The sequence below is a fragment of the Phacochoerus africanus genome, chromosome 3 (assembly GCF_016906955.1).
Source record: "Phacochoerus africanus isolate WHEZ1 chromosome 3, ROS_Pafr_v1, whole genome shotgun sequence".
NCBI lineage: Eukaryota > Metazoa > Chordata > Mammalia > Artiodactyla > Suidae > Phacochoerus > Phacochoerus africanus.
This window is the reverse complement of record NC_062546.1, coordinates 200054780-200125877: the sequence shown is the minus strand read 5'-3', so window position 1 is coordinate 200125877 and position 71098 is coordinate 200054780. Positions and strand designations below refer to the sequence as shown.

The 71098-nt window shown below is 50.4% G+C and overlaps 1 protein-coding gene and 1 long non-coding RNA gene across 2 annotated transcripts; both read left to right on the top strand.

The window, feature by feature from the left end:
* The first annotated feature begins 1591 nt into the window (after positions 1 to 1591).
* Positions 1592 to 3381, top strand: ARL4C (ADP ribosylation factor like GTPase 4C). The gene has a single exon (XM_047773826.1). The coding sequence runs from the start codon at positions 1917 to 1919 to the stop codon at positions 2493 to 2495; it is 579 nt and encodes a 192-aa protein (XP_047629782.1). The 5' UTR covers positions 1592 to 1916; the 3' UTR covers positions 2496 to 3381.
* A 27000-nt stretch (positions 3382 to 30381) lies between these two features.
* LOC125122307 (uncharacterized) lies at positions 30382 to 39942 on the top strand. The gene is made up of 3 exons (XR_007133759.1): positions 30382 to 30415; positions 30747 to 30889; positions 39707 to 39942. It is a non-coding gene; the product is annotated as an uncharacterized LOC125122307 (long non-coding RNA).
* The last annotated feature ends 31156 nt before the right edge of the window (positions 39943 to 71098 follow it).

Genomic DNA, 71098 nt, shown 5'->3' with positions numbered 1-71098 from the left:
GCTTGTCCTGCAATGCACACGTGGTCTTCTCACCGGGTTTAATACCCACAAAATCCCCTATTTCATCACACAAAGCACTTCTAGAAAATTTGGGGTTTTATTCATAAGTAATTACCACTTCCATTTCCAGCCCCCTTTTCACTCTTTCCGTCTTGCTGCCTCCTAAGCTGGAGTTGGGATGAAGCCGTGTCCACTCTGCCTCTGCCGCCTTACCTGCCAAGCAGCCCTGCCCCAGGCCTGTGCGTACCTGGAACGCGCCATCAGTTGGCTTGTCACCTGGAGAGGATGAACCTTTGTTACTTGTTTACAAACCAGAGTAAGACCACTGAATTGGAGAAGGGGAGGTGGAAACCAGGGACCCCACCCACACCAGTGTGTTACCTGCAGTGCCACCGACCCCAAGCTACTGACATGTTTTGTTCCAGGCCCGTGTGTCTGGAGGGCCAGGTGCAGCAGGAGTGTTTCAACTGTGGGCAGGTGGATCTCAGTTCTCAAAGTCGGGTGGTAGAGGGTGCTCTCCTGAGATGCACCCCTTGACCCGGGATGTCAGCAGAGTCGTGGAAACAAAAGTAAGGCAGCCAGAAAGGGGCTCCCTGGGACTGGTGAGTTGTCCGTTGTCGGTGTTTTCTGGGGCAGGCAGGTCGGATGTGTCCGTCGCCGCCGCCGCCAGGGAGGAAAGGCTAGGCCTCCAGGGCGCCCTGGGCACAGGCCTGGGCCCCAATGCAGCAGTGACCCGGTGGAGCCTCCTTGGAGCTCCAGCAGGGAATCGAGCCAGGGCATCAGAGAGGGCCAGGGTCCAGGGCACCGCAAAGGGCGCGAGAGTGGAAACAAGCCCGAGCTGGCTCCCTGCGGCCAGGGCTGGCCTTTCCCCTCTCCTGGGAGTAGGGGGATCCGACCCACCTCCCTCACTCCCCAGCCAGGCACTCCCAGCCCCACCCCGGCTGCCCCCCAACTCCTCGGCTGAGCTGTCCCGGCCCGCTTCCCCTGGACTCCAGGCTGCGCCAAAGCCTGCAGAGCCCGGACCCCCGAACCCACTTCCCTAAGCCGGCTGCACCGCCCACGGCTACAGTCCCGCCAGCAGTCCGCCAGCCTGGGCTGGGGGGCGGGAATTCCGGGAGCCGGGAGCTATTTTTACAAGATGCGTCAGCAGACCGGGGAGGAAGAGCGGGCTCTGGGGCCCATTGTCTGGGCGCGGCGCGGGAGGGGACTCCGAGGGCGATTCCGAAAGCGCGGAAGGCGGGAAAGCAGCCCGCCAGGCGGGGAGGTCCACGCCCGACCCCCGGCCGCGCGAGGGGCGGGGCGGGGGCGGGGCCTAGGGGCGGGGCGGGGGCGGGGCCCGCGAGGGGCGGAGCTGGGCGCCCTCCCGCCGCTGCAGGCTTGCAGCGGCGGCGGCGGCGGCGCGGAGACTGCGGGGACAGCAAGGCGGCCGCGCCGGCAGCTACGCCCGGGGAAGCCCGCGCCCCGCCTGCGCCTGTGAGGCGCGCCCGGGAGCGGGAGCGGCCCCGCGGCGCCGCCCAGGTCGAAGCGAGCGCCGGACGCCCGGAGCCCGGAGCCGGCAGCCGCGGAGATCCCCGGCAGCGGCCGGAGCGCGGGGGCGCGGCCGAAGGAAGCCGCAGAGCGAGCCGGGGCCGGGGGAGGGCGCTGGGCGCGAGCATCCCGTGCTGCGGGAGCGGAGGCGGCTTCGAGAAAGACAAAAGCCCGCCGAGAGACGCGATGCCCGGCGGGCCCGGGCGCGGGGACCGCGGCGTCTGAGCGCGCAGAGTCGTGCGCCCCGGGGACGCCGAGGCCAGGCGGGTGTCCGCGGCGGAGGGCGGCAGGAGGGGCCCAGGTGCGCCCGGCCGCGTCGGGCCCGTAACTACTCGGGGGGCGGCGCCCTCCCGCCGCAGCCGCAGTGGCCAGCGCCGCAGCGAGGAGCCATGGGCAACATCTCCTCCAACATCTCGGCTTTCCAGTCCCTGCACATCGTCATGCTGGGCTTGGACTCGGCCGGCAAGACCACTGTGCTCTACCGGCTCAAGTTCAACGAGTTCGTGAACACGGTGCCCACCATCGGCTTCAACACGGAGAAGATCAAGCTGAGCAACGGCACGGCCAAGGGCATCAGCTGCCACTTCTGGGACGTGGGCGGCCAGGAGAAGCTGCGGCCGCTGTGGAAGTCGTACAGCCGCTGCACGGACGGCATCATCTACGTGGTGGACTCGGTGGACGTGGACCGGCTGGAGGAAGCCAAGACGGAGCTGCACAAGGTGACCAAGTTCGCCGAGAACCAGGGCACGCCGCTGCTGGTCATTGCCAACAAGCAGGACCTGCCCAAGTCGCTGCCCGTGGCCGAGATCGAGAAGCAGCTGGCGCTGCACGAGCTCATCCCGGCCACCACCTACCACGTCCAGCCGGCGTGCGCCATCATTGGCGAGGGCCTCACCGAGGGCATGGACAAGCTCTATGAGATGATCCTGAAACGCAGGAAGTCCCTCAAACAGAAGAAGAAGCGGTAATGCGCCCGGCAGCGTTCCCGGAGCGAGGGGGAAAGCAAGCGAGTGAGTCGGGAATGAATGAATGAAAGGCTGGATGGTTGAGCGAGAACCCGCGCGCCCGCGAACAAAGACAGCGAACCAAAGCGACGCTTCGAATTTTTAAAGCGGAATCTGTGCACCCAAATGCAGGACTAGTGACTTGGCCCGGGTATGTAGGCAGACTTGCCAACCTGCGCTCGACCTGCCCCCTACCCCCGGCTCGGGGGACCTTTTGTCTGAACGCCAGAGCTTCTGCTGGGGAGGGGGCCTCCTCTGGGGAGTAGACGTGCAGGTTTGGCCATCCGCCCTCCGGGCCCAGGTGGAAGGCTCAGATGGCAGAGACAAAAAGCGATTTCTTCCCACTCCAGCAGGGCCAGAAGTTCGGGCTACCCCGCCCTCACTGGGGATCGCACCTGTGAGTTACCAGAGGTATGCGTTCCCATAACCCCGGGAATCCCATTTGGGGGTCTGGTGGCAGTGGGAGGTGCTGGGGGGACCGCCTGTCCTTGCAGTCATGGGCTGTGAAAGCTGGAGAATTTTCTGTCACAGGGGCAGGCCCCTGTGAAAATCCATTTGTCCTGCTCTGGACCCCCAGTGAAGTGGTGGCTTGGGCCATCAGAGGACTGCCTGGAACAGGAGGGCAGCCGGAAGGCCCCCAGCGCTGCGCTGGCCTCGGCTGGGGAATGGCCTCGAAGAATGCCCCTTTCCTGGTGCTTTGTGGTAGCTACGGAAGACCAGTTTTGTTGAGAACTGCTTTTCAGCCTGGAATCAGACATCTTTCAGATGCTTTGGATCCTGTCCATGTTGTGTAGGCCATTATCACACAAAGAGACCAATAAAAATTTTAAAAACCAAAAAAAAAAAAAAACAAAAAACAAAAAACCTGTTGGAGGTGGTGGCAAATGATGCATTTACCATTTGCAGAATAGTTAAAGGTGTTTAAAGGGTAAGGCTCTTGATGTCTCTGCTGGATGGGGTGTGTGTGTCCTAGAGGCAGGGACCTCTCTCTGTCCTGGGTAATCGGCATACATTTCCAGACCCCTCTGTGGGGAATCTGAAATTCTCTTAGCCTCCTGATGGGTTTGGGTGAGCACATCAGCTGCAGATGTGTGCCGAATTACAAGCTGGTTTTTGCAAGGGATGGCTCTTGTAATCCTAACTGCTTGATGATGGGTTTTGGTTTTCAGGCTTTTTTTTTTTTTTTTCCCCCAAATCTGCTATGAATGAACATTCATCTTAGAAATACTCAATTTAGGGGAAAAAGGCTGCCCTCTTAGAGCCCTTTAACGCTGCAAGTGGCGACATGTTCAGATTTCTAATTTGGTTCCTTGTGGCCTATCTGGGTTTAAGTATTTTCACTACAAACGTCTCTCATTTGAGCGTTTGATGGCACGCACCAACACATAAAAGCCGACCTCATTGCATGGATTTTGAGGCCAGGGCAAAGCACAAGGAAGTCCTTCCTGATTCTTTCTTAGGGGAACGGGCTGCAGAGCTAATGCAGACCAGTGAATGCTCGAGATGAAAGAAAGCGCGTGACGTCACGGTCACCTGTCTTCAGGCTCCTCACAGTTTACTTGAAAGAGGCTTTGGAAAGAGATAAAGCAAAAGAAGAAATACATATTTTTAATAATGTAATTTAAGAAAATCCTTGATAGTCAGGACTGAGTCTTGGTTTGCAGAAGCTGTCATTTGCCCCCGAAACACAGTGTCAAAAGGGAAACATTGATGGTTTGATTTGGATTTCCTCTTTGAATCGATGTTTCTCGGTAGAATTCTGTCTCTTCCCCCACTGTCCCACATTTCTTTGCGAAGGAGGCCTTTAGAAATCGGGCGTGATCCTACTTGAGCATGTGAGCTAGTCAAATTAGAAACCTATTGTCCGTGGCACTCAGAAAGTTAATTTAAGAACCAGAGGTAGTCCTGGCTTCCTGCCTGAAACCCAGTGCTTCTATGAAATATTTGAAAAGAGGACAACGAGCGATCCATCTTCCTTTTCTCTTTTGTCGGTGTATTTGTTCCCCCCTCCAATGCTGGTCTTTTTGTAGAAACTCAGTAGAGAAAATCTAGCGAAGCAGTGTTGCAAAGCCTGCAAGAGTTCCGTTTACAGCTCGACAGCATAGTCACTGATTTCTAAATGGGCTGGTCCCATCATCTGAAGATTCTGTATAGAATTATTAAAAAAAAAAAAATCCATCTTTCTTTATTTTCTTCACATGCGACAATTTCTTAAGCACTTTGACATTTTGGTAGTTCCACACTCTTGAGAGAATAATATATTTATTTTGTGACATTGCAGATGCCAAATACTGTAACCTTTTCGTGCTAACGACACTTAGGGTCAAGATCACTGTTCCGATCCCGTCCGGCTTTACAGATGATGCGAAGTGGTTTTTGTTTTTTTTTGCATCACCAGTACTTCAAGGGTGCAGTCACCTGTCTGTAATTGTGCAGTACAGCTCTGTGGTGTATCAACCAATAGTTAAGCGTCTCAGTTGATTTCTGTAGCGTTTGACCTCACGATGGCCCATGTCGGCTCTGACCCATCGGAGGAGGAAACCTCCTTGGCGTGGTGGCCCTGGGGGAGTCGCCTCTGATGTGGCTGTTGGTGACATTAAACCTCCTGCGCTTCTGAGAGTGAATGGGCTCCACCTCGAGGAAGTTGGCCTCCCCCCACGAGCATTTGAAACGTCTTCTCCTGGACACGGGGAGGCTGGTTTGGTAGCAGAAAGCTTCTCTTCCCAAATTCTCTGTCATGGTGTTGGGAACTCTGTCTCCTGGTTTGTTTTCGTTTCTACTGCTGTAAGAGTCCCTGCCCCGACCACATCCTCCTCTTCTGTTCCCCGTCCCTTTTATATATGCATATATGATGCTGTGAACAGAAATAAATTATTTATACAATCAAACGTTTGGGGACATTGTGGATGGTTTTTCAGGGTGCCTCTGTTTCAGGGCCTGAGCGGTGGGATGTCCCAAGGCAGTGTCCACTGTCCTCACGGGCTCCAGGGCTCCCTCGGTGGTCCCTGCTTTTTGGCCTTAAGTGTCCAGCTCCGTCCTGCGTGGAGGAAGTCGAGGCTCAGAGGCGGGAGTCTGTGCATCCACTGTGCCTGCTCCCTGTCCCCTCTGATGCCTGTCATGGATCCTCAGAAATCCTTTAAAAAAACGGCCTCACCGCCCAGCCAGCCCCCAGCCTCTCAGAGCTTAGAAGGGGTTGTGATTGTTCATTGCTTCAAATATATGATCTGATGATATTAAACTGGAAATACCTGGGCGCTGCTGAACAGCCTCGTGGTCACCAAGCAGCTCTCTGCTGGTGTCTGGGCTCAGTCCACCGTTCTTGAACCCATCAGAAGGACTCCAAGCCTGGAATCCTCTTAAATACTGTGTGGTGAGACCATGCTCTGTACATACCAGTGGGAAAAAAGTCCACTTTCTAAAGAAACAGCGATTGGGCCAGAATCGGTAGACCCTTGGACAGGTTCAAAGCGTAGCTCACGGAGGCCCTTGGCAGATGTTAAGGAACAAAACTAATAGATGGTTGAGTCTTAACTTTGGTGCTGAAAAGATCCCATTTCAAAGTCTGACCCAGGCTAAGGGCCCTGTGATTTTAGCTTCCGGGCCTCACTTTCTCCGTCTGTAAAATGGGCTCGTGACGGTAGTTGGGGAGGATGAGGCACAACAGAGCCCACCAAGTGCTGATGGTATCTGAGCAAAGCTGGCCTTTGCCATTGCCTTTGCCACAGACGCTTCAGTTTGGACATCAAATTACATCCAAAGGGCACAGATGCCATTTCTCAAGACTAAAGCCGAAAACATGCTTATAGGAATAAAAATATTTGAACTCAAAAGAAGCGAAATTGAAATCCCCACCCCCCCTTTGATATAACTTTAACTTACCCTTAATTTAAGGAGGAAGTCCCCAAGGAGCCAGGGGATACTTGGCACTTGGCCAGGACTGGTCATTTTACATTTCCCAGGAAAATAACCCCAAGTGTTCTGACCTCCAGCAACCCAGGAGGCTCATTTCAGTCCTAAGCAGGTGCCTTGTTTTTCCCAGTTTGTACTTTTCCCCCCAAAGTTTTGGTTCTGAGTTTGTGTTTGGAGTAGATGGTTGACATCTCATTTTACTGGTTTTGTGCCTCCGGGGCCAGGGCTCTAAGAGCAATTCGGTACCAACATCCTAGGCGGTTTCGATGCCACATTTGTGTGGTACTCAGGAAGGACAAATGACGCGCATAAAAGAGAAGCTAAAAGGCCTGAAATGATCAAAAAAAGTAAGAACTCCCCAGAACTTGATCCCCTCTGATCTCCCGGCTCTCAGCCTTGTCCAGCTAAACGTCCCCTTTCCTCCTCCAAGGTCATATACATATCAGATGCCCTGTTTGGCCTTGGCCTGCCAGGGAGACCAGCTCGCCGTCTCCGTTGACACAAAGGCATTTCTATTTCTCCAAATTATCCTGAAAACGGCACCTCCTTTTTCTGGGTCTCCCTGGCTCAGCAGGAACCTTTTTCCCTCCCTGCACTGCGCCCCCGACCCAGACCACAGCCACAGCACTGACAACCTCAGGTCCTTAACCTGCTGAGCCACCAGGGAACTCCTGAAACCTTTTAAAAACAGAATTTGTACACAACACTGGAGTGCTTTGTACCTTTGTTTTGCACGATTTCTGAACTTAAGAGCAGGGTTGCTTCGGTTTCTAAGAGGAAATTGTACACCGAAGGTATCTGAGAAACTGGCACGTTACTTCTTCCCCAAGATTAGAAGTGAGAATGAAAAGAGCTGTGTGGTTTCACCCTACCTAAGTTTTCAGAACATGCAGTGGGTGTTTCTTTGAACAGCCTAACCTTCTGGGCTGTGATTCTCCCATGGTGTGACAGCCCAGTGTGAAAGAAATAACCAAAACAAATGATTTTTTTAAAAAAAAATCGTATCTCTAAGCAGGGGTTTGAGAAGGCAAGCATCTCTTTTGCATATATCAATTAAAATCGCTGTTGCAGAGTCATGTCAAGGAGCGTTTCTCTTGTCCTTAGTCCTTTGTAACCATGGTAATAGCCATTGCTAATCTTTACGGAGCACTTAATATGTGCTGGGTACCATCACCATGCTAAGTGTTTCCTCTGCTTGATTCCCCCCTGCCCAAGAGCCCCATGAGATCAATTCATTCATCAAATAAACGAATCAATTAACAGTATCATGCTTGTAGATGAAGAAGCCAAAGCGAACAGGTTAATCACCTCCTCTGAGGTCAATGGCTATTTAGGGTGGAGCCCAGGTTGAAGCCCCCTCCCCCCACCCCCAGGTCCCTGAGACCCAGAGGCTAAGCCCTCGGAATCTCCCCAGCCTACTGCCCAGGGAGGAGGAAGGAAGCCGGGACTCCAAATCCTGGGAGAAGTGCGGGGAGGCTGGTGTCGCCAGCCCACAGTACCACCCTCCTGCACCCTCCTGACCCAGAGATCAGCATCTCCCACCCCCTCCCCTACTCACAGGGACAGGCCTGGTCCCAAGCTCAGCGTCAGGCCTTCCCTTCTTAGAGAACACAGCTCCGGATGCCTAGAAAAACCCAATCCCTCTTGTACCAACGTCCACCCTTGAAAAAATTTTTTTTTGTCTTTTTTTTAGGGCCGCACCTGCAGCATATGGAAGTTCCCAGGCTAGGGGCCGAATCGGAGCTTCAGCTGCCAGCCTACACCACAGCCACAGCAACTTGGGATCTGAGCTGCATCTGTGACCTACACCATAGCTCACGACAATGCCGGATCCTTAACCCACTGAGCAGGGCCAGAGATGGAACCCGCATCCTCATGGATACTAGTCAGGTTCGTTACCACTGAACCATCCTTCAAGAATTTTCTTTCTGGTATTGCAAGACACTGTCCCAGTTCCTGTCATGGCTCAGCGGAAATGAATGTATGACAAGTTCTCCTTGCTGTAAGCAGAAATCGGCAGACCATTGTATATCAACTATACTTTAATAAAAAAAAAATCAATCAACCAATCAATAGAAACTGTGTTGGGGGTGATGGCTCCCTGCTTTATGCAGCAGCATTTATATATCTCAGGGGGAGGGGCCGCTGGGGCAGGTGTCCTGCCCCGGAGTCTTCTGGCCTCTTCCACCTGAAGATCCCTCAGCTACACCCTGGGGCTGAGAATCCCCACCCTGCCCTCAGGGTGATTTGAAAGCTAACGCGAGATAATAGGAAGCACAGTCCAACCTGCAAGGCAAGTCCAGACACTTGTAAAGATTGCACGTTAAGCCTGGACGGGCCCCCTTCTCTCCCCCACCCCCCCACCCCCGCAGGGATAGCTGCTGGTCCTGTTCTGAGCAAGCCCAGCAGCACCGGGGCTCCTGCCTCACTTCACTGAGAAGAAAACATCCACCTCCCAAGTCAATCAAAGGAGGCTTCGAGAAGCAAAATTTTTCCCCCTAGAAGATTCTGTATCTGGAGCCTTAGGTGAAAGTTTCCATTAAGTGACTGTTGGGGAAAATAAGCCTTTTTTTTTTTTTTTTAAATGGTTGCACCCATGGCACATGGAAGTTCCCAGGCCAGAGACTGAATCTGAGCCGCAGCTGAGACCTACGCCGCAGCTTCGACAATGCCGAATCCTTTAATCCGTATTTCCCTCCACGGCAACCCAAGCTGCTTCAGTTGGATTCTTAACCCACTGCACCACAGTGGGAACCCTGCAGATAAACCTCTTTACATCTGTTGTTGGAAGAAGCCTCATTCTTCTAGAGGCTGCTCCTGATGAGTTTCATTTCCTGAAACACAAACTCCCTGTGCAATGAATTTCAATGCCCACGCCTCCTAAAAGCTACAATAACGTCAATGTATAATTTAAAAGTCATCCTGGTAAGTAATGACAGTTGCACCAGCTTATTTCATAAGTATGTGTGTGGATCCATTCCTACAGAGATGAGATTTTTCATTGCTCTATAATTTGAAGTGTGTGGGGTGCCATATTTATCATGTAAAAAGCTCTGTTAAAAGGCATATCCTCCTGCAACTGTGACATCCATTACATCGAGGGCACTTTATTCCTGGGAGACTTACAACCTGGTTCTTGTCCTCAGAAGGCTGATGTTCTAGCTGGAGAATCAGGGCTAACCTATCAAGGGAGGTGTTTGACTCCAAGGTGCAACATCCTTCGGTTTTACCAAAGACAAAGTCATTGCTGCAACCATGGTCACAGCTTTCATGTGATACTAGCCCTGGAGTCAAACTAGAAGTAAGGCACCTGTTCATCTGTGTCCCGATGCATGTAACTTGAAGACTTCCGGTCCGCCCTCAGTATCCTCCATCAGCTCTTTCTGAGGTTCCCTCAGCATCGTTCACTGTGCTACTGACCACCGCCTCTTCCACTGTCTCCTTTCCTGCCCTGACCGCTTGTGGAGGTGTCTGCTTCATAGACCTTCTGGAACCATCCTTTTAGGATCAGCATGGCGACTGGAACCACTGGCCACCTGACTGTCTGAGTGGCTGGCCCTGGGCCATCTCAGAATCCCCCTTCTGATCTGACCCTGACTCTCTCCTTGAGCCTGTCTTGGGTGTCTCAGCCCTGTGGTCCCTTCCATGACACCTCAAATGGCTAGAAATCCTGGGACAAATTTGACTCCTAGTGTAGACCCCCAGGAACCTAAAAGCAGATGTGTGATCTGTCTTGGAATCCGGTTGCTGCCATAGAGATACGAAGTTCCTGCAGAGGTACTGAAAATGACCACTTCCTCCTGAAATTCACTCTAAGCCTGAATCCTGCTCTTTCGGAATCGGTTTGAGTCAGGATGGTAAAATCAGGGGTTGAAGAGTCTGATTTAAGGTAAAGGCTTCTGAAGCAGGCATGTAGATAACCCACTCACATCCTTGCCTCTGTCCTCTTTCTTGCTGGCAGCACCTCAATTCTGCTTCGGGAATAGCCTCTGCCTTATGGCTATGTGCTCAGGGAAAGTGACCCTAAACTCTGTTTAAGGGGAGATAGGCCTGAACCATGAATTTAATCCATTCCTCTGGCCTGTGATTTGCTTAGGAAGGGTCATGTGACATGATTCTGACCAAGAAGACTATAGGAAAATCATCTTGGAAAGGAGTAAATGGATGGGCTTTGGGAATTTTTTCCTCATGTATTAAAACTAGACACAAGCACCATGTAGCTCTCCTTGGCTGCCTCTGAATTTCAGTGAATGGAGATGTGATTCCCAGGGTGTCTGCAGCCATCTCAGCACCACGAGGAGAGCCAGCCCACACACTGACGATGGCGGAGGAAATGTGAAAGGAACCCGGGTCTTAGATGATGTCACTGAGTGGCTGAAATAACCAAGCCTGGGCTTGCCCAACCTCACAACTTGTGGTATGTAAGAAGACAAATCACCCTTTGCTTGGGATGTCAGTTACCTGCAGCTACAAATGCTCAATGGCTAAGATCCATGGGACACCGTAACCAGCCCTTGGTGGTACAAAATATCTAGGGCTCCTCCTAAGAGAGATGTGAAGGAGAAACGGCTCCATCACCTCTGTGCCAACAGATCCCAAGAAGACTGAAACCTGTCCCAGGGAGGGAGGGGAAGGAGGGCCAGCTTGGCTCCGTTCCTGGTTTAATAGTGCCAGGGAGCCAAGGCCATTCCAGCTGGGAGGGGGAGGTACACCTTGAATGCAATTCAGACGGAGCAACTGAGGGTGCCATCACCTGTTAAGCCCTTCCTGGGGCATTTCCTTTAATTGTCTGGACGGCTACAAGGTAGGTATGTTCATCTTGCCCACAGTGCTGCCTGCCTTCGGTAGACAGACAGACGGATGGATAGATAATCACTGTCACAGTTAGTGACCCCTTATGGAGGGCCAGGCAAACTAAACACATTGGGCTGATGTCCTATTTGGATCCCACACATTATGGGACAGGGGCTGTTTTTATCATCACCCCCATTTCACAGATGTGGAAATGGGCAGAGATGCTGGCTGTCTGGCCAGGGTCACAGAGCCACGAAGCCGAGAAAGATTTGAATCCAGGCAGGCTGACTTTAGAACCTGCATGACTCCCATGAAGCAGCCTGCAGAGCCCGCAGCCGGGGCCTGACACAGAATTTCTAGAATATCTGTGAACTCCAAGAGCTTGTAGTTGGTGCATGGTCCCCACCGGGGCATTGGAGACAGACAGCACAAGGGGTCTCCAAACCAGAGCCGCTCAGAGATAAGGCACACCCCACTTACCTGGGGGGCTATTGCATCACTGGCCCTGATTTGCTAGGGCTGGGAGATATTCTGAGAGCCTACTTTTCTAGTAAGTTCTCAGTGAGGCAGCTGGCAAGTGTCAAAGCCGTTCATTCCTCTGGAGCCTCTACTTGGCTTTGCCTCACCCTGGGGCCCTGGAAAACCTTGTGTCTGAGCTGCATTGCTCTGGTCCCCCCCCCACCACCACCCCTGCCACAGGGCAGTGGCCCTTAAATGGGGGACAATTTTTGGCCCTCAGGGGATGAGGTCAATGTCACAACTAAGGGAAGAGGTGGCACAGGCCCCCAGGGGACAGCCTTAGCCATGGAGAATGAGCTGGCTCAGCAAAAGACGGCCCGCTGAAGCCTCCACCTGGCAGCCCCTCTCCCTAGGATATCTCCCCCGGCTCGCTGTCTGGCTCCCCCTCTTCAGGTCTTTGCCAGCACCCCCTTCTCGGGGGCCTTTTCCTGCCACCCTGTTTTAATTGTAACCCACCCCCTGCTCTCTCCCCCTTTCCCTGCATTATCTTTCTTCATGGCACTTATTTCCACTGCTAGACCATATAGTCCTCAATTACTTATGTATCATCTGTCTTCTCCCATGTATTCATTTCCGGTTGCCACTGTCACAAATCATCACCACTTAGTGGCTTGAAACAAAATTATCTTACAATTGTAGAAGAGGTCCCAATGTCAAGGTGTCAGCAGGCCGGCGTTCCTTCTGGATCCTCGAGGGGAGAATCTTTTCCTTGCCTCTTTCAGCTTCTAGAGGCTGCCCGAGCTCCTTGGCTCGTGGCCAACTTCCATTGTCAAAGGGGAGAGAGTCACATCTTCATCTGACACTTACCTGCAGGTGGCTGGAGTTACGTTCAAGGATCCTTATTACAGCACACTTATTTCTGTTCAACTTGACAACATGATAAATTGTATCCATTTACATTTTTGCACAAAGCAAGCGGCTTCATTTTATTTTATTTTTTAAATTTTATTTAGTTTTGGCTGAGCCTGTGGCATGTGGAAGTTCCCAGGCCAGTGACCTCGGCCACAGCAGGGACGACCCCAGATCCTTAACCCACTGAACCACCGGGGAACTCCCAGAGTGCTTTTCTTACTCTGCTAAGTTTGGACAGTCCAGGAAAGCGATACCCAAGCATATTTAACTAAGCTGTTAACAAGGGCTATGCTTCAGCTTCCGTTTTCCACTTTCATTACCACCTGGGATGCTAAATCACATTTGAGGTTTCCTTTGGTAAAACTCAAGGGTCAAACGCATCTGGGAGAAAAGAGCCAGCTTGATGCTACTGACCAGTGATTTCTAATGTTTCTCCTTCGACGTTTCAGATCTTAGGTGTTCACGCCCCCGGGACTGTATATTGATTCCAGAACCGCATTTCCGGGTAGCTGTTTGCCACCTGGAATCCAGCCTTACGATAAACTCAGCGCCCTTATCCTAATTTCAGGCTCTTGGCCAAATGAAGGCGTTTAAATACCCACAGAGGGATCTGTATTTCTCGGGCTCTCCTCTCCCTCCAAGGGTCTCACGTTACAATTACAATTCAGTCAAGGACACAAGAGGCTGTAAGGAGGATTCTGACTCCCGTTGGTCTTTCTCACTTGTGCTCCTACAGATGTAAAGTATTTCCATCCTCTGAAAGTCACATTAACCCTCGTCTGCCTGGTATACTTTAAAGGTTATGAACAATACCCTTCAAGTTAGGAATCCACGGTTCTCCATCAGCTCTGGAATGAACAAAGCCTATTGACTGCTGCTTCTCCAACTGAAAGGCACCTGCTAAAATGCAAAATCTGCAAAAGCTCTGCATTTCAACAAGCTCCCTGTTGATACTGAGGCTGCTGGTCTGTGGACCACACTCTGAACAGCAAGGAACGGAGCCACAGTGTCTGTATCATAGGAGACAGGTTGTGATGCTCTTGCACTAACAGCTGCTGGATCCAGCACCGATGGTAGCTGTGTGTTCACGCCAGGAGAGGACCCAGAGCTGCCCCACGACGTGAATACCACCGTGGGCTCTGCCAGCATATGGTGCTGGGAGGCTCACAGCGATACCAGCTGGTTGCTAGTGTGGCCCTGGGCGCTCGTGAGACTGAAGTTCAATCTACCACATTTCTAGGGCAGCTCTCAGTAGCCATGAGCTTCCTGGTGTCCAAGAGGATCCGTATAATTCACAGAATTTTAAGGTAATTGAGCTGCCTGTGGATACCTGCATAGCGGCGGGGGAATGCGACGTCACAGGAGAGGCTGACACTTACGTCTGCTCCCTTCTGCGTGACCCCTCCTGCTTCCTCGCATCCCACCGGGGGTGGAGCCTCTGTGCTCCCTGCACACTCCTGTGCTTGGATTGAGATGAGGTCCTGCCACTGACGCTCCCCAAGGCAACTGGAGGGGAAATGGGGCAGTTCCCAGAGGCGGTCCTTTTCACTTCTGCAGAAAGTGATGATTCCAAGATGACGGAGGCGAAAGATGGGAACAGCTCAGAGAGCAGAGTCACCTCTCCTGGAGAATGGTGCGGCTCTGCCAGCGTCGAAGCTGATGTGAGCTAGATGGAAACCTCTGTTGTGTCAGGCCCCTGAGATTTCATAGTTGATTTACCGATTTTCCAAAGACGGCTCTTGTGAGCTCAGTACTCCCCTCCGCCCCCCACCATCACAAGAACCCACAGTGCATGACAAGCAGCTGGCTCGTGACAGCTGAAAGTAGGTGACAGTGTGCCCGCAAGTGCAGAATTCCCTCTGGATTGTAGGACTTTGTGCTCAGGGGTCTTGTTCAGTCCCCTTCTCTTTCTGACTCTTTATCACCAGGCACCAGTCCCAGGTCCTCCCAATCTTTTGGAATCAAGGGCAGTGTCTCTCAAAGGTCAGCGTCAGGTGAGCATCAGGTTTATTTGAAGTTTAAATGTCCCTGGCAGAGGCATATAATTATACTCCAGCTGCAAAAAGAGATGAAGATGAAAGGGTGCGCTGGGTGCCAGGAGGCAGTGACCTGTCTCTCGAGGCGTCTTGGGCTCCCAGGGCTACTGTAACCAATGGCCACAGTCTAGGTGGTTTAAAATGATGGGACCTTATTCTCTCCAGTTCTGGAAGCCAGACGTCTGGAATTGAGGTGCTGTCGGGGTTGGTTCCTTCCGAAGGGTCTGAGGGAGAAACTCTTTCATGTCTCCCAGCTTCCAGAGGCTGCGGCCACCTTGCGTTCCTGGACGTGGAGACGCATGGCTCCAATCTCTGCCTCCTTCTCTGCTGGGTGTCCCTACTCTTCCCTTATAAGGACACTTGTCGTGGCATTGAGGGTCCACCCTAATCAGGGCGATCCCATCTCTAGACCCTTAAGTACATCTGAAAGACCCGTTTTCCAAACAATAGCACTGTGAGAGCTTCTGGGTGGACCATCTTTTAGTGGGTCAGCATTCAGTCTGGTGCGGCAAGCCGTGAGAAGAAGCCCAGCCCCGAAGGGGTGGGTGAAATACGGACTGACCTCCAAGCACCTGAGCTCGCGTGCTGTGCATGCATCTCCCATCCACGTTGCACTGACTCTGTGCAGTCACCCCCCTATACGTCTCTGGCAGGGCATAGCCTGTGTGTTCTTTTTTTGCTTTTCCTTTTTAAGGCCACACCTCTGGCATATGGAAGTTTCCAGGCTAGGGGTCAAATCAGAGCTGCAGCTGCCCGCCTACGCCACAGTGACAGCAACGCTGGATCCGACCGAGACTCATCTATGGCCTACACTGCAGTTCACGGCAATGCTGGATCTTAACCCACTAAGCGAGGGCAAGGATTGAACCTGCATCTTCACAGAGACAATTTCGGGTCCTTAACCCACTGAACCACAACGGGAACTCCATCACCTGTCTTGTGCTCTGCCCGGTACACTGCTGAGACGGCAGACACACTCTTAGTCTTGTTAGTCTGGTCTGTGTTTACAGGAGCCCAAATACCAATATTTGAAGGAAAGACTGAGAATGGAGGGAAACAAGGCAGGCTGCCCTGACCTTCGGGGCTGTCAAATGTGTGCTCACCGGAGCCCTTTGTCAAGAAGCTTAGCACAAAGTAGCTAAACCCCCAAGTGCAGGAGGCGAGTGGGATCCATGCTGTCTATACCTCAGGATGCTGGCTCTCTGCTCCTCACGGAGATTGGAACTGTGACTGAAATTACCTCTCTTCTAATACGTGAACGTTGGGCACAGACCCTCCAAGGTCATCGTCCTAGTCGGTAAATACCTGCGTCCGTGCAGCTCTGGATTTCTGACCGTCTGAGCCTCCTGCTGTGCTGGTCAAGATTTTTCTCATTCTGTCTCACCACGGTGGGTGCTCTGCAGAGGGGAGCTGCTGGAGGCGACTTAGGACCCCGTGACTGGTCATGGAAGCACCTGCTGCTACCCCAGTGGCTGGACCACGTGGCTGGAAACAGCCATGGGTGCGCTTTGAGGGAAGATGGGGGGCCGGTGGCGGGCGGGGGGGGGGGGCGGAAATGGTCCTGTGAGCAGGAAGTTTTTGCCAATGGCTTGCGGTTGGCTCTGGGGTGGCCACCAGGGCAGCGGGGATGCCAGCAAGTTCCAAAGCCCTGCCCCCTGGAGGCAAAGAGAAGAGGAACGGACACCAAGATACCTCTGAAGTCTGGTGAGGTCACCCCTCCCTTAAGCTCAGGGTGCAGGGATGTCCGATGGAGTAATAACAGCCACTGTTGATGGAGGCCTTATTATGTCAGGAACCACACTTTGTACTCTGAGTTTGTTTCATCTTCGCAGCAGCCCTGGGAGGTGGGATATTCGTCAGGGTGCTCTCTCTTAACAAGAAACAAAGTAGGTCAAGTTCAAATGGGAATGGCAGGAAGTGTGTGGGGTTGCTCAGAGAATTGGAGGGAGAAGCCCAGAAACTAGGGCATCCCGGGGGCCTGGGGACCGGAAAACAAGGGTGGGTCACCATCAGCACACACCCCATCTCTCCTCCCTCTGCACATGACTTTCTTCTCTTTCCCAGTGGGGAGTTCTCCATACAGCACAGAGGCCCCTTTGGTTTCCACCCTGAGGCTTCTCTAATTGCCCATCAAGAGAAAATTCTGGAGAAAGACCTTAATGGGGCTACTTGCATGGGGGGCTCAGTTCCAGGGCCGACCCGGTGGCCAGTAGGGTGGCCCACCTTGGACATATGTCCAGCCAGGGAAGGTGGGGCCACTAGTGTGAGACGTGAGGGAGGTACTGGAGGCGTACACAGCACAGGTAGGCATCACCGTCACCTGGGTCAGATGAGGCCCCAGGGCTTGGAACCCGGGCCTCTTTGATTCCACGTCCTGGATCTTACCCTAGTGTAGTGCTGCTGCTTTGGCCAATGCTGACCATTCGCTTTCAAACACAGGCTGGACTTGCTCATGGGAAAGACTGCTTGGAAACGAATGGATATGCGCGGGGGCAATGTTTAAAATATTGAACAATGGAGTGCCTGCCATGGCTCAGAGGAAATGAACCCGACTAGTATCCATGAGGATCCCTGGCCCCACTCAGTGGGTTAAGGAGCAGGTGTTGCTGTGAGCTGTGGTGTAGGTCACAGACACAGCTTGGATCCCGCATTGTTGTGGCTGTGGTATAGGCTGGTAGATGCAGCTCTGATTCAACCCCTAGCCTGGGAACTTCCATATGCGTGGGTGTGGCCCTAAAAAGTCAAAACAAACAAGCAAACAAACAAAAAAAACAAACAACACTGAACAACTGTTATGCTGTGGGCATTGCGTTAATTTCCTAGACGGCTAAGACTCACTGCCACAAACTTACTGTCTTCAAATGGCACAAATTTATCATCTAATGGTTGCGATGTCTCTAAATGGGTCTTGCTGGGCTAAAATCAAGGTGTTGGCAGGACTGTATTCCTTCCGGAGGCTCCAGAAGCTGGCCGTCTGTGTTGGACCTCTGTGGGGACTGTCTTACGCCCTTTCCCGCTTCTAGAGCCCACGCTCATGCCTTGGTTCGTGGCTCCTGCCTGAAATCACTTGGCTTCCATCATCACCTCTCCTCTAACTCTGACCTTGTCTGTGACTAAATTGCCCACCCCATAGTGCAGTCTCATCTCCAGGATAATATGTTGCCATGGAGGTTCCGGGGGTTGGGACATGACCACGTTTGGGGGCCATTACTCTGCCCACTACATGCATTGACCAATCAGAGCAGAGGGGCAAGGTCCTGGAGCCTCTGCTGGGACAGAAGTTAGCAGGTACTTGCTGGCTCCTGAGGAGGTCTGGGGGCGGCAGGCCAGCAGAGGGAACAGGGGGCTTTGGGCAGTGGCTATCTGCCCACTGGCTTGGAATTATTTGAACAGCATCACGTGGCATGTTGAGACCATTGCATCCCAATGAGAGTCCACTGGGGTGACAGCTGACTTGCAGGGGTGCCTGTGGTGTGTAGCCACGTGCACTGGCTGGCAGTGGGGGTGCTGTCGGGGGAAACACCAGAATCTGTGGGAAGGAGCGTGGTGCTGAGTCTGGGGCAAGCCTTACACCGCTTCCCTGGGATGTGGGTAGGGCGGGCAGGCATACCCCAGGGCTTGGGGTGGGGACTTAGGCGAGGCCAGTCATGGTGTCAGGTTAGGTCCCAGTGGCCAGATCTGGGCTGGGGAGGCAGAGGGAATTAGAGCAAAGGAGGTCTGGGTGGGAGAGAGGCCACTTCCAGATTCTTGGGGTCATTTCAAGACTGGGGCTCCCTGGGTCAGGACAGCTTAGTTGATCAACAGAGGGGCCTGCATGTGAAAAACAAAGAAACCAGCAGGGGATCTCTGAAAAGAGCAGCCTCTGGAAGAGAGCGAGCCTCTGCCTGGCTGGCCAGACCCACTGAGATCCAGGAGACCCCGTGCCCAGGGCACCAGGAGCCAGTTGCCAGGGAGGCTCAGGCTGGGACTGTGGGGAAGAAATTGATTCCACTGAAGGCAGGGCCTGAAAACCTCCCCCCAGTCCCCTCTCTGCTCTTAGATCTAAGGATTGAGGCAGAGCCTGCTTCAAAGGAACACAGCTCCTGCAGCCACCCAAGCCTCGCGCTTAGAAGGGCCCAACAGTGGATCCAGTAGTGTCCCCAAAGATCCGTGTCTGAACCCCCAGGACCTACGAATGTGACTTTATATGGAAAGAGGATTTTTGCAGAGGCGATGAAGTTAAAGACCCTTAACTCAGGGTGGGCGTCAAAGCCAATGACTGATGTCCTTAGAAGACCCCAGGGAGGGGACTTTGAGATGCAGAGACACAGAAAGAAAGGCCACGTGAAGAGGGAGGCAGAGGTGGGAAGGATGCTTCCGAGAGACAGGGGAAGCTGGGGTGGCCAGCCAACGCCAGAAGCCGGGACCCGATGCTGCTCCCGCCCCGATCTCAGACCCAGGTTCTGGCCTCCAGAGCCATGAGAGGATTGATTGCTGTTGTTTTCAGCTGCTTGTCTGTGGTCATTTGTTACAGCGGCCACATGAAATGAAACGAGTACAGGTCCCGCGCTGGTTTAATGTTCCTTCCACTCGGGCGCTGCCTCGAAATTCTTCATGCTTTTGAACAAGGGCCTTGCGTTTTCATTTGCTCTGGGTCCTGCAGATTAGGGAGCTGGCTCTGGGCTCAGATTTCCACAGGGAATAATAACACTACCATCCCCCAAACCTGCTCAGCAGTGTCTCCTGGCAGCACCGTCTCCAGACGCTACCGAGGGCCTGCAGTAACCTGCCCAAGTCGACCAACCCAAAATGCCTTTACATTCTTCCAAGCAGGATGACAATTCGTGTGTTCGTTCCTCAAGCCAGCTGAGTGTCTGCCCAGGGGTATCTGGAGGAGATCAAGGCCCTCCCGGCTTCTGATGGTTCAGCGAGTTTGGATGCGTGCGCAGACCCCCGTGGGAACACAGCCTCTCTTTCTGCTCTAAGGACCCTTTGCCCAGGGCTGGGGTGGGGGCTTAGGCGAGGCCAGTCATGGGTCTCCTGGGCACACACCATTCCTTCTAAGACGTCCAAGGAGCATTTTCTTAGGGTGTTCCTTGTTCTTGCTATTTTTACCTGAAAGGTGCGAATGACCTCTGTTCTTTCTGCGAGCAGGCTGGGATATCTCCGTGTAAGAGCCGGTTTTCAAAATGACGAATCTCCTGTTCGTGGAAACTGGGTTCCTGAGTAAGGGAAGCTTTTCCTGAGGTCTGACCGGGAAATGGCCATGGTAGCGACCACCGTTACCGCGAAATTGGCATCTCTACCTCTCCAGCCTTGGCCACGTGCAGAGGCCGAGGAGAAGTGGCACTGTCCTTCAGAGAGCCTGGGACCCCCGGTAACCTAGGAGGTCACAGGCAGGTGGCACCTGGCCCAGATGGAGCGACCTGGCTGGTCCATCCGATTCCCTGTGCCTGTCACGGCGGCTGCACCGGGAGGCGCCTCCCAGCCACAAGGCGGCAGCTTGGAAGGGCTCCGACGATGGTGGAGCTGTGTGGTCTCTCACCCGGTTTCTTCCTCAAAAACGTGTTCTTGTGAAACTCAAACCAAAAGGAGAACGAGAAGCAGGGATATTTTCCTTGGACCCACAACTTCATTGCTTGTCACGAAGCCTCCTGGATTGACACCTTACGAGGGGCTGATGGAATGATTTTCACAGGCGGGGCTCCTAAAATGCACTCAGCAGTGACTCCGTGAGCATCTGCGAAGGACCGGGAGGCCTACTAAAGCCCCTGGCCTGAACGGTCTAATCCTGAATTCAGAGCCTCTGTTGCCCTGTACAACCAGAGGGTGGAAGCTTTCATGAACGGATGAGTGCAAGTTGGGTATCAGAGACTGGTGCATGTCTTAGGACAAACCCAGCCTGGATTAGCTCAAGGAAACTTCCAGCTCCAGAATTCCATGCTCTGTGTGGTCACAGAGACTCTCCGCCTTGGGGCAAATTGGTCAACGCAGGACTTCTTGTTCTAACTTACATGGCAACCCTGCTTAACCTCGAGATGGGAAACACAGTGAGCAGACCCTCTAATGTTGGTCCCCAGTTGGTGCCCAGTTCCTGGGCAGCACGGGAGCCTCAGTCTTTAAGCCATCAGTGATGTGTCCTGATTGCAGACCAGAATGTAATCAATACTTATTAGGGCAAGCGTCTGCCCACAGCTTGCCAAGCCTAGTACGTAAAATATTTATCATCTAACAAACCTGTTGTAATGATTCTCTTTCATCACCCTTTTTTACAGGCAACCAGCAATGGCTCGAATCTAAAGCTGATTCCTTTAGAATACAACTTGCAGAATCTATGTTCTAAGAAGCCTGAGATACTTAAAAACTAAGAATCAAAATTCACCTGGAAAGATACACATTCTCTCCCCACACTTCTGTGGGCTTTTTGTTTGTTTGTTTGATGGCTGTGCCCATGGCCTATGGAAGTTCCCAGGCCAGGGATTAAATCTGAGCCACTCCTTGGTGGCGGCAGCAACTTCAAACCTTTAACCCACTGCACGGAGCCAGGGATCAAACCTGCAACTCCACAGAGACCCAAGCCTCTGCAGTAGGATTCTTAACCAACTGCTCCACAGTGGGAACTCCCTCACTGTTCATGTCTTTTTCTTTTTTTCTTTTTAGGGCCGCACTCGCAGCATATAGAAGTTCCCAGGCTAGGGGTCCAGTTGGAGCTGCAGCTGCTGGCCTACACCACAGCCACAGGGACACCAGATCCGAGCCACATCTGCGACCTACGCTGCAGCTTGTAGCAAATGCCAACTCCTTAATCCTTGAGCGAGGTCGGGGTCAAGCTGCATCCTCCTGGATACTGGTCAGATTCTTAACCCATTGAACCACACAATGGGAACTCCCTCTGCATCGTTCATTTTTAACTGAATTAGGTAAGTGCCTATTTAACACAGATTTCTTCAGCATCTAACTTGGGCACAGGAATCGGCTCCAGGGCTGCGGGAAGCCAGGGGGGTGGATGGTCAGTGTTCTTCCTGAAAGGGAAACCCTCTTCGGGAGGAGCCGGGACAGAGCCCCTCGGGGCAGCCCCCTCAGGGCACCCTGAGCCTTGCTCATGCCCCCATGATGCCCTGACCACATCTCACAGAGATTCTTTCTGCTTCTCTCCTGGTAGTCTGGGTCCTTTGCTGACAGGCTCTTCTGTTTCTGTAACCTCTGTACTTACCTCGGGCTTGGCAAAGAGGAGGCCGTCTTTTCACGCCCAGATGAAGTTCACAATCACGGATGGCCACCAGCGGCTAGGCCCCCAAAGAGCTTCGGCCCTGGTGGCCCCAGTCTCAGCCCTTCCGAGCAGCATCAATAATTCCTGCGTGCAGCTGCCCCTATCTCACTCCACGAACAATCGTGCCTGTGACAGCAAGTCACAGCTTGCTGCCTGTCCCCCCATGAGCTGCCAGAGGTCAGAGACGGGCACTGCTCCCCTGGGTCCTCCACGTGCCCAGAACACGCATTGATTTTCAGTGTTGGCCAGTGAAGTTTTATTGGTGGTGGAGCAAAACCTCAGAGTGGGTGATGCGGCCGGAGTGGAAGCAGAACCACACCTGCCCCCAGGAGGGCCGGAAGTCAGGGGATAAGAGGGGCCACCCGCAGAGCTGGGGACCCCTGAGTTTCTGGAGGGTGCAGACATCCAGGGTGCGTGGTCTCCTGCAGGACACCGCTGGTCCCTCCAGCTGGGTCCATGCACTCCCGGGTCAGGCTCGTGCTGGTGACAGACCTGACTTGAGGTCTGTGGTCTTTGGGCTTCTCCGGATGGAATAAGAGGAGTTTTATAAAAGATGCGTAGGAATTCCCCTGTGGTGGAGCAGGTTGAGGATCCAGTGTTGTCCCTGCAGCGGCTGTGGTCGCTGCTGTGGTTTGGGTTCCATTCCTGGCTCGGGGCAATTCCACATGCCTCAGGTACAGCCACAAAATAACAATTAAACAACAGCCAAAAAAAAACGTGTAGCTCAAACGTGACAGTGTAGGGGTGCTCTGGGCTCAGTGTTTTCAAAACTTCCCTGCTCAGGGGTCTCCTTGCTCCTGGGGTGCTTGTTAAAGGCACGGATTAACAGGCCTTCATGGGAGTTCCCATCATGGCTCGGTGGAAACGAATCTGACTTATATCCATGAGGATGCAGGTTCGATCCCTGGCCTCCCTCAGTGGATTAAGGATGTGGTGTTACTGTGACTGTGGTGTAGGCCAGCAGCTACAGCTCCAATTAGACCTCCAGCATGGGGACTTCCATATGCACAGGGTGTGGCCCTCAAAAGGCAAAACAAACAAACAAGAGTGTACAATAACAGGTCCTCATGCTTGGCCTGGGGACCCTATGACAGCAGATCACCCAGTAAAAAGTCGTGGGCTTGATTGGAGTTGAACCGAACGGGATGAAGACGAGGCACCTGCTGGAAGGACACGGCAGATGGCGTCCAGGTTGTAGCACTGGGTCAGTAGTGGGACAGCACATGTCCAAGGACAGCCAGTGACCCTGAGACTGCCCTCCCTCCATGTCCGAGGTCCACCCCAACCCATGACGAGGTTTTGAATGTCCACGGGTGAGTTAGTGCCCATCGTATGGGGACCTGCGTCAAACACGGGCTTCCTGGCCCTCCTGGCCCTCAGGGGCATGATCCACATGGCCTTTCCCAGGTCCCAAGGTGGCAGCCTGCTCCTAGCTCGTCCCCTCTGGCCTTCCCTCCTGGATAGGTGCCCTTCCCCCATTCCCAGTGCTTCCTGGGGATCACGTCCAAAAATCAACTTCTTGAACCACAACCTTGGGAAAGTAAACTCACTCAGAGAGAAGAGCAGCAGCTTGTCCAAGGTCATGCGACAGGCAGGTGCAAAGCCAGAACTGGGATCTAATACCCTCGGCCCCATTGCACCATACCAGCGCTCCCCCACGCTGCTCCAGCTCTGCTGGGCCGTGATGCTACTGCATCCTGGTGATAAATAGGTCATTGCTGGTTGAGAGGACAATGGCCCCTAAAAATGTCCCTGCTGTAATCCCCAAAGCCTGTGGCTCTGGTGTATTACACAGGAAAGGGTGGGATTAGAGTTACTCATCAACTGACTTGAAGATGGGAGATGATCCTGGATTATCCCAGAAGCCCAGTGTAATCCCAGCAGTGCTTCCAGAGGTGGGATGGGAGAGTCAGGGTGAGGTGGTCATGACAGGCACAGAGAGGCAGCTTTGCTGGCTTTGACAGTGGAGGAAGGGGCCAGGGACCAAAGAAAGTGGCGGCCTCTAGGAGCTGGAAGAGGCTAGAAAGCAGCCTCCCCCACCCCTGGGGCCTCCAGCAAGGACGTCAGCCTGCTCCTCCCGGATTCCAGCCCGGCGAGACCTGTGTTGGACCTTTAACCTGCAGAGCTGTAAAGCCACAGATCCGTGTTGTTGAAGCCACCGTAATTGAGGCAATTTGTCCCAACAGCAGCAGGAAGCTAAGACAACCAGCTAAAGAATTTAGCACCCCACCCCCCAGCTCTGGTCCCTGCTTTACGGATAAGGCTTGGGTTTCTCTTTTTGTCTTTTTTTTTTGGCTATCCAAGGCATATGGTGTTCCCAGGCCAGGGATCAGATCCAAGCCACTGTTGCCACCTAAGCCACAGCTGCAGCAACACCAGATCCTTAACCCACTGTGCCGGGCTGGGCATCGAACCTGTGTCCCAGTGCTCCCAAGATGCCAGGATCACTCTGCACCACAGCGAGAATTCCTCAGTTTCTTTTTATTGGTATGACATGTCAGTTACATCACAGAAGATCTTGAAGACTATGTGGGCATCGGGTGGACTTGTTCTGCCCTGAAAGTGTATACCTGGAACATTTAAGCATTTCAAGCCCAACGCTTGGAATGCTTTTGCAGACACTGGCAGAGGAGAGGTGTGCAGTGACCTAAGGGCTGAACTTGCCTGGATCCGGTTGGATGACGACTTTGGTGTACGGTGTTCTGTACCGTGTCCTAGAAACCACAGAAAGGTCGCTGTCCTGACACTGTCGGTTCTCAACTGCATGGTGAAAATGCATGTAAATAACAGCCCTCCTGTGTGCGAGACGGCCCCCGCCTGGGCGTTCGGCAAACATTCCGAGCGCAGTAAACTGCTCTGAGCAGGGAAAGAAAAGCAAGCGATGACTCGTTGAGGAAGAGATTTTTAATCATACTCTAGAAGAATTTTTCCTGGAGGACAGTGGCTGATGGGAGCCTGTGGTTGCCTAACCACCAGGGGACCTGAAAAGTGATGCCTTTGCATCATAAAGTTTAGAAATTCATTCCAAGTGGAGGGTAGCTTTCCTGCAAGTGAAACTTAAGGAAAATTCAAGCACAGAGGTTGAGCCCAAGCAAGTCTTCACAAGGAAACTCCTGGATGGCAATTTCAGGCCACTGGTTTTAGGAGGGCTGAGAAAAAGGAGGATGAATGGAATGCCCCTCTCCTAGCGCCTCCCAGGAGGAGGGGAGACCAGAGAGGCTAGATGAAAGGGCCATATGGAGAATGGGGTGGAGAGAGGCTAAAGGGAGAAACGGAAGAGTCTCCCTGGGATGTGATGCTTGAAATTGTTTTTTTGTATTAAATAGAATTTTAATGACCCATCACTGCATTCTAGACATGACACTTGGTATCTGAGATGGAAGGATGAACCAGGAACAGACCCCAACGCCCTGATGGCCTGGGGAAAGCGACAGATAGAAAAACAAACTCTAAGAGGGTGTTATATGGGCAGCCTATGACTATGGACAGAGGGACCCTGGGAAACTCTCTGCAGGCGGTGCCCTTGGAGTTTCTGGGTGGATGGCTGGCCTCCCCATCCCTTGTTCTGCATCTTTTCTCTCTACGGCATCTTTCACTCTGTCCCTTTCTTAAAGCCTGTTTCTCATGTCACCTTGGACATCATCTCTGGGTCAGTGGGCTGTGGGGGGACCCGTCCGTAAAGGTCCCATGCCCCACCTTGGGCATCCAGGATGCAGTGTTCTCAGGAAGGTTAGGTGGAACCAAGCAGGGGTCTCAAAGATACGCCAGAAGGACCAGTTGGAAATGGCGACTATTCAAAGGTGTAAATGAGGAAGGGGAGCAGCGGTGGGTGCCTGGGAGGCTGTGCGGGAGGAAGCGGCTCCAGAAGCAGAAGCAGCTGGTTCCAGGATCTGTGGGAGGGGCCCGGTTACAGAATAGGATGCAGTTGTGGATGGAGGTCCGACGGTGAGGCCACACGTCTGGCTAAAGTCTGTGCCTGCTATGGGCCCTGAGGGTGTCGGCGTCTGCCCTCGTCTGCCCGGGCTGCCGTGACGGAGTCCTCTAGAACCAAGGGGGAGGGGGCTTAAACAGCAGAATTTATTTCTCAGTGTTCTGGAGGCTGGAAGTCCTAGATCAGGGTGCTGGCAGAGCTTCTCCCAACTTACAGACTGCCGACACCCCTGTGTCCTCCCTCGGTGGAGGGGGGGCTCACAAGCTCTAGGGTGTCCTTCCCTTCAGGGCGCTAATCCTATATCATGGGGCCCCACCCTCATGACCTCATCTAGACCCAGTACCTCCCAAAGGCCCTGTCTCCGTTGCCTTCACACTGGGGGCTATAGGACTCCCACGTCCGAGTTGGGAGGGACACAATTCAGTCTGTAGCACAGTCCGAAGTGGTCAAGGTGAAGGGCTGAAGCCACAAATGTCCTAACCATCAACTATGGGGAGGCAGTCAGATCAGAGGCTTGGGGGCCAATGGCCTCCCCGTGAAAATGCCCAGAGGAAGCTCGGAGTCTGTCTGCAGCCGGCCTTCCCTGCTACGTGGAGAGTGCCATGCGCTGGAGAAGCTGGCTGGCAGCCACAGCTGGGCCATGCTGTGAATTCATCAAAGAATCTGACCCTCGGCCCTGCAGGCTCAGAGACCCTGCCTCTTCAGGGACCGAGCACTGATGAAACCATGATGCCAGTGGACTCGTTTGTAAGAAGAGTCACAGTGGTCAAGTGGATTGGTACCTCGTATCAGCCTCGCCGATGAATTCCACCCCCTGCCCCAAGTTGTTTAAGGAGCAAGCAGTGTAAGCAGGGTGCCCTCTGGACTCGCCCCTTTGAAAGGGCAGTGACTGCTTACCGCCTTGTCCCTTGAGGTGGTTATATTTGGTGATTATATTTCTGCTCTGAGTCTCAGTATTGAGGCTCAAGTTTAGTTCTATTTTTTTTTTCTTTTGTCTTTTTAGGGCCGCACCTGGAGCATATGGAGGTTCCCAGCCTAGGGGTCGAATTGGAACTGTAGCTGCTGGCCTATGCCTCAGCCATAGCAATGCCAGATCCGAGCTGGATCTAGGACCTACACCATACACCATAGCTCACGGCAACACCGGATCCTTAACCCACTGAGCAAGGCCAGGGATCGAACCTGCAACCTCATGGTTCCTAGTTGGATTCGTTAACCACTGAGCCACGATAGGAACTCCCACATGTCTGCTATTTCTGTTATTATAGATTTAAAATTACTGTCAATTACTTTACCCATAACTAACTATTAAAGTAATTAATTGTAACTAACCAGTTAAAATCAATTTCTTTTAAAGAAACAGAAAGCTCAAGTCTTAAGTTTTCCAAAAGATAGACTTTCCTTAAACATTTGATAGGAATTTGGGATTTTTAAACAAGTTGTAAATTTAATTAAAGCAAAGAAAAAGAGTTCCCTGGTGACTCAGAGAGTTAAGGCTCCAATGTTGTTGCTGCTGTCACTCGGGTTGCTGTTTGTGGATGGGGTTCGATCCCTGGCCCAGGAACTTCTGCACGGACAAAAAAAAAAAAAAATCAAAGTGTGCATGTTTTCATAGAGGCAGTGGTTCTAGGAAATATTTGAAGTGGCTTGTTCATTGTAGTTATAGCTGGCACTTGTGCGCTTATAATGACGCATTTAAACTTGGCAGGAACATAACTCCATCTCCTAAGAGTGAACTTTTATTTTGTCTTTTTAAGGCAGCACCTGAGGTATATGGAGGTTCCCAGGCTAGGGGTTGAATCAGAGCTGCAGCTGCCGGCCAACACCACAGGCACAGCAAAGCCAGATCTGAGCCATCTGCGACCTACACCGCAGCTCATGGCAACGCCGGATCCTTAACCCACTGAATGGGCCCAAGAATCGAACCCGCACCCTCATTCGTGTTGGTTACCGCTCAGGCACGACAGGAATTCCAAGAGTGAACTTCTTTGAAGTTGAAATATCTAAGCTTTTTTCTTTCATCATTTTAACTCAAGGGTTCCCAGACCGTCAGATCCTTAGATAAGGTACCTTGTAGTTCTAGCCAATTTTGCAGATTAAAAAGATTTGGATAAGTGTGAGATAGGACCTGGATACTGAGATACATACCCTAAAACTCCATATCTGAACTACTCAAGAATCCACTCTCAGGTCCTTCTAGAAAAGCCAGTCCAGCTTACCAAAAAGGCAGGCAGGGCCCGAGTATGCTCGGCGATGCAATTCAGAAGGTAGATTTGATTGATTTATAGGAAACCCTGAGGTGGGCGTGGAGGTACAGGCTGCTTCAGGCTGTGTGGGAGAGAAGCTGCCAAACGGGTTGCTCTGGATGAACTCTCCAGGCGCGGGGCCAATTGAAGAAGCGAAGAAAGGCTGAAAGAATTTAGGAGGGACTGGGGCTTGCACTGGTGGGTAAACAAGCCAATCAAGTTTCCAGCGTCTTTGAGGATCTTCCGCACAGCCTGAAACTCTTCGACGTGGCCGGAGGAGCACAAGTGTTCGTGCCGGGGAGGACCCTACATCCCCCACTTGGCCCCCTCCGCGGCAGGACCATTTCTGCAGGGAAGTGGTTCCTGTGTGCGTTGCGTGTGCGGTAAATCTGAGCTTTTTCTGAATCAACTCTGCTCTGCGGATGGATTCGTAAACAATGAAAATGAATGATCCGTAGATGCAACTCTTCCATTTAGGATGGATGAGCAACGAGGTCCTACTGTGCAGCACAGGGAACTCGATCCAGTCTCTCGGGATAGAACATGATGGAAGATTGTATGAGAAAAAGAATGTACTTGTGGGCATGACTGCGTTGCTGTGCTGTACAGCAGAAACTGACTCACCACTGTAAATGAACTACACTCTAATAAAAATTAAGAAAATTTTTAAAAAGAAAATAAATGGCCCAAGAGTAGCAAACCAGCATCTTGTACTGCAAATTCCTGTAGAGTTTCGATACAAAGAGATAAAAGAGGCATTTGATTTAAAACCGGTTCTAAGGCAGCCTGATAAGGCCAGGTTGTTGTTTTCAACTGCTGGTAAAACTGAGGGTGACAAATATCCAAGATGAATCTGTAGCCCTTAGCAATGCGCTGCAGGGTTGTAGTGGAGACTGCGTAACAGGCTTCTGTGCAGACCCGTGCCATGTTCTTTCCAATATGCTTTCCAAGTACCAACTGAAGAGGGTCAGACAAGAATTTCCCTCACTGTACCAGTGAGAAGCTAAGAGGCTTGCCCAAGCTTACGGAGCTAGGAGATACTGGAGCCGGTTCCTGGCCCGATACAGCATTCAGAAGGGGCTGAAGCAAATGCAACTGTGTCAGATCTGATGTTTGCCTGTGTCCTGTCTTCTCAAAATGATACAGTTCATGAAGAGTTTGCATGTTAGAAGTTCCTCTGCATGGTGTGAAGGAAAAAACAACACATCTCTAGAATTTAGTTTCTTGAACCTGAGCTAACATGTCTAGAATTTATTTTCTTTAACCTGAGCTAGTGCGGCTTTTAAACACTGAGATATCTTTGTTCACATTTATTGTAATTACTGATTTATTTGTATTAATCTCTAAGCTTAGTTGCACTTTTGATTTCCCTTGCTTTTTTTTTTTCCTTCTACTTTCCTCTCTTCTTTGCCTCCCTTCTTCTTTCTTTCTTTTTTTTTTTTTTGATGTTTTTACAGCCACACCCATAGCATGTGGAAGTTCCCAGGCTAGGAGACGAATCAGAGCTACAGCTGCCAGCCACAGCCACAGCCACAGCCACAGCCACAGCAGATACAGGCCACATCTGCAAACTACACCACAGCTCACAACAATGCTAGATACTTAAACCACTGAGTGAGGCCAAGGATGGAACCTGTATCCTCATGGAGACTATGTCAGGTTCTTAACCTGCTGAGCCACAATGGGAACTCCCCATAAATCAAAGTTTTTAGGAAACTAAAAGACCAAAGGAAGAAGTATTTGCAAAATGCAAAGAGAGAGGATTAACCAAATTCATTCTTCTGTCTACACTTAATTCAAACTATCCCGCTTTTTATGCCTCTTTTATCAATCTGCTTGTTCTGTTTTCATCTTGTATTGTTCTTCCAAATATTTTAAATTTCTTCTTTAAAGGGGCTTTTAGAGCTTGGAACATACTAATTCTTTTATCTATTTAGATAATTCTGTTATCGCAAAGACTCGAATTGCTTGTGTAGGGCTAAGGTACATGTTACGAGTTGACCTTAGGGCTTGCTGCTCCACATACATAATATAAATTCAGATGTATCTTTTTCCCTTTCAGAGAACTGGACAGAGGCATGTTGGTAGAGGGGGTTTTTTTGGTGTCCTCTCCATTAATCGGGCTGAGTTTCAAGCATCTCCGCTTTGTGCAGTGGTCTCAGCGCTAACTCTTTGCCCCAAACCTCAACTCCTGTCCTCCTGATGCTCTTGCTGTCGGGTAAATTTCTAGGTCAGCTAACTCCCCACTTCCACCCCGGGCACGCAGCTGTGAATCACACTGCAGTGCTCTGGCTTTTGGTCCCTCTTTCTTCCTAGCATCTGACGGTCTCTGGTTCTTGTGTGCTCATGTAAGTATGCGTTTTAAATAAACTTTGTCATATTTTATCTAACACTTTCAGCAATAGCTGGAGGCACTTCACATACGCTGACTCTGCCAATACTGGAAACCCAGGCTCCGGGGGTTATTAAAACCAAAATAACTAGCTCTCCTGGATGTTAGCTCATGGTCAAAGTCGGATGCAGTGGCGATCATGCAGAAAAGGTCTTGCTTTTCATGTGTGATGACTAGTTATAGTTTACGGATGGGCTTCGACTCTTTACTTAGCGGATTCCTCAAAACGTGGTTCTGATACTGAAATCGTTGCATGTCATTCTATTTCCACTTTTTTCGCTCCCCAGGGACGGCAGGAAACCTGAGGAGAGTGAATTCTACGGCATTTAGAGAGATGTTTGGCATATTCAGACATGGTTGTTTTAATCCAAAGTTTAAGAAAGATGGGGACCTGGAGGGAGACTATACGAAGAAGACAGGAAGTCAGACTGTAAGTAGACCCCCCCCCCCCCCCCCACACACACACACACCCCTACCTGCCACCTTGTCTCTAGCCAGGTAACTATTTCCATCAGAGTGTCAGATTCAAGACCCAGCTCTGCCACTCACTGGGAAACCAGGTCCATGTCATCTGCAAAGGACGTTGGCAAGATGCCTTCAGGCTCAGTCTGGCTCTTATGTAACACGTAAAGATTTGGAGTGGGAGTAAGATGGGAGGTGGGGGAATCTAAGTCTCTGTAGCTTGGAACTGCACCGAAGAAGCTCAGATGGGCTCCAGCTGCCCAGGACGGGAGGCCTGTTCTGACACCAGGGGACATGCCACCTCCCCAGGCCTTGGTCCTTGTCTTTCCCCTTCTTGGATCTCTTGATTCAGCTACCCTCTTGGTCGCTCTTATTTTTCAGTCCCTGCAAAGTGCACCTGCTCTCTTGGCTACAGCCAATGCCTTTTCTCCATCCTCACCATCTTCTCTTATTTCTTGTCCTCTGCCTCTTGCCGGGCTGTTTCGGATGGCTGTCCTCTGGATTGACAGAGATGCCACAGGTGCATACAGAGTTCCTTGAGCTCCGGCAGAAGCCCGCTTCTCTCCCCACTACCCTGTCTTCTAGGATATCATCATGCTGCTTGGGGACTTTGATGCAAAGCCTTCGTTTCCAGTCCTAGCCGCTTTCCTTGTGAAAGGTCTCATATGCAAGTTGCTAGCACTCAACAAAGAGTTTTTGAGTTAGGGCAGGCAGTATATTAGACACAGGGATCAAATCAAAACTAAAGAAGGCAGGGAGTTCCCATTGTGGCTCAGTGATAATGAAACCAACTAGTATCCACGAGGTTGCGGATTCAATCCCTGGCCTCGCTCCATGGGTTAAGGATCTGGCATTGCTGTGAGCTGCAGTGTAGGTCACAGATGCGGCTTGGATCCTGCATTGCTGTGGCTGCAGTGTAGGCTGGCACCTCCAGCCTGGGATTCACCCCCAGCCTGGGAATTTCCGTATGCTTCGGGTGCGGCCCTAAAAAGAAATAAAATAAAATAAAAAAGAAAAAGAAAAAGAAAAGGAATAAGGGAGGCAGTCCAGTGAGGTAGAAGAGAAGCAGGTAAACCAGATAATCATGGCTCTGCTCTGTGATGAGGGTTCTGGAAGAAAACCAGTAGGGCGGCGAGGTCCCGAATGGCAGGGTGGATACCACGGCTCAGCTCATCATCCCTGAAGGAGCTGAAGTCTCAGGAAGTGAGGGACTTGCAGCAGCAAGTGCCGACCTGAGGAGGGGAGTCTGGAGTGACCTGGAAACTGAGGCCCCTGCTCCCCCAGCCCCCACCACCGCCCCCAGGGAGCAGGCTGGGTGGAGCCCCGGCTGGACGGCCCCCTCCATCCCACAGTAGCCAGCCCGACTTAGTCCCTGATCAAATCTATTCTAGAATCCTCCAGCTAATGTCTCTGACCTCAAGTGTTCTCCCCTGCAATTCATCTTCCATAGCTCTGCCAGTTTATTTTTCTTAAACATTATTTTGTGAGGTTACTTTTCCCTTTGAGGTATTTTTCATTTATTATTTATTTATTTATTTATTTTGTCTTTTGGTCTTTTTTTTTTAAGGGCCACACCCTCAGCATATGGAGGTTCCCAGGCTAGGGGTCGAATCAGAGCTGCAGCTGCTGCGAGAGCCACAGCAACACCAGACCTGAGCCTTGTCTGCGACCTACACCACAGCTCACAGCAACATCAGATCCTTAACCCACGGAGCGAGGCCAGGGATCAAACCCGCGTCCTCATGGATGCTAGTCGGGTATGTTAACCACTGAGCCACGATGGGAATGCCTATTTTTCATTGTTTAAATTGAGATATAATTCATACATAAAATTACAGTTGACCCTGGAAAACCGCAGGGGTTATAGGGACACTGACCCGCCACCTGCTTGAAAATCTTATATCTGATGGTTGGCCCTTCGTATACACAACCCTTCCGTCTCCAGGCTTCCACAGCCAGAGATTCAACCAACCTCATATCGTGTTGTACTGTAGTATTTACTATTAAAAAAAAAAATCTGTGTCTCCATGAACCGTGCAGCTCAAACCTGTGTGGTTCAGGAGTCAACTGTGTATTAATTCCAGGGGGGCAGGGTAAAGATTTCATATTTGGAAACATTGTGAAATGATCACCCCCCATAACCCTGATGAACACCCATCGCCCCCAAGGTTATAAGTTTTTAATTGTTGCAAATGTCTTAATTTTGTCTCTCCAATTAAATTTCAAGGCCCTTCAGCGTAGGCACCATAACTTGAATTTTCTCTGGGCTCCTCATGCATTTATCCCAGGGCCAAACAGTTTCCATTTAAAATATACTTTTGGGGGCGTTCCTATTGCGGCACAGCAGAAACGAACCTGACTAGTAGCCATGAGGATGTGGGTTCCCTGGCCTCCCTCAGCGTGTTAAGGATCTGGCGTTGCTGTGAGCTGTGGCATAGATCGCAGATGTGGCTACAAGCTGTGGCATAGGTCACAGATGCAGCTCAAATTCAGTGTTGCTGTGGCTGTGACATAGGCCGGCAGCTGTAGCTCTGATTCAACCCCTAGCCTGGGAACTTCTATATACTTCAGATGGGGCCTTAAGAAAGACCAAAAAAAAAAAATATATATATATATATAAAATACATCCATATGATGGAATACTATGCAGCAATAGAAAGGATGCTGAGTGAAAGAAGAAGACACACACCCAAAACCTACAGCTTCTATTTCTCCATTGATACGAAAGGTCTGGAAAAGACAAACTCTGTAGGATCAGAAAGCAGTTTTAATGGTTGTCTGGGGGTGGGGGTGAGAATGGACTGAAGGGGCATCAAAGGAATTTTTTTGAGCGAAGGAAATGTTCTAGAACTAAATTGGGAGGAAGTGTGCACAGTTCCACCAATTTCCTAAGTATCACTACATTGTATACTCGTGTATATATAAAATACCAATTATTTTGTCTCATGTAAATTGCACATCAATAAAACTGTGTACACACTCATATATACATACATGTACATATATATTTGCTGACTTAGAAATTGAAAAGAACAACAGTTGGCATTGATTCTAAAGACAAAAAAATAGTAAGCCTTTGTAACCGACTCTGCCAGAGGGAGAAAATATTCTGATTCCAGGTGATGGAGCAAACCTGGCTGTAAGTGTAGAAAAAAAAACTCTACCACCTTCCTCAAAATTTAGTTTTCCTCTTTCCGGGAAGAAAAAAAAAAAAAAAACAATCAATCAATTATAGGGAATTATAATACCCCTTAGGAGTGTTAAGGACCATATGCCTTGATTCTGTATAATCATCCAGCAAGAAGCAACTTGTAATTCAGTGTCTGAGTGACATCCAGCAGCGGGGCTACTTCAGTTCTCAGGCAAATTCTGGCCACAGTAGATAAATTTCTCCTTATCCTGATACAATTAATTTTCTTGTGGATTTGAGGGGCGACTTTTCTTAAGGCATGTACATCCTTGCATTTTTTAAAAATTGTAAACCATCTAATTAAATTTCCAATCTGTCCCTGTGGATCAGACACCTTTGTCCCCAGGCAGCTGAAAAACTGAGCACAAAATAGCATCCCTAACCAGGCTGCTTAGTCCTGGGTCCCCACCCCTGCTCTGTTCCCACCTTCATGTCCCTTGGGAACAGAAACAATAGCCAGCAAGAAGTAGCCAAAGACTTCCCCCGGGCTCATTGTAGCCCCAGCAAGGAACTAGACATCCAGGATACCCAAACCCGTACAACAGGCTCAATTGAGTACAAGGGGAACCAGCACAAGACAGGGACTCTGCTCCCCAGGAAGTTACCAGAATACAGCATCTTTCAAGAACATGTCCTGAATCCATTCAAGGATTTCAGTCCCATCTTCCCTCTTAGGAGCTCTTAGGAGGTTGGCCCAATGTAGGGACAACCAGGGCTCTGCCATCTTGCCCTCAATGGCTCCACTGTCCCTTCTCACTCCATGGCTGGTATCATCTAGGGGGAGGGAGCAAGGCATTGGAGCCAGTGCAGTTCAGCCCTCCTGAGTTCCCTGGTTTGGCCATGAAATGGGTGACTGAAGTGACAGGGAGTAGCTGAATGTATCCAGGATAGCTGGATTCAGGAGACTGCTGGGTCACCCACAGAACTGCAGCTAGGGGACACTTGGTGGGGAAAGGTAGCCTGGAACTGGGGAGGCTACAAGGTGCCCAGGTCTTAGAGCCCGTGAGCAGGTTGGCAGCCCAGAGTGCCACAGAGGTGAGCCAGCCCACAGTAAGGAGGTAAAGCTGGACAGCATATGGGCCCTCTCAACACACAGAGGGGAAAAAAATGCATTTCCCGTTCTACTCACACCCCCCAAAAGAGTCTCGCTAATTAGGACACTGAGAACCACTCCAGGGACTTCCTATCCCGGCGTGTTTGTGAGACATTGCCCCAGAGCCAATTAGCATAATGAATCAGAGGAGAAGGAACAGCCAACTCAAATGGCTTTATGTTTGTCAGAGAAAAGCACAGGTGAGCCTCAGACAGCACTGTCATCTTTCCAGACCTCCTTAGGGGAGTAAAAAGTCAACCAGAGAAGTTTTTAACAAATTACACACACACACACACACACACACACACACAACTATATATATACACACACACTAAAAAGATAAAAATGTAAATCCTCTGACATATAATTTTTGTTCTTCCTATTTTAACAATGAACAAGCATTTGAAAGTTTTAACACCAAACATAAATCCAAAACCAAGTGTTTTTTACTGGTTTTCTTTTTTGCAATATACAAGCACACATTGAGATCCGAAGAAAGAATTTCAGCAGAATGCTTTTCCTCCACACGGCCCTGCACTGACTTGTCCCACAGACCCACCTCCCTCTGAGCCTGACCCCGAAAAGAGGGCAATCAGGCCTCGAGCTCATCTCTGGAGGGATTGGAAATGCCTGCAAAACAGCCATCCCATGGCTTATAAATCATTCATCCCAACCTGGCTTCCCTGGGCTCAGCCACTTCCAGCCGTTCTTCTGAGCTGCCTGCTTGTCCACCCTCCTGCGGCATTTAAGAGCGAAACGGCCCCAGTCTTCAAGCCCTGTCTTTCAAGCCCTCAGAGAATCGGGCTAAAGACTCTTTCTGAGAAACTGAGATGTTTCTCTCCATGCCTACAGGATCTACTGGCTGTTGTTGAGAAAGACTGGGGCCGCAAGATGATCCTATGAACACAAAACTCAAAAGTTCCCCCTCAGGGAGTTCCCGTTGTGGCTCAACGGGTTACAAGTCTGACTAGTATCCAAAAGGATGCGGGTTCAATCCCTGGCCTCGCTCAGTGCTCAGTGGGTTCAGGATCCGGCGTTGCTGTGACTGCAGCGTAGGTTGCAGATGTAGCTCAGATTCGACCCCTAGCCTGGCCACTACCAAATGCCACAGATGCAGCCTTAAAAAGTGGGAAAAAAAAAATTCCCCCTTCAGTCTGTATTGTTAAGGGGCTTATTTCATTGATTTGAAGCTGCTTTAAAGGGGAGGTGTCAGGGAGTTCCTTTGCCGCTCCGCAGGTTAAGGATCTGGTGTTGTCACTGTTGTGGCTCAGGTCACTGGTGTGGCACGGGTTCGACCCCTGGCCAGGGAAGCTTCACATGCTGCAGGCGCGGCCACAAGGAAAAAAGGAAGAGAAAGGAGGACGTCGGAACCTCTACTGGACTGTACAGGCAAGGAGACTGGCCTGCCTCGGAGGGTCCGTCCCTGGACCGTCGGGACACAGGCCCGCGTTTGCGAGATGAAGCCCTCGTGGCTCCAGACCCGAGTCCTCACCCCGCTCTTCCTGTAACCCGTCCATTAAGTGGAGTTCCAGCCCTTGGACTGTGGGTCCCAAGCTTTTCGCCATTTTTCCACTGGGGGCTCCTCTGTCCAGTGCAGTCCTTACACTGGCTCAATAGCAGTTGCTCGACATATAAATGGGCATTAGGCCAGCGGTTTTTTGTTGGCATGTCCGTATGCATGTCCCTCTGTATGTATATGCGTATGCATTTTGGCCCCACCGTCAGCGTGCAGAAGTTCCCCGGGCCAGAGATGGAACCCGTGCCACAGTAGTGACAATGCCAAATCCTCAACCCACTAAGCCACCAGGAAACTCCCAGGCCAAAGCTTCAAAAGGATGGGTTTCAGGGGTCATGTGGGAGCACGTTCCAGAAAAGCCATATCGACACGTCAGGCGCGTCCTACATCCTCGGACTGCAGGAGACTTGTGTCTGCGCATGTCCTTTCAAGTCTTTGAGGGGCCTCTGCTGCAGCCTTTCCCAGACCTGCTTGACCCTGACCCCTTTGACTTCACGTGGAATCTCACGGGTCTTGCATTCCTTGCTGGACTGGGGGAGATCTGCTTTCAAGGCCCCTGCAAGTTAGATAATCCACACACACACAAAGGCAAAGGCAAATCCATCATGCCTCTGGAGGTATCCCGTTCCAAAATATTATTAACCAAGTGTTTTAGTTGCTTGTCTTGGTGCCATGTCTTTGACACCTAGACTCACCTCCTATTGGGGGACCTTCCCTGTTCCCGGCAGCTGGGATTCAGGTGTCAAGGGGGAGTGGACAGGGCAGAGCAGTGACCCATCCAAAGACATTCAAGTTTAGGGAGTTCCCGTTGTGGCTCAGCGGTAATGAACCTGACTAGTATCCATGAGGATGCAGGTTCGATCCCTGGCCTCTTTCAGTGGGTTAAGACTCTGGTGTTGCTTTGAGCTGCGGTGTGGGTCACAGACCTGGCTGGGATCTGGCATGGCTGCGGCTGTGGCTATGGGGTAGGCTGGCAGCTGCAGCTCCGATTTGACCCCGAACCTGGGAACTTCCACATGCAAAGGGTGCGACCCTAAAAGAAAAAAAAAAAAAGACATTCTTTCAGGTTCAGCCCCTCAGGAGGGAAAGAACACGGAGGGCTTTGAGACCTTCTGATGTGAGGAAACACAGGAAGGATTCCAGAGGCTTCTCTCCCCCCCCCCCTTCTCCACTCATCCTTTTATACTGCATTTATTTCGTCCATCGTGTTGAGAATGAAACCGTTTACCCCCTGCTTGCCTCAAAGGAATGTAGAAAAGAGTTTTTGGAAGGAAAAAAAAAGAAGTTCGGTTCAGCCCACTGAGCCCATTCCCCCTGAGCCCATCCCCCCAGCCGAGGTGGTCACCAGAAAACAAAAGCAAGGGCTGCTCTTCGCTGCCACCGCGCTGGGGACTCACAAGCGATTCAGCGGTGGCAGCAGCAGCAGCGGCAGCCTGGGCTTTGGAAACCAAAAAAGCCAAAAAAGCAAACACAGGAGAGACAAGACAGAGGTGGGTGGAACTTTGAGCCGGGCTTATCTTCAGAGCACACTCATTGTCTGAGGGGCGAGCCTCCCCCTTTTGAACAAAAGACAGTCCATGGTTAATCATCTTGTGAAATGGGAAAACCCACGTGCTAAGCAGAAAGACGGTTTTAATGGGCCAAAAAATAACTTGCAGAGACACTGCAGGCCAAAAAAAAAAAAAAAAAAACAATAGTAATGCTCTTTTAACCAATGTAAAGAAGAAGAAGAAAAAAAAGCGAAACCTTATTTTCAGCTCTCAGTAGAGGATTACCAGGCACGGAACAGAGAGGCTTCCGGAGGCTGGCATTCCACAGCAGATCATCAGGTTTGTCAAAGGAAGCATTTCAGCCCTTCTGAACTCACAGCCTCTGGTCCACACATAGGGAAGAAAACACACACACACACACACACACACACACACACACACACACACACACACACACACACACACACACGCCAATTGCTCTAGACTGTATTTGCAAAGAGATGCATTTAAAAGGGAATTTGAGGTTAACAGATGCAAACTATGGCCTTTGGAATGGATAAGCAATGAGATCCTGCTGTATAGCACTGGGAACTATATCTAGTCACTTAGGATGGAGCAGGATAATGTGAGAAAAAAGCATGTATACATGTATGCATGACTGGGTCACCATGCTGTATAGTAGAAAATTGACAGTGTTGGGGACGTGGCTCGGATCGTCAGTGTCGGAAAGTGAGAGCCGTGAACACGGCAGATCCCGACCAGCTCTACCTCTGCAGAAGGGCGCGGGTGCTCACCCAGCGCATGGAAGCCGAGACCCTCCCTGTTTATCCCTAACGCGGGGGTGGACCTGTCCCCTGCCCGGGGGTCAGGGCAGGGCGCACATTCTTCTCAGGGGGCTCCCAGGTTGTTCCTGGGAGAAGAGGGAAAGAGGAGAGGGTCGCAGGAGGGCGTTTCAGCCGAAGCCTGAGCAAAATGGAGTCACCAAGATTAGATTTCCTTCGATAGAAAAGATGTTATGATACTTTCCACAACAAAACACTGTAAACCAGGTATAATGGAAAAAATAAAACTCATTATCTAAGAAAGAAAAACGGCTAAGCAGGATTAGGCCTGGTTGGTACTCGAATGGAAGGAAGGGCCAGGGTCGTGGCAGGGGCTGACTTAGAGCCTTCCTTGAGTTTGCTGTGCGGAAACTCACCTTGTGCCCACACCGTTCATTTCCTTGCAGTCACAGGACATTTCTGAGAGAGGGTGGGGATCAGGGGATGGCGTGGGGACCCTTAGCCGTTTTCCCGAAGGAGCAGTCCTACCCCTGTTCCCTGTATGGTTTTCTGTTACCCTTGCAGCTCCGTAGGTGGAAAAATTAAACATTCAAGCTACCGCTGAAATTTCTGCTGCAAAAGAGTTTTCAACCCCTGAGTGGTCGAAGGAAGGAGAAAAGGGCTCCCCTACCCTGTAATCCCCGCCACGAAAAAGCTTACTGTTCCTTATTTCAGACTGGAAGTTTCCTCAGGCTCGCCATGGGGGAGGATGCAGCTGCCTTCCACGTGGCCGTTCCTGCTGCTGGAAATTAAGATAACTCTGGCTTGGGTCATCAGCGTCGGAAAGAGAGACACGTGGACAAGGAGAAATCTCGACAAGGCTCTTTCCTTCTGCAGAAAGGCGCGGGTGCTCCAAAACCACGCGTGCTGAACAAAGGACCCTCCCCTATTGATCCCTAACGCAGGTGGTGGACCTGTCCCCTTCCCATGGGTCAGGGCAGGGCGCACATTCTTCCCGGTTGGCTAACTGAAATAAGTTGTTGCTGGGAAAAGGGGTAAAGAGGAGGGGGTCGCAGGGGTGTTTCAGCTGACACCCGAGCGAAATGGAGTTACCAAGATTTCCTTTGCTAGAAAAGACATTCTGTTACTTTCCACACGGCTGCTCAGGAATGAGAGTCGTGGCGCTGGACCCTGTCTGCGGTCCTGGGCTTTGCTGTGAGATGAGGAAAAGGAAGAAAGCCCGGTGCTGAGGGACGCAGCCCTAGCATCTGGTGACCCGGTGTGTTAGGTCCCCAGGGCGGCCGTGACACCCGTGACATAGCACCGCAAACTGGGTGCTTCTCTCCTGGAGGCCAGAAGCCCCAGATCAAGGCTCAGTTCCTCCCAGAGGCTCTGAGGAAGAGTCTCTTCCAGGCCTCTCCCGGCTTCTGGAAGCTGTGCCCCCATCGCTTCAGCCTCCGTCTCTGTGTATCCCTGTATCCCCCGTGTCCTCACATGACCTTCTTACAAGGAGGCTGGTCATTGAATTCAGGACCCACCTTCAATTCATAGTGACCCTGTCTCCACTAATTACGTCTGCAAAGACCCGGTTTACAAAGAAGGTCATATTCAGAGGTCCCAAGGACAGAGGTATTGGTGGGGGGGGGGGGCGGGTGGCAGAAGCGGGGAACACCCTCCAGTCCAATAAAGCGTCATTCTTCTGCTGCATGATGGAATGGTCCAAACTTCTAAGTGCTGTGTTTATCACTGCCCTGTGCCATTGACGAGGAAGGGGCTCCACTAAACTGCATGGGGCATTGAAGAGTCACTGCCTGTGGTTCAAAGACAAAGAAGAGAAGGGGGAGCAACCTGCCAGGTGAGGCATGTGCAGTGCAGGACCTCAGACCCCCACACAGACGGGGGGAGAGAGTGAATCTCTGCGGGTTCTCTGCGGGAGGAGGAGGAGAAAGAGGAGGAGGAGGAGGAGGGAGGGCAAGCTGGGGCTGCGAGGAACCAGGTGGCCTTGGGGAGCAGGGGGTGTAGGGCAGACAGGAGAACACCTGATGTCCCCTTGGAGGTAGACCCTGATCGAGGACCCAGAAGGCCACCCACTCCAAGGGCAGGAAGCCAACAGTTAGGATCCTGTCTCCCCAGGAGCACAGGTCCTGGCCCGCAGGGCTTTCCCTTTGCTGAGAGAACACACAAGTTTGGGTGAAGAGAGGGACACCCCCCGCCCAGGACATCAGGAGAGACCCTCAGCCTCTGTCTTCCTCCGCTTCCCTTAGGCGGGCCCGTCTCTCCTCATTCCTAAACCTTAGTCTGAGCAGCGTCAGAGGTTAGTTAGCCTTTCAGGGTCACCCATGCGTCTTGCTCTGGTTTGCAGCGACATCCAGCAGCGGAAGCCCCAGTAAACGGGAACTCAAACATAAGGAGCAAGGGGCGAGAGGTGGGCAAGTTTCCTAAGAAGGAAGGGGGGCATTTTAGTGCAGATCTTAGAGCTCCCCGCTGAACAGGCCTTCATCGTTGTTACAGGGAGCCGAAGTCCCTGCCACATCCCAGTGAGTTCCGGCCCTCCCGCCCCCGGGCCTGGACCCCCAGCCTTGAGTGGAAAACCCCCACTTTCCGAGGCCGCTGCGCCAGAAGTCAGAAAGGCAGGAAGTCGGTCAGGCCCATCAGCACACGGTCGGCTGAGGTCTTGTTTCTTTTACATTTTCTTTCTCGTGCTCATTTCAAAATTGTCTCTCTCCTCTGGAGCATGGCTTCTTTTTTTAACCCTCAGGCTAACGTGGAAAGAATGTGTTTAGTTTGCAGCGCTGCGGTGGCATGAACCATGGGCGGGGTGATTCAGCTACCCTGGGGCCGCTGACTCGCGCAGGGGTGGTACCAGGGATGTTGGCCGGGACACCGCTCTAAGTCCTATAACTGTGATGAAATCCGTTTGAAGCTGACGCATCAGAATATGGACTCTCCAGAGCAGCTTTTCAGGCAGTAGTTTGGCTTTTCTATAACAAGGTGTTCGATGTTTGTTGACAGAAGGGGAAGATTGAGAAAACACATCCAGGGAAAGAATTGACTTACAGGTGGAGCTGGACAATAGTGACGCTATTCTGACCTTCTCAAGGATGCCTGATTGAGCGCTGACCCTGCAAAACGGCAAACGTCGTGTGACAATGAAGGCATGACTCAGGCGAGGCTAAAAGCTGCTAAGCTCAGGGTTAGTTCCCATGGTTTGGGGAAATCTTAATATGGAGAACCGGGCTTTAAGAAATTCCGTCAAAGGGAGTTCCCGTGGTGGCAGAGCCGTAACAAACCTGACTAGTATCCGCAAGGATTCTGGTTCGATCCCTGGTCTTGCTCAGTGGGTTAAGGATCCAGTGTTGGTGGGAGCTGTGGTGTAGGTCACAGATGCAGCTCTGATCTGGCGTGGCTGTGGCTGTGGCCGTGGTGTAGGCTGGTAGCTGCAGCTCCAATTTGACCTCTAGCCTGGGAACCTCCATATGCCACAGGTGTGGCCCTAAAAAAGCAAAAAAAAAAAAAAAAGAAAAAAAAAAGAAAAAGAAAGAAAAGAAATTCCATGAAAACGTGGCTCACTGTTCTCTGTGCCTCCAAGTTCCGTGGTAGAGAGATGGTATGTGTATTTCTAAAAGGAGCCAGGTTGATGCAGTGGAAAAAAAGTCTAGTGCAGTAAGAATCAGAGTCCTGGCCACTAACTGCCTTACCTTAGATGAGTGGCTTGGCCAGGCTGTTCCAGGCTTTTGTGAAGACTGAATGGTGTGTAAGGATCGTACAGAGTCTGGTACAGAGGATGTATCTGACAAGGAGAAGCCCATTGCCGGAGCTTCATTATTTCACCATACACGGGTAGTGATCCATCACTGGGATCTCTGCCCAGACGGGCCTTCTTCACGTCCCACGAGCTGTCCTAACAGAGCTGCTTTCCTGAGGAGCCATTAGGAATGTTCTTTGCTTGAGACCCCAAGAGGCCCTGCCCGAGTCATCAGTTGTTGTCTGTCTTTCCCACGGCCACCAAATGCGGTGGTTTAAAGCAGCAGGAATGAATTCCCTCACATGCTGGAGTTCAGCAGTCCACAATCAGTTCAGCTCGGCTGAGATCAGGATGCAGGCAGTGCTGTGCTCCCGCCAGAGGCTCCAGGGTAGAATCCGTTCCTGTTCCCGACCGGCTTCAGCTGCGGGGGGCCGCCAGCGCTGCTTGGCTTGTGGCCACATCCCTTCGGTTGCCTCCTCCCCGTCACACAGCCTCCTCCTCCTCCTCTCCGTGAGGAAATGTCCCTTCATGTCCCTCTCTTATCAGGGTCCTTGTGATTATGCTAAAGACTCACCTGGATCATCCAGAACCCATCTCGGAATCTTTAATCTCATTGAAAAACCCTTTCATCAAATCAAGTCGCATTCACAGTTTATAGGGACTAGGACCTCATGTCTCTAAGAGCCATGACTCAGCCCGCTACCATTGTCATCCTGAGGTTTGGTTCTTAAACCTACATTTGCTACTTTGTCTGTTTGTTTGTTTTAGGACCGCACCTGCAGCATATGGGAGTTCCCAGACTAGGGGTGGAAACGGAGTTGTAGCCACCGGCCTGCACCACAGCCACGGCAACGCCGGATCTGAGCCACATCTTCAGCCTATGCTGCAGCTTGCAGCAAACCTGGACCCTTAACCCACTGATCAAGGCCAGAGATCGAACCCGCATCCTCATGGGTACTGCTTGGGTTCTTAACCTGCTGAGCCACAATAAGGACGCCTACATTTGGTGTTTTATTCCTGATGAAGCTTAAACTGTTCATTGTATTGATCGGGTGGGACCTGCATATACGCATGGCCCCTTCATCAGGGCAGGAGACAAACAACAACAGCAAGAGATGACCAGGATCCTGGAGTTCCTGGCGTCTTCTGGGCTTCGCTCCACCTTTGGCTTTGGCTGGTTGGGGATTCCAGCGTCCCTAGAGCTAGAGGTACAGAGCAGCCGCACAATGCTTTGGGTAGGAGAAGCTCTTGGCTCTCATGAGCGGAAACACTCCTGTGAATTGTGTGGGTGTTTTATAAGTGGGGGACGATATATTAAGAAATCTTGCCCCAAAGCTTTCTTCTCAAAAGTGTTAAAGTTAGTCTTTTTGTTGTTGTTTTTGCTTTTTTGGGGGGGTTTTTGTTTGTTTGTTTGTTTTTTGTTATTTTTTGCCATTTCTAGGGCCGCTCCTGCGGCATATGGAGGTTCCCAGGCTAGGGGTCAAATTGGAGCCGTAGCCACCAGCCTACGCCAGAGCCACAGCCACGCGGGATCCGAGCCGCATCTGCAACCTACACCACAGCTCACGGCAATGCCAGAATCTCAACCAACTGAACAAAGCCAGGGATCGAACCTGCAACCTCATGATTCTTAGTCGAATTTGTTAACCACTGAGCCACGACGGGAACTCCTAGTTAGTCTTAAACAGTTTTGATGATAGCGTATGTCACCTGAGAGTCATAACCCCGTATTGCTTAGGTACGCATTTTTGCTGAATTCCACCCCCAACCCCACACCCAACCCAAGTGTCGTGAACGTGTTTGGGGTTTAAGAACCCGTGCATGGATGTTAACCTGTTATCCCACCTGCTCTGGAAAATACTGCTGTTATCAACATGTATGCTTCCAGCCATAATACAGTTGTGATTTCTGGTAACAGAAATGTCTTTTATTGTCAACTTCACTAAGTAAGAGTGGTGTGTGTTTGGACCTGTTGAATCACTGCTATTTCTGCTATTTTTTTAAAATAAAAATGGAAGTGTTGGTAATTCACAGCTCCTCTACTTCTTGCTGGCACTCCCGCCTTAAAAAGATACCTGAGAAGTTCCCTGGCGGCCTAGCAGTTAAGGACTTGGCATTGTCACGGCTGTGGTTCAGGCTGCTGCTGTGGTGCGGGTTTGATTCCTGGCTCAGGAACTACCTCACGTTCACCTGTTGTGGGTTCGGCCCCCCAGATATCTGGAAGAGAAGTAAAATTTCCAGTGGAATCTAGAATTGGTTTTTCAAAGAATGAAACCAAAAGTAGGAGTTGCTGAATTCACAGAATCCCCCACAGCTATGGGACTGAACAGGAAATGTGGTGGGTGGGTGGAATGGGGTGGGGTAGGGATACCGTATAATATCGTGTGAATATCAAACTTCTGCTGGGAGGTCAGGGGAAACCAAAACCTCGCTGACACGTAGCAGTGCCCAACATCAGTGGAGCTCGAGATAAGGGGACTTGGTCACCGCAGAGTGTTCCACGTGTCCTCGGGGACCAGGTGGCCTTTCTGGGCAGGGACGGTGTGAGCATCTGACATGATCGCTTGGCTGGAGATCAGTGGGCCTGAGGATGGACCTCAGCCCAGGGAAGAGAAGGTGGTGTTTGAGGCCGGGGTTGGTGGTGGAGGAGGGGGAGGGTTTTGAGGGCTGTTTACGCATCCACAGAAGCAGGTGATGGGCGGGCTCTGCGGTGGGTGGATGTAAGTTTCCATTCACTGGGACAGTCATGATTTATGCCTGTTCATTCAGCATAATCATGAGTGGCTCCTCCCTTTACCCCCCAAAGGGATGTGGTCTGAACAATAAATTATGTGGCGCTGCCGCCTGTGAGGCATGAGGGAGAGGGTGGTGTCAAGACCGATTCTGAGGAGTGCCTGTCGTGGCACAGTGGAAACAAATCCGACTAGGAACCATGAGGTTGTGGGTTCGATCCCTGGCCTCGTTCAGTGGGTTAAGGATCCGGTGTTGCCGTGAGCTGTGGTGGAGGTCACAGATATTGCTCAGATCCTGTGTTGCTGTGACTGTGGTGTAGGCCAGTAGCTGTAGCTCCAATTAGACCCCTAGCCTAGGAACCTCCATATGCCATGGGTGTGGCCCTAAAAAGCAAAGCAAAGCAAAACAAAACAAAACAAAGAAGAACCGATTCTGAGTCTCTGGCTTGTGCAGCTGGAAGGAGGGCTCTGCCATTGCCTGAGAGCATGAAAAGGAGAAAATCTGGATTCTGTGGGTTGTGAAATCAGGACCAGTTCCACTGGGAGTTACGTCAGGCACTCCTGTGGGCTTAACAACACGGGCCTTTATCTGGGCAGCCAACTGAGCAACTGCTGTCCACCCGTGTTGGTAAAGACAGGTACCATCCATCACCTTGGCGTGGTCCTACTGGCCCCACTGTGTCACACGGTCACTGAGGCTCACTAGTGACTGTGGCCAGAGTTCCCCATGCTCCAGTCGTGCAAGAAACGTATGCTGGTCTCATGGGCATCCCACACCCTCTTCCCCCCATCACTTAACCCTTGGACTAGATGGACCACTACACACATGGCCCCCGCCCCCACCCCCATGCCGGCCGATGGTGGGGAGAAAGCTAGTGAGGTTAGTTCCAGAGAGTGAGCCTCAAGGCCTCAGGTGGGCACAGAGCCCCAGGACAGGTGAGGCTTCAAAAGGAGAACAGGGAGAAGAGAGAGTGGGCGGAGGGCGGAGGACCAAGAACAGGCATCTCTGTTTCCTTGTGGGATGCTCCAGAAGAGACGCTTCATCTCTGCTCTCCTGAGAGACACCTGACCCCTGTGTGACTTTTCTGGAATCCTTCTTATGCTTCGCCTCCCGGCAGAACGGGAACTCAGCCCAGCTCCAGGCTGCCCCGTCTCTGAGGCTTCCAAGAGTTTTCCATCATTCACGCCCCACCCCACCCCACCCCCCACCCCTGTTCCCACTGGGGCCTCCCCTATGCCACCCGCCAGGCCTTCCTGTGTTACCAACAAGAGTCCAAATTTTTTGCAAGGAGCCAACCTTGGTGTAACCGTGGGGGACCCTTTCATTAAACAATCATCAGATTAAGAGTCAACCGTTTTTCTCTAGACCAGGAGTTCCTGTCGTGGCGCAGTGGTTAACGAATCCGACTAGGAACCATGAGGTTGCGGGTTCGGTCCCTGCCCTTGCTCAGTGGGTTAACGATCCGGCGTTGCCGTGAGCTGTGGTGTAGGTTGCAGACGCGGCTCGGATCCCGCGTTGCTGTGGCTCTGGCGTAGGCTGGTGGCTACAGCTCCGATTCGACCCCTAGCCTGGGAACCTCCACATGCCTCAGGAGCGGCCCAAGAAATAGCAAAAAGACAAAAAAAAAAAAGAGTCAACCGTTTTTCTCTAGACCAGATTTCTCTTTGTTTAAGCCTTTTTCTTATCAATCTGTGGGATCTCTTTGTAATTACATTTATGTTTTTGTCTGATACAGGAAAAAAATATTTTTCCCTGTTGATCACATTTTTCTTTTGATTAGGTTTAGGCTATCTTTATATATATATAAAGATAGAAATATAGACAAATATTTATATAACAGATATAAATATATAAATATTTATTTCTTTATCAATATTTATCATTTTTCTCTACTCAGTGCTTACCTTAATAACTGATGGCATATCAGGCTCTGTTACCATATATATATACACCTTAACATATATACACCGTTTTATATATAGATAGACATACACACACACAGTAATGTATTTATCACAAGTACCATAATATATATGCTAGAATATATATTTACACATCATAATATGCATACACATCCATTATTTTATATAGCTTATATATTTATAATTCATATACCATAATATGTATTACTGGTAACTTTATATATATTTATAAATTGCAGGTATGCCTATTACTAAGCAATGATTTCCTATCAAAAATAGTAAGGTCTCCCATCGCCTAGTCTCCTATTTTCTCTAATTGTATTAAATTTTCTTTGTGTTTAGATCTTGAATTATTCAAAACATAGCACCATTTTTATAATTGCTCCCAGAGACCATTTATAAAAACTCAACAGAATTTGGTATTTTTAAAAATAATCATTCCACACCAGTACCTTCCGTGGAAATATTGTATCATACGCCAGGAAGACAAGATTCCGAACAGGAGATTGAAGTTTTCTGATTTTTTAAATATGTATTGTTCAAACGTTATGCTTCCCATGTGTGTTTTGTATGTGAAACAAATGAGCTCCTATTTCCCACAGCGGCGCTTGAGGTGGGCTTCCTCCCACGGCTGTATGTCCACACCCTCGGGCCCTGCCCCTGCTTTCTCCATCCTGACTCCACCTGTAAGCAGGCGCCCTCGTCTCCAGCGCATCCCCTACTTGGTCATTTCCCTGGCCCTAAGCCAGCCCTTGGTGGTAACACCTGATCAGATCTAAACTTAGAGCTTTTTATTCCTCATGAGGTTGTTTTAAGTTTCACTTTTCTTTTCTTTCTTTTTATTTTTTTGCTTTTTAGGGCCACACCCACGGCACATGGAGGTTCCCAGGCTAGGGGTTGAATCGGAGCGACAGCTGCCAGCCTACGCCACAGCCACAGCAACTCAGAATCCGAGCCGCATCTGCAAACGACTCCACAGCTCACCACAACGCTGGATCCTTAACCCACTGAGTCAGGTCAGGTATCGAACCTGAAACCTCATGGTTCCTAGTCGGATTCGTTTCTGCTGCACCACGATGGAAACTCCGAGTTTTACTTTTCTATTCATAGTAAATGACCAAAAAAAAAAAAAAGGGATGTAAAAGACAGGTCTTCCTGACACACACATGGCGAAGGGCTGCCCACAGCATCCTGTTCCCGTCTCCATCCCAAGGACCCCCTCTGCACATCCAGGACAGGCAGAAGCCCAGGAGCAGCAAGAGATGGTGGCCTTGGCTGCTGTAGGTTAGGCATCCTGCTTCCCTCCTGGTCCCTGAGGGTTCCCAGGTGACTCTTCCTCGCTGGGTGACAGGCTGTAGCCAGGAAAGGAGCCAGTCCAAGACCAAGGATGCATGGAGGCAGGAGAGGGGCGAGGCTGCCTTCCAGGACATTCTCTCTGTGCCTGGCTGAGTATCTAACTGATTGATGCTGCTGTGCAGGAAACTGGGGTGAACGCCATGCCTGCCCGACTCCCCGTGGCCAAGAAAACCAGCTGAGCAGGAGCGGGGCATCCGAATCGGGTCTGCCCAGCAGCTGGAGGATGTGGAAGAGGATGCCTGCTTCTGAGCCAATTCCCCTCTGAGTCCAGAAATAGGCGCACAGCAAGGAAGTCACCGATTCCAGATGGCAATTGTCCCAGAAACGCAGGTGCCCGCCTGGTGTGGACATGCACACACAGTAATAGAGCGAGTTCCATTCAGGCTGCAGAAATCCGACTCAGGGGAGCAGCGATTCTCAAAGGGGGAAGGGATTCAGGGATGGAGGAAATTTTCTTCTAAAGAGAAGAAAGGGTGGTCCCTCAAATTGGAAGGGATGGAGCACGAGATGCTCCCCACATGCAGTCGGCAAGGAGCGTGAGGGATTCTGAGTGGGGCAGGGTCTTTGGTCCCAGCTTCTTCCACAAAGAGACCTCGCACATCCACCAAACACCCCCTCCGCCAATGTGCAGGGGGTTCGGGAAGGTCCTGCCCAGAGCGCTTCCATCCTCAGGGTGGAAGATGCTCAGGGCTTCAGGGGATCAGGGTCTGACACGGAAGGAGGGAAGCCTGGAGCTGCGGTGACACAGATGTCTATTTGGGGACCTTTCCCAGGTCTGCCAGAGCAGACATGCTGGAGAACTTCAAAGGACCTAAACTGAGATGGGTGGCTGGCTCCACTCCTGCAGAAGAAGCGGCTCCAGGGCTCCTAAGCTGCTCTGCTTCTTGCATGCCCTGTGGGCCTTCGCTCTTGGCTGGAATGTTCTCAGTCCTGCTGTTCAGAGAAGACCTCAACCAGGGCACCATCCGGGGGAGCAGACGAGGCCCGCAGGCAAGGCTGGCATCCTGGAGGGAGGCAGCTGGTGTCCGAGGCCACAGCTCTGATGGTCCCCAAGGGAGAGGACCCAACGGTGGCCTCCCAGCTGCTCTCTGGTGGGAGGTGTCACTCAAGGAGGGACCCTCCTTCAGGCCCCTCTGTCCCTCCCTGTCTCCACTCCCTGCTTTTTTCCACCACAAACATTTATTGAGCACCTACTATGAGCCACCGTAATTCTAGTGGCGAATAAAAGCAAACCCTGGCCTTCGTGGGACTTATTAGATTCTAATAGGAGCAGACAGGTCAAAATCAAGGAACCAAATCTGTGTTAGACAATCAGCCCATGATAAGTGCTGTGAAGAAAAATGAAGAGGCCGAGGGTGGGAGGAGGACGAACCTATTACGGGCGGCCTTCCTCCTGAGGGACGTTGGAGCCAAGGGTCAGTGTCCACCGCCCCATCCTGGCCTGGGGACAGCTAACTCCTCCTCGGGGAGACCAGGGCCCCCTCACTCCCAGGATGTGCCTGAGGGGGTTGGGAAGGCAGCTCAAAGTGAATGCCAGGGCTTGAACCAACATCCAGGGCTTCCCTAGGCAGAGAAAAGAGGGGGAGAGACTGGCTGGGGTGGCAGGGGTGATGTTCTAGGCAAACACAGGCCTCACTGCCTGTGGCAAGCTGATCCTGCAGCCCGGCATCCTTGGCTGCTCCCACAGCCCCGGCAATATCTCCCAGGGGCTCAGCATCCTGCTGGGTACCACCACCCCCACGCCACCCGCATCCCTGCTCACCAGCCTCCTCCCTGGGCCAGCACTTCAGCTTCTGCATCACGACTCCACTGGCCCAAACCTGAGTGCACCAAAGCCCCCCAGCACCGGTCTTCAGCAGGAATCACAGGAGAGGGGAGGCCCCCCAAAAGAGTTAAAAATAGCCTGTCAGTGCTGCTGCCTAATTCCTGCTGAGACGATCCTGCTGGATCTTGATGTTTTTATATTCTGGAAGCACTGGCTACGGGTTTTCACAATGCACTTTAAAGCCATCGGAATGACATTTCACCAAAGACAGGCCCAAAAAGAATGTTTTAAGACTAAAGAGTGAAGCAAGGAGTTCCCACTGTGGCACAAGAGGATCGGTGGTGTCTCAGCAGCGCTGGGATGTAGGTTTGATCCCTAGCCCAGCATGGTGGGTTAAGGATCCAGCATACCTCAGCTTGGATCTGACCCCTGGCCTGGGAACTCCATAGGCCCCGCGGGGTGGCCAACAAAAAAGAACCAAGCCTGGAAAGACTCTGAAAGCATAGTGCCTTTGGGCAGAGGAAATGGATATTTGCATTCTGGGTGTGGACCAGAGGGTGGAGAGCCGAGAGGAGATGGGGTCAGGAAGGGGAAATGGGCCTGCAGGGAAGAGAGAGGACCACAGCTCAGACGTCTGGGAGGGGACCCTCCCAGGGCCTCGCCCATTGCTGTGCAGAGACCACCTCGGGAGGAGTGCAGCCCTCTCCAGCCCATCCCAGAAACGCTGCACCAGGATGCAGGTTCTGGGTGGCTCAAGTGATCTGGCCTGGCCGCAGAGGCTGCAGAGGTCACACCTGCGGCTCAGATCGGATCCCTGGCCCAGGAACTCCATATGCCTCAGGGCAGCAGAAAAACAACAAAAAAATTAACAGAGGAAATCCTTAGTAAGGCAGGCGCATTTTATTCCATTTCATTGGGAAATGTGGGTTCTTCCCATAAATGCCCTGGCCTGATGCTTAAGGAAACTGCAAAATAACTTAATCTTCACTTACTATCCTGAAAAAGGACATTTGGAGGAAATCTCACAGGGTATCCCTGAGTCCCTGCGTGGTACACAGAATTAGCTCGTAGTTCCCGGGGTGAGACTGACATACATGTTTGAGTTCCAGGATGATTTCTTTGTGTTTTTTTTACAGCTAATATTTCTTTGGTTATTTCCATGAGATTCAAAGTGGGACATACGGGCCTGATTCATCACTTTTAACCAGAATGATGCCTGCCTTTCCCATCAGTCCCCCTTTATTTAAGGCCACTTTGATCGCCGGTTCAGAGCCTGGAAGAGCGGCGAAGCTGGATGAGACAACAGCAACCCTAGAACCTGCAACCCCGACAAAACCCAGGAGCCTTACCTACAAGGTGGGGGAGTGCAGCCCCAGAGCTGTCCAGTAACTCAGAGATACGTTGTGTGCCGTGTCCCCCCAGTGCCCTTTGGGGGCCCCTGGAAGTCCCGCCACCATGCTAGTATGAGCCGTGGTCTCCACTTCATATGGATCCACAACAAGCTTTGGCTTCTGTTTGCATCCTCTCCCATCACTTTGATTCCAGGCTATAGCCTCAAGCCTCCTAGCCCTTCCACAGTCCCACCCCATCTCTGCAAGTGACGGAGGATCTCAGAGCAAAGTGAGAAGCGGGAACTCCTCAGCTTCCTGCCATGGACGTGAGATGCCACCTACGTGTTTCTCCTCTGCTTTCTGGTCTCTGGGGAGGACCCACACTTCCTCCTGCACGTGGCCTGGCCAGTACCTTCCGGAACCTTCGGTCCCGTTTCTCACGTCCTCGGGACATACCTCCATCCTTGCTCCTTCCTACGTGTTTCTCAATCTCTCCGTGCCGACGGCGGCTTGCTCACTCCCAAAGCATGTCTGTGTTAACATCGTCCTAAAAGCACCTACTGAGTTTTGAAGCATTTGGAAGCAGAAAGAAATAGAACGGAGAAGGACAAAATGCACACATTTCTGTCATTGCTCCAGGGACCAGCCCACATGGCCCCACCCCAGCCTTTCCAAGCGCTCCAGGGTTTGTTCTGACGTGAGATCCCAGGCATACAGGGTTTTATACCCTGTTTGATTTTAAATTGCATCAGGCCATGTTCACATTTTACAAAAATCCTTCCGACAAAAACGTCAATGGCTTTTATAAACGTAGTCCCTCTGGTGGATGTGTCGTGCTTGTCTAAACGGTTTCCTTTGAAGGATGCTTGGTTCGGTTGCCTCGCCCCTGCGTTATAAGACAGTGATCTGCAGCTTGGGCGCTTAGCTCTCTGTCCTTGTTTCAGCTTTTCTTGAGGACACATTTCTGGAGTGGGATTGTTGGATCAAAGAGGACAACAGTGTTGAATGCTTTTGATATCAGCTGTTAGATTTCCGTCCAGAAAAGTTGGCCGGTTCACTTTCACATCAGCAGTTTAAGATTCCAAGAAATCTTTGCCAAGATAGCTGTCGATGCTGTTTGCCCGCTGATTTAGAATATTGCGCTGTTCTTATGCAGCCAGTATCAACTTTTTTTTTTTTGTCTTTTTAGGGCCGCACCCATGGCATATGGAGGTTCCCAGGCTAGGGGTCAAGTTGGAGCTGTAGCCTCTGGCCTGCACCACAGCCACAGCAATGCCAGATGGGAGCTGTGTCTGTGACCTACACCGCAGTTCACGGCAATGCTGGATCCTTAACCCACTGAGTGAGGCCGGGGATGGAACCTGTGTCCTCATGGATGCTTGTCAGATTCACTTCCACTAAACCATGCCAGGAATGCCTTGATTTTTTATTAAATAGAGACAGTAACCCTTGGTCTCTCGTATTTGTTACAGATATTTCCTGTCTTTTGTTTTCTGATACAGAAAATTTTTTATCGTAGATATTTAATATATATATTTTTTATCGTAGATATTTAATATATATATTTTTTATTGTAGATATTTAATCATCTATGTCAATTTTTAAATGTAAGCTAGAATTTTTTTCTGGTTGCCTGTGGGTTTCTTCTTTTAAAACTACATTCAGGATTTATTTTTTCTATAGTATGAAGTGAGGATCTAATTTTTCCCCCAAATGGTCAATTTTCACACCCCGTTTATAGATAGACAATCTAGTCTTTACTTATTGATTTGTAATGACTAATTTTTAATGCAAATAAAAAAGAAAAGAAAAGGAAAACAACCATTGCCGTTGTAGGGGTTCATTTGTGTGTTCACCCATTTCAAAATTAAATAATGTGAAACAGGCGTTTCAAGGCAGCCCACTGATGACCGCAGGAGAGAAGGACAATGCGGAATGAAGCTGTTATTCACCTCAAGAAACCTTATTTATTAGTCTAAAGAGAGCAGTGACACTGTGACCAGGTAGCACATTTTATTTTCAGCTCCACTATTTCTCTGCTTCTTGACAGCAGACCAGTGTTCTAGTTATATGTCTGCCAAACGATTACCCCACAGCTTGGTGATAAAAAGCCATCATTTATTGCGCTCACGAATTCTGTGAGCCGGCAACTGGGACAGATTAGAGCAGAGATGATTTGGCTCTGTTCCAGGATATTTGGAAAACTCAAAAGTCTGAGGGCTGGACTCATTTGCAATTCACTCACCAGCGGCGGCCCACTCTGTCCTGCTCCTTTTTGCCTTCAAGCCTGTGGGGGACCTTGGTGTCAGGAGCAAGGAGTCGACAGTGCCAGGCGTTGTCATCTGTGGCTCCAGGTACGGGGCTGCCTATCGCAAGGTTCTTGCTGGTTTCTGCATCGGGCAGCTTGTAACAGGGGCCTTTCTCACCTCACCTGCTTCTGAACAGCGTGGTGCACCTTGCAGTGCACCGAGTGGTACTTAAGCTGCTGCTTGTCTCCTCTAGAGAAGGTCAGCGACATCAGAGACCCTCTGGGAAATCACTGACTTACCAGCTGGGTCGGCTGGCTTTCCCCGAGCCCATGGGCGGCTGGCTGGACACATGAACAACGTGAGCTGCGAGGGGGTCTTGGCGGCCCTCCTTTGGGCAACTCATCAGATTATGTGATTGCCTGGAAGCCAGCCTTTGCTTTGTGCAGCATCAGGTTAGCTGTCGCAAAAGAGGTGGCCCTCACATCTTCATGGTTCCCCAGGCGTGGGGACCATGACGGGGTGCTGAGGCTGCAGGAGGGGCAGAAGGCCGTCCCAGGAGCTGAGCCTCACTCTGAGGACTCCGTGACTGCGGACCACTCACTGTCCCCCTCTGTGTGTCCCCTGCTCATGCGGAGAGGCTGACACTGCACCTTAAAGAGTCGTGGGACCATCAAAAGCACTCCACACGCTACACAATACGGTTCTTGGCTCTAAGGGCTCAGAAAAATCTTGACCATTATGATTTGGTTGTAAAATCCACTCCTTCTCAATTCCCTGTTATGGGTCCAGCTGGCCATTGGCATTGGTCGCTTTCATATCACTAATCATGGCCTGGCCTCCTTCTACTTCTCTCTCTCTCTTTTTTTTTTTTCTTTTTTTTGGCCACACCCACAGCATGTGGAAGTTCCTGGGCCAGGGACTGAACCCACACCACAGCAGTGGCCAAGCCACAGCAGTGACCCCCCCTTGGGATCCTTAACTTACTAGGCCACCAGGGAAGTCCTCTTTCTGCTTTTGTATGTGAAGGATGATTGAAAGGGAGAAGTATAATTGGGGACGTGTGCGTGTGTGTGTGTGCATGTGTGTGTGTGTGTGTTTTTTCAGAAGTTCCACAAATCAATGAGTTGATTCCACACATCCAACACCAGCGAAATGATTAAGTGTCAATAAATGCATACAGTGGGAACTGCCATTTAAAATTGGGACTTTGGAGTTCCCGTCGTGGCTCAGCGGTTAACGAATCCGACTAGGAACCATGAGGTCGCAGGTTTGATCCCTGGCCTTGCTCAGTGGGTTAAGGATCCGGCCTTGCCATGAGCTGTGGTGTAGGTTGCAGACGTGGCTCGGATCCGATGAGACCCCTAGCCTGGGAACCTCCATATGCCCTAGAAATGGCAAAAAGACAAAACAAGTAAGTAAATAAATAAATACAATAAAATAAAATTGGGACTTTTTTTCTTTTTTCCAGGAAGCTTTCATGCCAGTTAAGAACTCATTAAGTAAAAACACGAAGAAATAAAATGTGAGCTGTGGTCGATCTCATGTGTATAAAACAAGCATACCAAGAAAAGGGCTGGAATATAATGTAACGGTGGTTCCAGCTGAGGGTGGGGCTTTGGGGGGATCAGGGCTGTGTCTTTAGGGTACGAAGCGGTGTGACAATGCCCAGGGGTGGTAAAGATGGCCACCCGCTAGCACACCTAGTGTGGATGGCGGCCTCCAGGAAGGGCCTAGAAGAGCTGTCAACCGGATGCGTCTCGAGTCCCCAGGTGCCTCTGAGGGGGGTGTTTCTTTCTCCCTCTCAAATGTTGATTCAATGGTTTTGAGCAGGTCTGCTTAGAAGCCATTGGTTGTCTCTTTTTTGGGGGCCACACCCATGGCACATGGAAATTCCCAGGCCAGGGACCTAGGCCACGGCTGTGGCAACACTGGATCCTTAAGCCAGGGCACCATAGCAGAAACTCCCCCACTGGTTGTCTGAAAGTTTGTGAAGATACGAAAAGAAGGAGACATGAGTGAAGCCAGCTCCTAAAGCTGTGGAACCAGAAGGTCGACTAGGAAGTGGAGGGGTGGGGGGTGGGAGGAGGAGGCGGACCTTGAAGAAGCATTTGGAAATGTGGGGAGGGGGTGTTGACAGCATCCTGGTTGAGATGGAGGGACTGGCCTTGAGGATGCTCTGAAACCTTGCTACTCCCTGTGGTCCCGCCAATAGCACCCCCAGGAGTGTTAGGAACAGGAGGATCCACCCACGAGGGCCTAGGAAGCTGCATCTTCATGAGGTTCTGGGGTGATTTGCAAGCATCACAGGTCAAGAGGCATCTTGGTGACCGAGGGACTCAAGGGCTGGCTTCCTGGCAGGGAGAGGACATGGTGGCCTTGGGGGAGGGGAGGGTTGGCCAGACGCCCTGCCAGCGTTAGCAGCAGCTCCAGCACAAGCCAGACAGTGGCGCAGAGAGTGGAACCCACTGCTAGCATCTGCTCCAGGTGAACCAGTTCAGCTGCATTTTCAACCAGCAAGTCTCAACTGATGGAAAGGTATTTCATAATCATTTTGGTTCTTGTCGTGTCTGTTCAATATCTATGCTCACTGCAATCAAGGTGATGTATGTATGTATGTATGTATGTATGACTGGGTCACTTTGCTGTACAGCAGAAATTGGCACAGCACTGACAATTTCAACTATACCTTAGGAGTTCCCTTCGTGGTGCAGCAGGATTGGATCTGACTAGTATCCAGGATGATGCAGGTTTGATCTCTGGCCTTGCTTGCGTGGGTCGGGGATCCAGCGTTGCCCTGAGCTGTGGTGTAGGTCGCAGATGTGGCTCGGTCCTGAGTTCCTCTGGCTGTGGTGTAGGCCGGCAGCTGTAGCTCCGATTTGACCCCTAGCCTGGGACCCTCCGTATGTTGCACATGCAGCCCTAAAAAGCTAAAAAACAAAAAACAAGAAACAAAAGAAAACCTATACTTGAATAAAACAATTTTCAATTACAAAAAAGACCCAGTCCCATCACTCAACTACAGAAAAGAATGAAATTTTCCCATTTGCAACAACATGGATGGACCAGGAAGGCATTATGCTGAAGAAAATGAGTCAGACAGAGAAAGACAAATATTGTATGATAGCACTTACGTGTGGACTAAAAACGCCAGCAAAGGACCAAATATAAGAAAAACAAGCAGACTCACAGATAAAGGGAGCAAACTAGTGGATACTGGTGGGGAGAGGGGAGGGGGAGGGGCAACGCAGGCGGCAGGGGTTGGGGGTAGTGAAAGGCCCAGATCATTGGGTATAAAATAAGCTACAAGGATGTACTGTGTACAACACGGGGATACAGCCAACTTTTCACAATAACTATAAATGGAATACAACCTTTAAAATTGTGAATCACGGTATTATACACTTATAAAATATGGTAAAGCAACTATACTTCAATTTGAAAAAAAAAAAAAAAAGATGAAAAGGAAGTCCCCTTGTGGTACAGCCGGTTAAGGATTCGGTGTTGCCGCCACAGCTATGGCACAGGCCACAAGAGCAATACGGGTTCAATCCTTGGCCCGGGAACTTCCACAAGCCTTGGGTAAGGCCAAAAAGAAGAAAAAAAGAAACAAACAAAAAGACTCATTCTCGCTCTACTACAAAGGGAAAAGGCCATCCCTCCTGGATTTATTTCAGCTGTTTAGGAAGATGTGTTTGCTGACCTGGGTTTTCTCCCGAGTTACGGGGGAAGCTAGACTTGAAAGCTTTTTCTCTGCCCTCTCTTTCAAAATCAGCTTCAGGCAACCATGAGCCCACTGGTTCCTAGAGACGTGGAGGAAAAATCCAACTTCCGGGGGTGAAGTGGGGCCGGGAGCTCAGGTGTGGGGCAGAGACTTCCTGCAGCACAGATGTTCACCCTCCCCCAGCCCCCGGGCCCCGGACGGCAGGTGGTTTTCTGGGCTGAGAGTCTGTCCTTGGGTTCTGTGTCCCCATCTCTTGGGGCGCAGAAGAGAAGCGTCCATTTCCATGGCAACTCTGTGCCCCGAACTCTTGTCACAGCAGCGGTGACAGGAGGGAGAACTCAGCATCCCGGGAGAGGGAGCTGGGACTGCACAGAAAAACAAAGTGCTTCTTTTCTTACATTATTTGTGTGACTCTTTATTTACTTACTTATTTATTTATTTTTGCTTTTCAGGGTGGCACGTGCAGCATATGGAGGTTCCCTGGCTAGGGGTCAAATCAGAGCTTTAGCCTGCACAGCCACAGCAACTCAGGATCCGAGCTGAGTCTGCAACCCACAGCACAGCTCACCGCAACACCAGATTCTTAACCCACTGAGCGAGGCCAGGGATCGAACCCTGCATCCTCATGCATACGAGTGGGATTGGTTTCTGCTGCGCCACACTGGGAATTCCACTTGGGTGAATTTTTAAAGAAACAAGGAGGGGAGCTCCCACTGTAGCTCAGACATAGTGTCTGGGAGGATGTAGGTTAGATCCCTGGCCTCTCGCTCAGGGGGTTAAGGACCTGCATTGCCACAAGTTGAGGCTTAGGTCACAGATGCGGCTCAGACCCAGTGCTGCTGTGGCTGTGGCTGTGGCCAGCAGCTGAAGCTCTGATTCAGCTCCTAGCCCAGGATCTTCCATGTGCCAGGGGAGAGGCATTAAAAACAAACAAACAAATATAAATAGAGAGATTTAAAAAATAAATATAAAGAGACAAGGAGGACCTCCAGGGCAAAGAAAGATTTGCGACTCCTCAGTAACGTGTCCTTTCATCTTCAGAATCTCTGCCATTTTCCCCTTTCCATCAGCCTTTACTCAAAAGGCTGGTTTCTGACTGAATAAAAGAAGGTAAGGGGGTGTGTTTCTCTCCTCTGCCCAAACCCCTCCTCCCCATCCGGTGGGGTACCAGCCCCCCAGGACTTCCTGAGGAAGTGGGTTCTGAGGGCAGATGGATGGCTATACCCTGGAAAGGTGAGAAGCGGGGTGGTGCCCGCACCGAGCGGGTGGTGGGGTGGGGTGGCATGCGAGGCCGGAAGCCTGGGGAGGGCGCTGGTTCCCCTGTGCTCCGCATCTTGATCCCGCCCTGCGGTTGCTGCCACCCTGTCCTCCCTGTCAGTGAGGGAGACAGAAACTCCCTGTGAAGGGAGCTTTCCTGCCTCATGTGAACAGACTCAGCAGACCCCTCGGCTTTTTCCTTCCCTGGCAAAAGGCAGGTCTTTCCTGCAGGTGGAAATGCTCAAGGCCTGGGGAAACCTGGGAAGTTTCCAGAGGAAGCTCAGAGCTCTGGAAACTCAACCCCAGGCAGCCAGGCCCAGCGGGATGGGTCCTCAGGACTAAACCAGACCCTTGGTTTAAAGGGACGTTTCCCGGAGTTCCCACTGTGCATAGAGGAAACGAATCTCACTAGCAACCATGAGGTGGTAGGTTCGATCTCTGGCCTCGATCAGTGGGTTAAGGATCTGGCGTTGCCCTGAGCTGTGGTGTAGGTCGCAGACGCGGCTCAGATCCCGTGTTGCTGTGTCTGTGGTGTAGGCCAGCAGCTGTAGCTCTGATTAGACCCCTAGCCTGGGAACCTCCACATGCTGCAGATGCAGCCCTAAAAGCAAAATAAACAAGCAAATAAAACAAAACAAAACAAAACAAAAAAACACCACCAAAAAAAGTAAATAAATAAAGGGAAGCTTCCGTCCTTGGCAGGCAGCTGGTTTACCCTCCACCATATCTCCCTGGGCTCTGCCCCAGCTGTGGAGCCACGGTCTTAAGTCCCCCAAACTCCCTCCCATCTGGAAGCTCCCACTCCCCCCACAGGGCTCAACTGTCTCCGGGAACCCTCCACAGGTGCGCTTGGCTCTTCTGGCCTGACTCCGCTCTGCTATCTCTTGCAGCTTTTCCTGCCACTCCACCCACCGTCACCAGTGAGACTTGGACCAAGTGTGTCCTTCGCTCCTTCCACCAGCCGCCACCCCATCATCCCAGTGGTGCACTGTCCCACAAGAGGGAATTCCATCTTCCTGTTACCATAGGGCCTATGGTCCCAGCATCCCCAGGCCCCTGTGCCCTGACCGGGGAAGGGGGAGTCAGCTCCAAGCACTTCTAGGACCTGGACTCTGGAATTTACAGCCCTTAATTTGTTTGCTTGTTCACATTGCTCGTGTACCTATCAAGAGTGTTTTCCATTTCCTAATTTTGAAGGATCTCATTTTACATAGACTTGAAATGCCTTTTTCTCCCAGGCTAACACTTTGCCTTCTTCTTCTTCTTCTTCTTTTTTTAATTCTTCTTATTATTTTCTTTTTCTTTCTTTTCTGTTTTCCTTTTCAAGGCCACATGTATGGTATTTGGAAGTTCCCAGGCCAGAGGTCCAATCGGAGCAGCACATGCCGACCGACACCCCAGCTCACGGCAACACCAGATCCTTAACCCACTGTTTTGGAGCGAGGCCAGGGATGGAACCCCCATCCTCAGAGAGACAGCGTCGAGTCCTTCACCTTCTGAGCCACAACAGGAACTCCTATCTTCCTATTTTTCAGTGATGCAAGCAGAGGTGCGATGCTCAGTGTCGGTGCCTAGTTTCCACTCTCTTTACTCCATGTGTAGACACAGAGAGTTCTATTTGACTCAACTTTAAATGAATTCTACAGTTAATTTGGAGCAATTATTAATGTGCATGGAGACACGATTTGCAAAACAGGGGACCCCAGGCTGTGCCTCGGAGTGTTTTCATAGAGCTGGACCCAGAAGTCCGTTTCCCTAGAGGTGAAACACAGTAATGCAGGGACGCTTTGGGCTTGCTTTATCCAAACATTTGATCCTTTAAAAAACACAAACATCATTCATATTCCTCCCACCCAGACCCTCTCCTTTCCATAGTTGATCTTTCTACTGGTTAGAAGGTTGAATTAATGATGCTACAAACATTATTTGACACATTTGTAAGGATTTGACAAACGTGCTCCATGTCGTAAAGGGGTTTGTATTCCAGGGTAAGAAAGACCTTCCTGAACCCTGAGCGAAGTGCAGCATGGGATTGGAATATCTAACAGGGAGACCTGCCTCCTCCAAGGGGTCAGGGCATCGCCCTCTAATTGTACGGATTCCAAAGTGTGAAGAATGAGGAGGGAATCAGCAGATTCCTGGCGTAGGAAAGCCCCTCAAAGTTCTCCCAAGAACACTCATGCCTCAGTTTCAAATTAAATCATTTCCCCCAAAGAGTTTTCTTCTGGATTCAAGGTCTTAAGGCAAGGAGGTTCTAAAACTATGCACTAGAATTCCCCTTTATAGCCTAAAAATAAGAATTAGCCCTATCTGGCCAAAAGAAACCATCTTCAAAATGATCACTACAATTGCATTGGTTTTCTATCACTGCTGTAATCAATTACCACCAATGGGGTGGCTAAAAACAGCACAAGCTTATTTTCTTACAGACCTGAGGTTCCGAAGTCTGTCTTGGGTGTCAGGGGGCTAAAGTCAAGGTGTCCCAGGGCTGCCGTCCTTTCTGGAGGCTCCAGGGGAGAATCTGTTCCCTGCCCTTTTCCAGCTTCTACAGGCTGCTTCCTCCTTCTTCCAGGCCAGCAACAGCAAGTTGATTCCGTCTCCCATTTCATTACTCTTTCTCTTCTGTCTCCCTCTCTGTGTTTGAGGACTCTTATGACTCTCTGGGCACCCTTAGAGAATCCAAGATAATCTCTCTATCTTAACATCAACTGATGAGCAACTTTAATTCCCCTTTACCAAGTAATATAACATATTCACAGGTTCCTGGGATTACAACGTGGCCCTCTTTGGGGCACCACTATTCTGCCGGCCACAGTGGCATTGTCGTTATTTGACGTGTTTACATCTTGTCCCGGGATCAGGCTCCACATGCAGCATGTACCACTGGGCACATTTATCGCCACTGATCAAAGCTTCTAGCCCTACTCTTGGATGAATCCCATGGTCACTGCCCTTCCCACTCCAATATCTTTTTACCCTCCTTGGGAATCTCTGCAAACCTCATCATCATTAAATTTAGTTTTTGTTTTTTGGTTTTTTATTTATTTATTTATTTTGTCTTTTTGCCTTTTCTAGGGCCACTCTCATGGCATATGGAGATTCCCAGGCTAGGGGTCTAATCGGAGCCGTAGCCACCAGCCTACGCCAGAGCCACAGCCACGCGGGATCTGAGCCTCGTCTGCAACCTATACCACAGCTCATGGCAACGCCAGATCCTTAACCCACTGAGCAAGGTCAGGGATCGAACCTGCAACCTCGTGGTTCCTAGTCGGGTTTGTTAACCACTGCGCCACGACAAGAACTCCTAAACTTAGTTTGTATCTCTACAATCTACTTGCTCTCTTCCCTAATGATTTGTTGACTTTTTCCCTATGGCTCCCAAAGTTCTTGTCCCTCTTCAACCATTCTTATACTTCTGGGAACTTCTACAATTTAAATAAGTAAATAAGTGCTCAAATAAACATAAAACTCTTTAAGTAAACAAACAGAAACAACTGTGAATCTTAAAAATATTTTTACACATTATGATAAATTCAAGACTAGTGACATGCTTAGAGTTATATGGTATAGAATTCCTAAACTCAAATTCAAAAAGATTTAGCTCAAACACATTCAATCCACATGTATCACCTCTACCTTCCTGTCAGGTCAACATACATGAGTAGCGGTGGCCTTGGCCATGATCATGGGAAAGCCATGTTCTGCTGAAGCCTGGGGAAGCTTCCCTGAGTGTCATATGCGTAGATGACAAGAACATTTCCTTCCCAGCATACTTGGCCCTTATGTGTTATAATAATAACCACATGAAAGGCACAGCCAGCTAAAGCTTGGGGAAATATATCACTGACCTACTCATCCAGTCCACAGATCCTAGTGCAAGCAGCTGGCACGTTTGTAGGTCAGTATCAAGACCACACGCCAGTGTGTTGGCTGGATTCTTTCTGATTTCACGGAACAGAGGCAGCGAAGCACAGGTTGCCATAGTAATGGTATTCAACTTGTTTATCTTTTTTTTTGGCTGCGCCTGTGGCATATGCAATTTCCCAGGTCAGGGATCGATTCCTTGCTGTAGCTGCAACCTATGCCACAGCTGCAGCAAAGCCAGATCCTTAACCCACTGTGCTTGGCTGGGGATCAAACCCGTGCCTCAGCAGCAACCTGAGCTAATCCTTAACCCTCTGTGCTACAGCGGGAACTCCAAGCTTGTTTATCTTGAAGATGTCTACAGATAGAGAGAAAAAAGGAAACAGGTAAATGCTCCCACAGAGGCTGTACCTCGCTGCAGTCGGTTAGACCGCATATGTATTGACTGCCATGTAAGCTTAAAACTGGCTCTTGCAGCCTAGTCATCACAAAACACTCAAGTTCGTGTCTCCTGCATGCTACCTAACTGTACTTTCACTTTGGTTACTCAGCCCTCCTCTCCTGTCTGCCCTCCTGCTCATCCCACTTCCTACTAAATGTTGTCTGATGTCTCCATCTCATGCCTTCTGCTCACTGCTCTCCTCCTGTGGTTTCTCTGTGCTTGGGCACTAATGGCAGAGTAAGTCCAAATGTCTCAAGTTCACGTTCAAATGTGTCCTGACGAAGAGCTGAGGGGTCTGTGAGTTGTCCTCCAGTGTGTCAAAGCCATGCCAGGGAGAAGCTTCTTGCCAGGACATTGCTAGGATGGGGAGACTAGAACTGCTGGAACCTTCTGGCCCAGTCTGCCCCTGGACGTCTTTCAAGGAGAGGAAACTAGTGGCCTTGTTGGTAAAGCCATGGCAAACCCGGGTTTGGTCTCATTTACATAATATTTGCTCCACAGCGAAGCCTTCCTTATTCGGGACACCCTGGGTGTGAGTCTTCCTAGAGTGGCTGTGTAAAAACCGGAGCGAGACTGAGCTTGTGGCGGCCGTTTGAAAGCATGACTGTTCGCGGTTAATGCAAAAATGGGTCAGGGATCCCTGCGCAGCCTCTGCAAAGGGGGAGGAGCCTGAGGCACCAGGCAGGAAGCAATCAACAAGTGTGGAGGATGGCTTCCTGTGACATCTCAGACGCGTTGTCGGACCGTTCCGGGGGACTCTTCGGCTTCACTCTGAACTGTCCCTTTGTATGTATCTCCATCAGCAAAAAGTCTACGTATTCTGAAGTTATATTCCATCAACTCAGACGCTGAACTTTTCCCAGGGGAAAATAAATTCCCTCTAAAAATGATGTCCTTGCAGCCTCTATATTGCAAGCCAGCTAACGTCACGTATGGTTTGCGGTTAATGAAGAGCAGTCTAACTGGGGGCCCATAACCGCGCACTTCCGAGCTGAGCAACCGGGGAGGTGCTGCTCCTGCTGGGTCTTCCTTCCAGCCCTTTCTGGTCTGGGAGGCAAGCTTCTGGGACCCACCCCGTGAGATGTGATTAAATGTTTTCTTTCCCTTTCTTTTCCTTTCTTTTCTTTTGGACTGCACTCACTTGCAGAAATTCCTGAGTCAGGGGTGGAACCCTCACTGCAGCAGTGACCTGAGCCACAGCGGTGACCACGCCAGATCCTTAACCCGCTGTGCCACCAGGAAATTCCTGTGATTGAGCATGGCTATCTGTGTGGGTTATTTTCTGTGTCAACGTGGTTAAGCTGATGCCCAGGTCCTTGGTCAGGCACGAGTCCGGATGATGCTGTGGAGGTATTTCTTTAGATGAGGAGGCATCTAAATCAGCAGACTTTGTGTGAAGCAGAAGACCCCCCGTCATGTGCGTGAGACTTGTCCTGTCCGTCCAAGGCCTTGGGGGCCTTGAGGTCCCCCAAGGAAGAAGGGATCCTTCCTCGAGACCACCTTGGACTCCAGCTGCAATGTCCACTCTTCCTGGAGTCTCATTCCTGCAGTTGTCAGACTTGCTGGCCCCACAGTCATATTAGCCAAGTCCTTAAAATAAGTCTATCTCTGTATTTGCACACCCACATCCTACTGATTCTGTATCTCTGCAGAATGCTGACAAATACACCCTCCAAGGACATGTTCTTTCTTCAGATTGTATTGAACCCTAGTTAACCATGAGCATAAATCAGCCAAACCCCATCGAAAGACATTCTCCATAATGTCTGAGCCAATCCTCAAAGCTCTCAAGGTCATCAAAAGCAAGGCATAAGGAAAAAGAAAATCCGAGACACTGTCACAGCCAAGAGGAGCCTAAGAACCCTGATGACTGAATGCTATGTGAGATCCTGGGACCAAAACAGGGACATTGGGTAAACTAAGGAGAAATAGGGCGATATGAAGAAAGTATGGCTTTTTTTTTTTTTTTTTGGCCAAACCTGCAGCATAGGGAAGTTCTGGAAGCAAAGATTGAACCCAAACCACAGCTGTGACGGGAACCACAGCAGTGACAATGCTGGATCCCTAACCACTGCTCTACCAAGGGAACCCTACGTATGGTCTCCATTTAGTAGGAAAAGATCAATATTGCTTCATTCTCTGTGACAAATAAATCACAGTTGCATAAGATGTTAACAACAGGGAAACAGGGTGGGAAATACATGGGAATTCTCTGGGCTTCTTTGCAAAACTTCCATAAACCTAAAACTAATTCAAAATTAAAGTGTGATGAAAAATACATGTATTACTTCACATTTCATGTATGTAATTCATCTGAAAGATGTATATGGAACACGTGCTGCCTAGACGCCATGTGCGGACTAGAGGGATAAGAAAAATGAAAAGGGGCCTGCCTGTGGGGAGCGAACAGTTGGCAGAGACATTGAACCTGGGAGCACACAGACAAATGTGCGATTATGACGTATGTGGGGGGCTTGGCGGCCAAGGATAGGTGCCCTGTTACATTAGGCGGTCTAGAAAATTTTCTGGATGGAGTTTAAGGATAAAAGGTGTGGCCGGGATCTGCTTTTTAAACCATCCTTCCAAGTGCTTCATATGCATTCCAACGTGTGAAAAACACGCACACGGATGGGGTTCCTTGAGAAGGGAAACTGTTCCCTTCTCATTTCCAGCCAGGCAAACCTGTTGGCGGGAGGAGTGGGCAAAGGTGCAGGGGTGTTGGTCCAGGCAGAGGGAACCGCATGTGCGTGGCCTCTTTGCGAGAAGATCTTGCCTCCCTGGGAAACTGAACAGAGGCCCCTGTGGCTGGTGGGGGGAAGGGCGGGGTTCAGACAAGCAGACGGGGCGGGGCTCCTGCCTCACCTTTTTAAGCTTGCTGTGTTTTTTAGCCTTTAACAGGAAGCCATCCTAGGGTGACATAATCTGATTTACCTTATAAAGTATATGTTCATTATTGAAACTTCAAAAAATACAGAAAACGATAAAGAAAAAAAGGATTATCTGTTTTCTCTCTGTGTTGAAATAACACTTGACCTATTGATATATTTCCTGCCTTTTTTTAATGCAGTTCTTTTCTTGCTCTTTTTAAAAAAAGTCATATAGGGGTTCCCACCCTGGTGCAGTGGAAATGAATCCGACTAGGAACCAGGAGGTTGCAGGTTCGATCCCTGGCCCCGCTCAGTGGGTTAAGATCCGGTGCTGCTGTGAGCTGTGGTGTAGGGTACAGACAGGGGCCGGGATCCTGCATTGCTGCGGCTGTGGTGTAGGCTGGCAGCTATAGCTCCAATTTGACCCCTAGCCTGGGAACCTCCATATGTGGCAAATACAGCCCTAAAAAGCAAAAAAGAAAAAAAAAGAAAACAAAACAAAAAAATAAATATATATTATATAATGAATGTTTTTCCATAATGGAAAAGAGTCTACAAATCACCGTCCTTGTAATATTCCAACACACAGTTAGGCCATCATTTATTTAGCCAATCCCTCATTTTCATTGTTTTCTCCATTATAAACAGCCTTATGATGGGTCTTCTCATATGTAAAGCTCTTCTATATGTAATAACTTTATTATGGTCTCTGTTAGCTCCGCTTGATGAAATTTTGGAAACATGTTTTTTGATGAGTAATGAAAAGTGTCATTAAAGAGCCCCCACCTGCTGGACGGGCTTCACATTTGGCCCCAAATCTCATTTCTCGAGGCCATGGACGCACAGCCACGGCAAAGCCCCTGTGTGTGATTTGTACACATCCAGGAGCGTAGTTACTGTGTGAAAGGCTGCCACCACGGCAAATAGATTCTTCTAAAGTTTGCAAAAGACATTAACATTTTCCGCAGAAGAAAAATGCCCCAAGTTTACCTATAACTGTCTTCATCTTATTATCCTTGCTGCTAATGATGCCATTTCTCTCCCCTCTCATTTTACTCTTTCACTGATGAAGAAACAGTTGTGTCCTTTTGGTACAAGCGATATGCATAAATGAACTCCAATAGTCAACCGACATGAGTCATTTTTACGTCTGCTGCCGGCCGGGTGCCCGTGGATGCAAAGCAGACAGGGCAGGCAGAGACAAAGGTCAAGGGCTCTGTCACCCATGAGGGATGTGGCAGGGCTGGCATTATCCTCCTTCGGACATTAATAACTTGAATGATGCCCTGTTTGACGTGGAAAGCTGAGAAATTCCCCCACTGAGCCTACCTGTTTTCTAAAAGCTAAGGCAGGTCAGGCGGATAAGAAGAAACTCCCAGCAAAACCATCAGCCCTGGTCCCATCTGGGGCTCTGCTTAGCTCAGGACACAGAATGGCCCCTGGAGGCCCGGCGGTCTCTCGGGGGGGTGACTGCAGGGGCCAGCCCAGGAGCGGCCACCCCGGGGCTCACTTGCCATTTTATCGAGGGCTGGTGTTCATACGTGGGACAAGGGACCGCGGTCGCAGGGGTCTGCTCCGATTATTTCACCCTTTCCAAATTTGCCTGTAGGTAAATAACAAGGTATGGATTCCATTAAGAGGCAGAGTACTTGATAGTCCTGTGTAATGATGATGACTTTTTATTTTTTTAATTTTTTTAAATTTTGCTTTGTTTTGTCTTTTTGCCTTTTCTTGGGCTGCTCCTGCAGCATATGGAGGTTCCCAGGCTAGGGGTCAAATCGGAGCTGTATACGCTGGCCTACACCACAGCCACAACAACTCGGGATCCGAGCCGAGTCTGCAACATACACCACAGCTCACGGCAACGCCTGATACTTAACCCACTGAGCAAGGCCAGGGATCGAACCCGCAACCTCATGGTTCCTAGTCAGATTCGTTAACCACTGAGCCACGACGGGAACTCTTATAACGTCTTTTTAAACGTGTGTATATGTGTGTATTAATTACGGAAGGAAAACTATTTGGCTTTTCCAACTTAAGTGAATTTTCAGAGAAAATTGGGGGGGGGTTGGTTTTTTGTTTGTTTTTTCTAATTTTGTGTGCTTTCCCCATTTTTCCAAATCCCCACTCAGCAGGTACAATGAGAAAAGGAGACAGGTGCACGTATGCGCTAAGTGGATGGAGACAATTTCATGTCATGATTAAATCACAGACTAGAGACTTCACAGGTTTTTATTTCATGCCAATGAGCAAATTCAGCTTCACCATCCATCTGGCCCCTCTGTAGCATGCAACAGACAGACCACTTCACTTTTGTTTTTTTTCTTTTTGTAGCCGCACCTGTGGCATATGGAAGTCCCCAGGCTAGGGGCGGAATTGGAGCTACAGCTGTCAGCCTACACCACAGTCACAGCAACGTGGGATCCGAGCTGCATCTGTGGCCTACACCACAGCTCACGGCAACGCCAGATCCTTAACCCACTGAGCAAGGCCAGGGATCGAACCCTCATCCTCACAGACACTATATCGGGTTCTTAACCTGCTGAGCCACAACAGGAGCTCCCACTTCACCTCTTGAAAAGCTTCCTCATCTTGGCTTCTCCCTCTTTGTGCTCTCCTGGCCCCCGTCTTCCCTCCCTGGCTGTTCCTTCTTGGTCTCCGTGCTGGGTCTCCCCTCCTGCACTCACTCTCAGAAGGCTCCCTGGACCCAGCCCTGTCCTGGATTTATTTTTCTTCCTCCCTTTGCCCTTGTCCTGTGTGAGGACTTTGAAGGGCGTCCACAGGCCAGTGGCTTCCAAATGCCCTACCTCTTGCTCTGAAATCTCCCACGACCCCAGACCCGCAGATCCGACGGTGTACTTGGCGCCATGTGAGGCCCGGTGACAACCTCAGACTCAATGTGGCCAAAGCATAGCTCCTGACTCCCACCCCAGCCAGCTTCTCCCTCCCCCGTAATTCATCACCTTCCCTCGCTCCCCATGTCCGGTTCATCAGCGAAGCCCTACCAGCTTTCCTTCGGAACATACCCAAACCCATCTGCTACGCGTTAGTTATTATGCATTTAGTTTTATTAAGTGTGGTTGATTTAATTGCTGTGATCACACTCGTCTACTTCCGTCTTCATTACTGCCGTCCTGGCCTGAGGCTCAGTTCATCACCCCTGGCTGTGGAAGTGGCTCCTTATGTGGCCTCTTTGATTCTCTTAGGGCCTCCCGCGGCCCACGAAAAGGGGGTCTCCAAATGTCATTGAGGTTTAAGAGCCCTGGAACTAGATCACGACAGTCCCCTGCTTAAACCTTTCTGATGTTTCTGCGTTGCATGAACAAAACCCAAACTCCCAGGCTGCTTGCAAAACCCCGACCTGGCCTGGCTTGTGCTGCCTCTCCAACCTCATTTTACTTTCCTCTGCAGTCGCTCTGCAGTCGCTCTGGCCCCGCAAGGCCCTTCCTCCTGGTGAGCTCTTTCCCTCCCTGGGGCCTCTGCATGAGTTCTTCTCCCTGCCTGGAATCCTCCTCCCTGCGTCTTTACCCAGCTCACTCTTGCTCTTCAGAATTTGGCTAAATGCTCGCTGCACAGACTTTCTCCTCCAGCACCCAGCAAGAGCAACACGCTGCTACCTCGTGTCCATTTAGTTCTGAGTCAATAAGACTGCTTAAAAAAGGGGGCTTGCTTAGGGAGTTCCCGTTGTGGCTCAGCGGCCACAAACCTGACTGGTATCCATGAGGACACACGTGTGCTCCCTGGCCTCGCTCAGTGGGTTAAGATCTCACGTGGCTGTGGCAGTTGAAGCTCTGATTCGACCCCTAGCCTGGAAACTTCCCTATGCCACACATGCGGCCCTAAAAAACAAATAAAATAAAATAATAAAAATAAAATAATAAAAATAAAAAATAATAAAAATTTAAAAACAAGGTGCTTGTTTAAATGGAGCAGTCTCTTTCTACGACCCCCCCCACCAGCCCCCAGAAAAGTAATGGCGACGTCAGTGGGTGATTTGGTAACCGTGCACATTGCTTCAAGACTTACAGAAATGTTGATGCTGTGTGCTGCCCTCATCGACTCTTCTCTCCTTTCCTGTTAAAGGATGTTTCTTTGAGACTAAGAAAGAGTAGTGTCTTTCGTTTCCTGTGTGCTCAAAGGTAGGTGAGCTGGGGGAGGGTTGAGGGCGGTTTTAGCAAAACATGTCAGACAGAGATTGCATCGCAAGGCAAGCATAGATCTACTCTGATTCAGAAAAGTTCTTAATTATGGCATTTCTAATTTATGAACCATCAGGACTTAGGATTATAGGGTATTTTCCGTATCGCACAATTTGGTCTCATCCTTTAAGGTTTTTCTTTTTCGTTTTTATTTGGCTGTGCCCACAGCATGCAAAAGCTCCCAGGCCAGGGATCGAACCCCCAAAACAGCCTTGACATTGCCAGAGCCTTAACCCCTCGGAGCCACCAGGGAGCTCTATGTTCCTCTAAGTTTTCAGAGCCCTTTCACAGCTGTTACTAAAAATATACTGGGTTTTCTTCACTATTACTCTCTACATCGATGGAGACAAGTCTGTATGACCTTTTTTTATTCTATCGGAGGGAACCACACCTTTCAAAGACATTCTCGAACCCATATGTGTTCACTAATCTAGATCATGAAGAAAATAACAATTTGACGGTTCTTGCTTTGGAATATAAGAAATTGCCACTCCCATCCCATTACTGTGATCTGGGATGATAGCCTGCTTTTAAAAATTGTTTTTGTCTTGTCTGTTTGTTTTGAGATTCATTTTTAATAATACAGACAATCTGTGCTAAAGCCTTTTTTTTAATCACATGTTGTAATCAAGGTAAAGCAATTATGGGTGTTTATTTTGTGTCAATGGACATTGTC

Excerpts from the sequence above, each read along its gene's own strand:
- ARL4C (XM_047773826.1), top strand. The coding sequence starts at position 1,917 with ATGGGCAACATCTCCTCCAACATCTCGGCTTTCCAGTCCCTGCACATC.